The sequence below is a fragment of the Nicotiana tomentosiformis genome, chromosome 12 (assembly GCF_000390325.3).
Source record: "Nicotiana tomentosiformis chromosome 12, ASM39032v3, whole genome shotgun sequence".
Classification (NCBI taxonomy): domain Eukaryota; kingdom Viridiplantae; phylum Streptophyta; class Magnoliopsida; order Solanales; family Solanaceae; genus Nicotiana; species Nicotiana tomentosiformis.
Genome location: NC_090823.1, coordinates 106804319 through 106876407, shown reverse-complemented (window position 1 = coordinate 106876407; position 72089 = coordinate 106804319). Strand labels below are relative to the sequence as shown.

Sequence of the window (72089 nt, the reverse complement as noted above, 5' to 3'; positions counted from 1 at the left end):
GCTCGGTATCGGTTGGCCTCTGCCCCTTAAGCTCGAAATTATCTTATCATAGTTTGATTCGGACCCGAGCTCGATAATGACTTCGAACTCGGTGTTTGACTTATACCTGAAATCTGAAGCTCGTTCATACCATCTTCGGAACCCATCTCGATATTACGAAATCTTTCTTCGATCCATTATGTTTCGACCTCGATCGATCGTACGAAGGCCGAAATCAATTTCGACCGTATACCAGCATAGTCCTTAAAGAAAGTGATTGAGGCTTTTGAAAAAATAATTCTACCAAACCCATTTACATGCAGAAAATACTTTAGAAAGTAGAAAATAATCTTTACGATTCTATTATACATCGTTTGACTTAATTTGATAAAGAATTATACGATTTTTTTTCATTTAATAGAATTACACGACTTGATTAAATTGTGGTTTGATATGGTTTTAAAATCTTATCAATTCTTTAAATAATACGTGTTGTACCATAGTGCTTTGTAACAAAAAATGAAACATTTATTCGTTTTTTCCTTCTCTTCCTACTTTTTCCATCAATGAACAAACTTTTTTGAATGAAATAAGTTATATACACGTTGTACCTTTTTTTTGGTTACTATTAGTGAATGTTAATACGTGATAATAGTTAATTATTAATCTCACCAATTTAATAATATTTATCTTAAAAAATTACTGCTAATTATGTTATTAGAGATGGTACAAATATTTTGAGTGGATGTAGGGGTAACTTTAACTCGAGTCATGTACATGTATTAAAAAGTTAAATATGAACATATAAATAATTAATTTTTGAACTCGGTAAATCAAATGTATTATCATAAACTCAAACTCTGTATCTATAGAGTCTAAATCATTAAATCGCCCATAACTTTTTCACACAATTGCTCCCTCCGTTTCATATTAGATGAGATACTTTCCTTTTTAGTATGTTGCAAAATAAATGACACATTTTTAAATTTAGTAATCATTTACTTTTGAGATACCAATATTACCCTTACCATCCCTCCAAAAATCTATCTGACACAGACCCACTGAATTTAAGAGTAAATATTTTGTGGTGTTTACTCACTCAACCTTTGATCTTAGAGTAGCTAGTGGACTCTAGAATTGAAGGAATTTTTTTTGACTTAGTTAACGTGATAGAGGAAAAGATGGATGATGTGGGTCACATTTGATTTAATATTTATTTTATCATGATTTTCATTAAAAAGCTAGCATATAGGCCCTTTAATATGAAACGAAGGGAGTAATACTTAGCAATTAAAGGGTCAATCGGTTTTTTGCACTTTACAAACTTATTTTTTAGTTTTATTACTCTACGTCTTATTTTACACATGGATATTTACTTTTACACATAAAAAATATATTTTTACAAATAAAAAATCTAAAAAACTCATTTTCTTAAATATAAACTTATAAAACGATATAATGTAGCAATAACACACGCTTTAAACTATAATATAATGAAAGATACAAAATCTTTTTCTAAGGAGGGAACTTGTCAAAATCGGTGCACACTCTTATAGGTAATGAGGGTTAGTGGTGGCCCTACAATTTTATACTCCCTTTATATAGAAGTAGTCGTCCAAAAATTAAGGAGCTGCTCCATCTTTTACTCTCTCTAAGATCTTGTTGCATCTGGTGAGAGGAGAAAAAAAGAAAGAAAGAGGCTGAAATTGGCTCAAAATTTGTGTCCTCATCTCCCCTATCCATTTCTTGATTTCTTCCTAGTTTCTGTGTGTAAAAACTGCTCTCTTTTCACTTTGCTTACGTGGATGCACTTGAGACTAGTGTAAGATCTACTGGCCACCATTATCTTTTTTTTTTTATATAAATAAATCAGCCCATCCCATTATTGTCGTTTGTTGAATTCCTTCATGTGGCTCTAAACCAACTTCAAGATTTTTACTCATCATATTTATCAGGTAGACTTGTTTGTGGACTAAGAACCAGTTCACCTAGATACCATAAGAATCTTTTTATTAGCATAAAGCTTATAACTTTGTCAAAAGCTGGAGAAAAAGTTTCTACCTTTAAAAATTGGTGTGCTGAAAATTGGCATCTGAATGATACCCTTTTAATATTTTCATTGTTTATTCTTTTTTATTCTTTTAATTAAGATCAAAAGGTCTCTAGCTTTAGAAGTTGGTGTGCTGAAAATTGACATTCAGTGATACCCTTTTGGTACTTTTACTTTTTTACAATTTTCCTTTCTGGGATTTGTTTCTTTATGTCATATTTAGATGTACATATTGTTTGCATCTGTTTGAGTAATTGACTGATACATTGCTCATCTGTTGATTTCAGGTTGCAGTGCCCAAGATCTTAATATAAGTCTGGGATCTGTTTGGTTGGCTTGGTTGAATATTCACTTTGTGTAAAGAGGAACAAGCCAGGTAAGGCTTATGCTTTACCTTTTAGGAATGGATCGGAATTGCTGTTATTTTAGTCTTTCTCTAAACCCATGTGCCAATGTTTCTGAGATTTTACTTTAAATATGTTGTGGTTGTACGAGTTGATCCCTTGTGGCTTGGTACTGCATTTGGGCTTTGAGGTATTTGATGGAATGGGCAGGGTGTTAGGTTATTGTATGGTTAGTTAAAAGAAAAAAGGAAAAGAAAAAGCATAGCTTTTCCACTCCGTGGATATGTGTTATTGTATGTATTGAAATTCTGTAATTACGCTTTCTTTTTCTTGATATAGCTATTTAGTTTTGGTGGTATTGGGTCTTATTCTAAGCAGTGGTTTTATGTTTTGAATCTCTGGCGGGGTTTGACGATATACAGTTCATTTAGATGAAATCACTTTCCCATGGATATTTTTCAGCAGTTTTGAAGTCTTAGGTATTTGTGAATATGAGGATAGTTAATCTGGGAAACGTAGTTTGGATCTGTTGTATTTGCTTGATTTAGCTTTCATGTGTGCAAAATGGGGCGGCACCCTTTTTGTCAGTGGAGCGTCATTCATCTTGTGGGACTATTATAATTTGAAACTTGTAAGGAAGGACTGGCAATGTTCTCAAAAGCTCTCAGCTTGGATTTTTGTGAAGTTTGTGAGTGAACATGAGGAGAATTATTCAGATAATTTCAAGTTATTTGCAAAACCACAAGAATTCTCTTGAATGCCTTCTTCATCAACTTTTTTCCTCCCTAAAAACTAATTTGTTCCTCAGATAAATGCTTTGCCTTATCTTTTTGAAGAGTCAGTTTTGAGCTAGAACATTTCAACAAATAAAAGTGAACTATTTAATTCAGTCAGACCAATCAAAAAAATTGTTTAATTCTCTCAAGGTCTTCAAGTTCAGTTAGTTTGACAGAATTTCTGCTATCCAAAGTATAGTATTATCACCACCATTGCGTTTCCTTTTTTCTCCTCTTCTCATACATGTCTCGATTCCTTACATTTCAATATTTTTATCAAGGAGAAGAAAAGTCAAGAATTGAAGGAAGAGATTCATGTACATATTTTTTTTTTGGTTAGGCGATTTTGCAGGGAGAAATTTGCTTGTATCTATCGTGAAAGCAATGTGATAAATGAAGGAGAAGAGGAAAAAGAAGTTAGAATGTTAGGGAACAGGTTTGCTATATTGATATCCCCTCCCTTTGTTGCCTAATGGACTTGATATGCACAACAGAAATCATAGGATACAGGACTCAAAGGGAAAGACCAAGATTCCCTAATCCGAAGGGTCTTTCTGTAACAGATTTCAAAAATCATTTTCTAAATCAGTTTCTGGAGTGTCAGCAAGCACCACCACTCCAGATTGGGTGGAACCCTTTTTTACTCCTTTAAATGGAAATTGATTTGGAGGATCTGATAACACTTTCTCAACTATAATTACCCAAGAGTAGACTATATTCATTAGTCTGTGCTTCTCATCTTGTTACCAGCGGTTTAGCAACAGGATCTCTACTTGCTAAAGTAGCCGCTTTGAGAGCCCCGATATTCACAGTTAGAATTCCAAAGGATGCATTTTCGAGTAAAAGCCAGTGCCTTTAGTCCGTCCTTACTATGAATAAGCAAAGAAGTAATGGGATAAGACTGGAGTTCTAACTTGCTGTCTCAGTCCTTCACTTTGTCGCATTGTATGCAGATTATTTAGGCAGAAGCAGCTTGATCACTTTGGTTTTAAAGAGGCTGACTGAGTTAGGACACCAGTGTCAAATTATCTAGAGAATTCAAATTAGCATACGAACTTTTGAGCTATTTGTTTATTGTTATCTGACATATCATATGAGTTTCTGATTATCAGAGTTACTCATGTCTGGAGGTGTAATATTATGAATGATTTTGTTCAGAAGAAATGATGCTGCCTGGATTCTTTCTGGTGCTCTTTACCCCCAAAGTGTGATAGCTCCACAAATACCTAAGCTAGACTTTTTAATACATGAAGGACAACTAGTGTTGTTTATTGTGTAGGTTCGTGGCTATTGACTGTAAAGATTGGTGATGTTTTTCTTCCACTCTTCCAATTCTTTAGCAGAAGCTGAAGCTTGACGTTGATAATACACTCTTGCAATGCTCGCTTTCCCACCAAATCGTTCTTTTTCTACTATTATTGAAGACGGTCAATGCAACAGCATTACATTTAGACTGAATTTCCTTTCACCTTTTTGTTTCTGTTTCTCCAGATACCACAATGGGTGACGTAGCCAAGGATTTAACAGCTGGGACTGTAGGCGGAGCAGCACAATTGATTGTTGGTCACCCTTTTGATACCATCAAGGTCAAGCTTCAAAGCCAGCCTACTCCACTTCCAGGGCAGCTTCCTAAATACTCAGGTGCCGTAGATGCTGTTCGGCAAACAGTAGCTGCAGAAGGTGCTAGGGGGCTGTTCAAAGGCATGGGGGCCCCACTTGCCACTGTTGCCGCCTTTAATGCTGTGCTCTTCACAGTGAGAGGTCAAACCGAGGCATTCTTGAGGTCTGAACCTGGAGCCCCTCTTACTGTGAACCAGCAAATCGTTTGCGGGGCTGTTGCTGGAACTGCTGTGTCTTTTCTTGCTTGCCCAACTGAACTTATAAAATGCAGGTTCGCTTCTAGTACATTAAAACCAAAATGTAGTATATGATCTAGCCTTCATAAAGTTTTCTTCACTTGACCAAACTGTATGACAGATGAACTTTAGATGTTTGCCATGTTTTACCTTTCCATTGAAATGGTGTGTATGTGTGCATTGTAGATGGAAAGAATGCACATATACTTCACAACTTGCTGTTACCACTGTTTGATCAACGATAAAAACTACTCGGAATCAATTTCTGTACTTGGCAATTTACTCGTTTAATTACATGAATGCAGATTGCAAGCCCAGAGTGTAATGGCAAGTGCAGACTCAGCTGCTGTGGCAGTGAAATATGCAGGACCAATGGATGTGGCAAGACACGTTCTTCGATCTGAAGGAGGTGTCGGGGGTCTCTTCAAGGGCTTGTTCCCTACCATGGCACGTGAAATACCCGGAAATGCTGCTATGTTTGGTATGTACGAAGCACTAAAGCAGTACTTTGCAGGAGGCACAGACACTTCGGGGTTAGGAAGAGGTTCTCTTATTGTAGCCGGAGGCTTGGCTGGCGGTTCCTTCTGGATTTCCGTGTATCCAACAGATGTCATCAAGAGTGTAATACAGGTCGACGATTATAAAAACCCGAAGTTTTCTGGCTTTTTTGATGCTTTCAAAAAGATCTTGGCAGCAGAGGGAGTCAAAGGACTTTACAAGGGATTTGGACCTGCTATGGGACGTAGCGTCCCTGCAAATGCTGCATGTTTCTTGGCATATGAGATGGTTAGGTCTAGTTTGGGATAATTCATTGTTGATGGGGATGGATTTTGACACTGTTAATTTGTTATTCTTTCAACTTAACTCTTCTTTGCTGAAATAGTGTAATTCCACTTGAACTTACAGCTGGGCAATTGTGCTTTAAAGTTTATGCCATTTGTTCAGGCGTAACAACAACAACAAAAAACCCAGTCAAATCCAACAAGTGAGGTCTCTGGGAATGGTAATGTATACACAGACCTTACCCTTACTTTGTTAAGGTAGAGAAACTGATTCCGATAGACCCTCGACTCAAGAAAAGATGCAAAGGGGAGCAGTAACAATAGCGCAGTAAGACGAAGAAACAACAGATAGTGGTAAAATCTAGGAATACGAACATATGAGAATAATACTTATAGTACTGATATATACATAAGACACACTTGACTATCTACTAACATTCTAATATAATTCTCAACCTCCACACCCTCTATCAAGGGTCATGTCCTCTGAAAGCAGAAGCAGCGCCATGTCCTGCCTAAACATATCTTCCCAATATTTCTTTGACCTACCTTTCTTCAGGCTCCCCATGACCAACCTCTCACTGGGGTATCTGTGCATCTCCTCTTCACATGCCCGTACCGTTTCAGCCTCGTTTCTCGCAACTTATCCACTAACATTATAATTCAAATATGTGATACTTCCGGGGATAGGAAGTGAGCAAGGTTTTAACTTGTTTGGGCTGATAAAAAAATCTGTTTCTTCCCACTCCATATAACTGAAAATTTTCATTCATTTGATCTATCCTTGATTTTAGTCCCCAGGGGTTAGATCAACTCAATTGGCAAAAGTTGAGCGTCATGTATTTTAGGTCACAGGTCAAGCCCTACGTCAAACCAACTAATTTTGATATTTAAGTAGAGAAGGATAAAGGGGCAGATCCATCATCCCCGAACTTCGGAAGCTGCAGTTGGCCCAAAGGATTGGCTCCAAATAGAGTTTTCTGTCATCAAAGGAAAAGAAAAAGATTTACTGAAACATGGGCAGACTATTCCCTGGCGTTTAAGTTACGATTGCAGATATATGCCAACTTTACATAAACATTATTCATGTGCTATTATGAGGAGAGGAGTGGAATACTACTATTGTAATGTAAGTTTCTAAATAAATGGGCTAATTGTAACGACCCGATCTGTCATTTTATGTAATAGCATCCCGTTTTCTCTTTTCATGCTTCACACATATGTGTTTATGATTTTATGACTTACGGGATTGATTAATTTCGTTCCGGGAAGAATTCGGGTTAATTTGGACCCTTGATTCTTGACTTAGAAGTTTAAATTAGAGAATGTTAACCAAACTTTAAATTTTGTTAAAACGATCCTGGAACTGTATTTTTATGACTCCGATAGTTTCGTATCATGATTTCGGACTTGGGCGTATGCCGGGAGTTGATTTTAGAAGTCCGTAGGTTGATTTGCCGAAATTTGTCAATTTGAAGTTGAAAAGTTTAACCGTAGGTTAACTTTTAGCTATCGAGCTCGGAATTTGATTTTGGAATTTGGAATAGGTCCGTTATGATATTTAGAACTTGTCTGAAAATTTTGGTGTCGTTTGGAGTTGGTTTGATAGGATTCGGACACTTAGTTGTAATTCTAGAAGTTCTTGAAAATTTTCTTGAATTTAATGCATTCTAGAGTTCATTTCGTGGTTTTAAATGTTATTTTTATGTTTTGATTGCGCGAGTGAGATCGTATGATGTTTTTAGACTTGTGTGGATATTTGGTTTGGAGCCCCGAGGATTCAGATGAGTTTCAGACATGTTCCGAAGTGTTTTGGACTGAAGTTGGCAAAAATGTGGTGTCTGGTGCTCTGACGTCGCAAATGCAAATCCCAGGCTCGCATTTGCGAAGGTGACAAAGGAGGGGCAGTTGTCACAAATGCGACCTCCCCTTTGCATTTGCGGAGCCCACAGGATTCCAGCACACTTTGCATTTGCGAACAATTGTTCGCTTTTGCAAGGTCCCTCCAGTTCGCAATTGCGAAGCTTTCATCGCAATTGCGATGTTGACTTAGGTTGTCAGGGTTCACAAATGTGTGCCCTGGTCCCCAATTGCGAGGGCTCGCAAATGCGAACCCTGTGTCGCAAATGCGACATCTGCAACTGGTTAAAGGACTGGGAGATGGAATTTTTGAACTTATTCTCTCATTTTTGAACCCTAGATTCAGTAGGAGGCAATTTGGAAAGGAGATTTTCATCTACAAACCTTGGGAAAGTGATTTTAATCCATTTCTAATCATATTCCATCAACATATCTTAGATTTTAACATCAAAATCATGAGAATCAAAGTGAAAATTTGTGAAATTTTGTCAAGTTTTTGCAAAATAAGAAATTGAGTTTTGAGAGTCGATTTGGACTCGAATTTTGAAACTAGTCACATATATGAACTCGTGGGGTCACGTGTAGACTGAATCTACCATTGGACCCGAATTTTGACCGAGCGAACCCTGTGTTGACTTTTGTTGATTTTTTGGAAAAAATATAAAGATTTTAACTTTATCTATTGCAATTGAATTCCCTAACATTGTTTGATGATATTGAGTCGATTTGGTCAGATTTGAGCCGTGTGGTGATGGATTTTAAGGGAAAAGCTATTTATGAGTGTTGAATTGGCCTAGTTGAGGTAAGTGTATTGCCTAATTCGTACGAGGGAATTACCTCTTAGGATTGGTATTGTTTGATTCAATTGTGCTAAGTGAAATCCGTGTACGCAAGGTGACGGGTGGGTATACGGGTTGTGCGTGGTATTTGACCGATTTAGGCTACTTACACTATTTCCATATTTTTTTGAAATGTCATATCATGTTCTAAATTCTCATAGTCAATCTATCCTTATTTGTGTTAGTCTATCCTTACGTGCCTTAAGTGACTTGATAAGTTATTCTACATCCTACTTGATAAATTGCTCTCATGGTTAGTTGAACTTGTTGACTCTTTTATTGTTACATGCTATCTCTTCATTGTTAATTATCATTATTTGAAGTTCTTGATCGTGTTATCTCTTTCCTTATTGGTTATCATTACTGAAGTAATTGTTCATGTTATCTCATTTCATTGCTGATTTCCATTATTTGAAACTCATTGTTAAATGTTAAAATTTTTATTGTGAGTTAGTCTTATCTAATATGGGGGTTATACATTATTTCTCTCATTGTTGAGTTATTTAGTGTTGAAGTTATGAAAGATGCTAATATGTCGAGGTGAAGTTGGTTATTGTTAAGACATCTATCTTATTGAGCACTCTACATTCATTGTTGTTGTTGATATTCTGGTATACGTTGTGATGGAACCATGGGCTATTGTTGTGGAAACATTGGTATTGTTGTTGTTGTTGGCAAGTTGTGATATATGGGCACTTATGGTGCGAATTGTTATTGTGATATGATTTTGACGCGCATGCGGCGGTATAAGGCTTGGGGTTAATATGTATGCGGCGGTATAAGGTGAAACTTATGTGCGTGTTGCTTGTGGGGAACTACATGAAGTCACGGGCCGTCATAAGGTGGGCTAAAGTGCGTGTAGCTATTTCGGAAAACTATTTTCAAAACCTATTTCAAATGTAAGGATCACGCGGCGGTATAAGGAAAGATTGTGATAGAAATTGAGAAATGTGAATACAAGGCAGTACCTCGGTTCTGATTCTTGATTATGCGAGGCAGTACCTCGATTTTGATTTCATTATACATGAGGTGGTACCTCGTTGTGATTCTTGCTGCTTATTTTATGTTGCAAAGTGTTTTGATGGTGTTGTTTCATTCTTTATTGTTCTAGCAGTTGTTGTCCGTACATGATTATTGTAGCCCCTTTAGTTGCTTCTTTTATGATATTTCCATTATTGATTTCCGGTACTAGTTCATGCTATTATCTTGCTTTGTATCAGTTGCTTCTTCCCTTTCCATTACATATCCTAGTAAGTGTCTTGACTTGGCCTCATCACTACTTTACTGAGGTTAGGCTTGATATTTACTGGGTACCATTGTGGTGTACTCATACTACACTTCTACATATTGTTTTATGCAGATCCAGGTACGTCTGCTCGTGCCGGTTGATAAGTAGAGATTTTGACTGCTTATTAGCACCTTTTAGCTTTTATTTTAGTTTGAAAATATTGAATTGTGTTCTTGAAACTAATGAAATTGTGCAAATTGCAGGAATGCTGAAAGTTTGGTCTCCTATGATGAAATACGACTCAAAAAGGAGTGTTTCGAATCACAAGGCAATAAAGGCTACAGAAGCAAAGATGTGCGGTCCGCAGAAGGAATTCTGCGATTGCAGAAGAAATTGCGGACAATAAAATTTCTTCTGCTACCGTAACCCAAGCAACAGAACCCAACATGTTTTTTAGCAATGTGCGGACCGCACATGAATTCTGCGGCCACAAAACTGGGCTTTCACTGACAAAGATTCAAAGTTCAGAGAATATGCAAGAAGACCAAGTCCTGAAGCCTTTGAGAAGTGCGGACTGCATAAGAAATATGCGGCCGCAGTCCAGAAATGTGCGCAGAATCCTCCTTCCCGCCAACTGAAGAAATTGCGGACCGTATATGGAATTGTGCAGCCGCAGAATCTCCCGAGGGGCATTTTTCTCCACGATTTTTGGCCATGTATAAATAGATGAGTTTCATAAAATTAGATCAAGTTTGAACATAAAAAGCTGTTGTGGCCATTTCTTTTTACTACTGTAGGAAGTTTTACATCATTTTGATATTTAAGCATTAGATTTCATTATTTTAATATTTTATTATGGGTTTAATTAGTTTTTCTTCTTTATTTTCTTCAAATCCTATTATGAGTAGCTACATTTTTACTAGGGTTGTGACCCAACCCTAGTATGTAAACCTTATGGGTGATTAGTTTTATGCTTGTTTATGATTGGGTGTTGATTATTTAGCTTAGTTCATGCTTCAATTTTAGAATTAATGGTTACAAACATTGATTCAAGCTTATTTGACTTAGTCTCTACTTGAGAAAGAGAGACCTAGTTTAGGACAATTTGGTTGATAAGGAATTGGGTTAATTGAGAGATTGATTAGCCTAATTAAAGGGTTCAAACTAGAGATAGTAAGAACCCGACTTGAACTCATATCAACTATTTTATTTGATACCCATTTGGACTTGAGAAAGCCAAATTGGGCAAAATCACTCTCTGACCGAGAGGTATTGAGTGGGTATCGTAGAGTTGAGAGCTATAATACACCCCAATCAACAAAATAAGTAATAACATCTTCATCCCATTAGGCAAACACCTAGGTTATGGTCACAACCCTAGGCCTTTAAACTATTTGGAAAAACATCAAAAATATTCATCTCTAGTTTATTTACCTTAGCTTGCAATCATTAGATTATAGTTGAAGTAGAAATCTAAACTCTGTTGTGGAAGTGCAATTTAGGTAGTCCATTCACTTGTTTCAAGTATATATTCTTGACACCCCTTATAATTACCACTGGATTCGACCCTGACTCATAGTTAGATAATTATTATTGCATACGACCGTATCATCGACTTGGCAATCCCGGGCCAATATTCCACAAGGTGACCCAAACATGATCCACCTTCACAAAAAGTTGCAAGACCATGGGCAAGCCACTGCCGAGTTGACAACCACCATGACACAACTAACAAAGGCCCAACTAAATCAAGTACAAAATCCTAAGCAAGTCAATACCATGGAGGGAGTGAACATGATGGTGAACAAGAGGAGGACAAAGGGTCCACAAGTGCAAATCGAGTGAAGAATTATGTGCAAGAAGATAGTGGTTTTGAGCAAGATGATTCCTACAATGAACAAGAGGAGGAAGTGCAATATATGAACAACTTGCAAGGGAAAAGAAACAACTTCCAAGTCCCAAACCAACAAAAATGGTGACCTCAAAATAATCAAGGCAATTGGAATTCTGAAATCAAGGCAATTGGAGCGGAAACAACAATAAAAAAAATTGGAATCACAATAACAATCAAGGAAATTGGAGTGGAAATAGTCAAGAAAATCGTGGGGGGGGGGGGGGTAACAATCAAGGCAGATGGAACAAAAATCAAGGAAACCGGGGGTCGGGTTTTCAAAGGCCCCAGATGTACCAACAACTGAGCAACCCGCCTCCTTATCCTTCCCATGGTTCAAGTTCTTCAAACGACAAGATGGGGCGTATTGAAAATATTTTCAAGCAAATGATGGAAAAGAATGTTGATTCGGATGCCCAACTTGCCTCACACAACACATCAATGCGTAACCTAGAAGTTCAAATGGGGCAAATCTCCCAAGCTCTAAATTCTCGTCCTAATGGGGCACTACCAAGTGACATGGTAGTAAACCCAACGGGTGGAAACAACACGGGGAATGCCATGGCCGTTACTACAAGAAGTGGAAGAGGTGGAAATGCACCCACCCCAAGTCAAAGGCAACTTGTGAATGATGAGAAAATGGTGCAAGAAGAAGAGATCCCGAATAATGTGGTGCGACCTAATGATGAAGTTCGGATTGATATTGATGATAGTATGGAAGAGACTGAAGAGGAGGTGAACCCGTCTAGGGATCACATTATTGACATACCAGAGCCAGTAGTGAAAAAGGCTAAGGCACCATTGCCTAAGTCTCCACCTCCATACCCTCAAGACTTGCCAAGAAAAATGGTGAGAATCAATTCAAAAAGTTCATTCAAATGATGAAGATTCTCTCAATCAATGTTCCATTAGTTGAAGCTTTGGAACAAATGCCCGGTTATGTCAAGTTTATGAAAAATATCATGACAAAGAAGCGGCCAATGAATTTTGAAACTATCAGAGTCACTCATCAAGAGAGTGCAATTGTGCATTCTATGGCTCCTAAGTTGGAGGATCCCGGTGCTTTCACGATTCCTTGTACAATTGGAAGTGCCAAGTTAGCTAAAGCTCTTTGTGATATTTGGGCAAGTATTAATTTGATGCCCTATTCGGTTTTCAAAACTTTGGGGATTGGGCAACCAAGACCCACCTCTATGAGATTGCAAATGGCCGACCGTACTATGAAGAGGCCTTCGGGAGTGATTGAAGATGTCTTGGTTCGTGTTGATAAATTTATTCTTTTGGCGGATTTTGTCATTCTAGATTGTGAGGTTGATTATGAAGTGCCAATTATTCTAAGGAGACCTTTCCTTGCTACGGGGAAGGATCTTTGTGATGTTGAAGCCGAAGAACTTACATTCCGGGTTGGTGATGAAAAAGTGGTATTCCATGTGTGCAAGTCCATGCGGCATCCAAATAGCAATGAGGTATGTGCTTTTGTGGACTTGGTGACCGATGTTATTGTTGATGAAACAAATGCTACAATCAATGCAGGTGATATGTTTGAGGCCATCTTGCTCAACTTTGATTATGACGAGATGAATGGTTTCATGGAATATGTGAACTCTCTGCAAGGAATGGGGCCGTACAACTATGTACCCTGGGAATTATCTTTGGATCTTGAAAACAGGACCACTCCTCCTACAAAGCCTTCTATTGAAGAGCCTCCTATCTTGGAGTTGAAGCCAATGCCTCCACATCTACGGTATGAATTTATTGGCCATTGTTCTACTTTACCGGTTATTCTTTCTCTTGTTTGACTAACATGCAGGTAGATTCCATATTGGCGGTGCTACAAAAGAGGAAGAAGGCTATTGGGTCGACATTGGCGGATATTCGGGGGATAAGCCCCACCTTTTGCATGCATAAGATCAAGTTGGAGGTTTACGCCAAACCATTTATTGAACATCAAAGGAGACTCAATGAGGCTATGCAAAAAGTTGTCAAGAAGGAGATTATCAAGTGGTTAGATGCTGGGGTTGTCTACCCCATCTCCGATAGTTCGTGGACTTCTCCGGTTCAATGTTTCCCAAAGAAGCGGGCATGATGGTGGTCACCAATGAAAAGAATAAGTTGATTCCTACAAGACCGGTGACCGGATGGAGGGTGTTTATGGACTATCTCAAGCTCAACAAATTTACAAGAAAGGATCACTTTCCACTTCCTTTCATAGATCAAATGCTTGAAGATTGGCCGGCCGTACTTTCTATTGATTTCTTGATGATTGTATTGCAAATTTGGATAAAGTGTTAGCTAGATGTGAAGAAACAAATTTGGTGCTTAATTGGGAGAAATTCCATTTCATGGTCGAGAAAGGCATTATCCTTGGCCACAAAATCTCAAAGCATGGAATTGAAGTTGACAAACAAAAAATTGAGGTGATTTATAAACTTCCACATCCAATTTCGGTAAAGGGTGTGCGAAATTTCTTAGGCCACGTGGGGTTTTACCGATGTTTCATCAAAGATTTCTCTAAGGTAGTAACCCATTGTGCAAGCTTCATGAAAAGGATGCTAGGTTCAACTTCAATGATGATTGCATGAGGGATTTTGAATTGTTGAAGTTCAAGTTGACAACTACTCCCATCATCACCGCTCCAAATTGGAGTGTCCCTTTTGAACTCATGTGTGATGCAAGTGACGTAGCGGTTGGGGCTGTTTTGGGGCAACACATCAACAAAAATTTTCATCGGGTCTACTATGCTAGTAAGACCATGAATAGTGCCCAAGTCAACTATACCGTTACGAAGAAAGAGCTCCTTTCCATTGTGTTTGCAATTGAGAAGTTATGCCCGTACTTGATGGGTGGAAAAGTCATTGTCCACACGGATCATGCGGCGCTTCGTTATCTTATGAGCAAGAAAGACTTCAAAGCTCGGTTGATGAGATGGGTGCTTTTGTTGCAAGAGTTTGATATTAACATCCAAGATAGAAAAGGGAGTGAAAACCAAGTGGCGGACCACTTGTCTCGTTTGGAGGAGGAAGAGAGGCCGCATGATGGCCTTGAAATCAATGACTCCTTCCCCGATAAGCAACTCTTGGCTATTTCAATGAAAGAGGTGCCATGGTTCATGGATCTAGCAAATTGTTTTGTGTGGAATCATTCTGGATGAGTTCTCTTCAAACCAAAGGAAGAAGCTCAAACGGGATTGTCAAGATTATTATTGGGATGAACCATACTTTTTCCAGATTTGTACAGATGAGGTGATGAGAATATGTGTACCGGAAGAAGAGAAAGGTGAAATTCTTGGGGCTTGTCATTCGTCGCCATATGGTGGTCATCATGGTGGCGCAAGAATGGCGGCTAAAGTGATTAGTTGCGGCTTCTACTGGCTCACTCTTTACAAGGATGGAAGTGAGCTAGTGAAAAGATGTGATGAATGTCAATGGGATGGTGGAATCACAAAGAAGAATGAAATTCCTCTCACAATAATTTTGGAGATTGACGTTTTCTATGTATGGGGTGTTGATTTCATGGGCCCTTTTGTGAGTTCTTGTGAAAACACCTCCATCGTGGTCGCGATTTATTATGTGTCCAAATGGGTTGAGGTCATTCCTTACCCAATAATAAGGCGAGAAGTGTGGTGGCTTTATTGAAGAAGAATATTTTCACAAGGTTTGGTACTCCACGAACTATTATAAGCGATGGGGGAGGGGGGGTCACATTTTTGCAACAAGACTTTTGATACTTTGCTTAGCAAATATGGTGTTACTCAAAAAGTCATGACTCCTTATCACCCACAAGCTAGTGGGAAAGTGAAAGTCTCCAATCGGGAGATAAAGAGTATCTTGTCCAAAACAATGAATGTTAATCGGACGGATTGGTCCAAGAAGCTTGATGATGCATTATGGGCTTATCGGGAGGCTTACAAAACACCTATCGAAATGTCTCCATATAGGTTGATGTTTGGAAAATCTTGTCATCTTCCGATGGAACTAGAGCACAAGTCCATATGGGCTCTAAAGTAGTTGAATCTTGATTGAGATGTAGCCGCTAACTTGAAGTTGCACATTTAAATGAATTGGATGAGTTCTGGTACTATGCTTATGCAATTTCATCCATGTACAAAGAAAAGATGAAATACCTTCATGACAAATACAATTGGAAGAAAGAGTTCAAGGGGGGCTATCTTGTATTGTTGTTTAACTCAAGGTTGAGGATGTTTCATGGGAAGCTAAAGTCTAAATGGAGTGGTCTTTTTGAAATCGTGGGTGTGACACCTTTTGGTGAATTAGACTTCAAGAACAAAAATAATGAAGTATTCCGAGTCAACGGTCACCGGGTGAAGGCACTATTTGGGAAAGGTTGGAGATAGCCACGTCGTGGCGGTCATTCATTTCAATTGAGGGCATTTTGCGTCATGCCTCAATGTTAAATCAGGCACTTCTTGGGAGGCAACCCATGTTTCTTTTCCTTTTTATTTTTGTAGTTAGGTGTTATTTTTCTTCTAACTTGATTTAAATTGTGCTACAGGGCTGAGTGTGACTTACAGGAATTGTGGACCAAAAATTTGGCTAAGTGCTCTAATAATTTCGGACCGCAGTTGATTTGTGTGGATCGCCTGCATCCGCACAATTATCTTGCCGACCGCATAAATGAAAGGTTGAAAATTCCCACTCTCTGAATTTTATCCTGTCAGAGAAAAGGATGATGTGCGACCGCACAGGAAATATGCGACCACACATGAAAATATGAGGCCGCATACAAAATTGTGCGGACCGCAATGAGATGCTGAGATGGATTCACCAAGTAATAGAGTGCGGTCCGCACTTGCTCTTATTTCCCTTTGCCAACCAACTGGTATAAATAGAGGAATAGGGCCATTTGTACATTTTTTTCCCTCTCTGAAAAAAACAATAGTTCCCTCTTGAAATTTTTTGGTGATTTCATCTGTCCACACACACAACATCTTTGATCAGTCACTCATTACACTCATTTATCTAGTATGCTTCAATTTCTTGTTAATCGTTTTCTTTTAATTTGTAGATTTTAAGTTCATTTTAGGCCATTTGTCATTAGAATTCAATTGTGTATCCTTGTAGGGGTAAATCTATAATGGTTTAACTAATACATGCTCTATGTGGACTAGGTTAACATATTTTCATGCTTCTATGATGTTGCCATGTCAAATTGTGCACGAAATTGAAAACCCTATATAGAAAAAACTCAATTGTTCGTAATTTCTGAATTCTGCGGGTGCACCTGAATTTGTGCGGTCTGCAAATTTTGATTTTAGGGCAACATAGTAAAAGAAGGGATCTGCGGCGCAAGATAAAATGTGCAGACTGCAAATTTCCCATCGTGGCTACAGAACATCCCTTTTACTATGATCAGAGAGTCCCTACCTTGAGACTCCAATGTGCGGCCGCAAGTTTAATTGTGCAGACTGCAAAAATCCTGTTGCGACCGCACATAATCCAATTCTATGTCATCATAGAGTTGGCACTTGTTGGGTCTCAGAGGTGCGGCCGCAAGTGAAATTGTGCAGACCGTACTTCACTTTTGTGGCCGCGAAACAAAATTATGCGGTCCGCAAGTCCTCATCTGCGGCCACAAGAAAAATTGTGCAGACTGCAATTCTTATTCCCTTCAAGCATGCTTTGATTGAACACCCTCACTGTGTACTCTGGTTATCTTTTATTTGTACATCTTCTGTGTATGTCTAAACATTGAATTGCAACTAACAATCGCCTTTGTTTAATAGAGACAATGGTTTGATCTAGAGGACTCGGCGACACTTCAAAAGGGAGAGGTGAACATTCTCGGGCTCAGGGAAAGAGTGCTTTATCCCTTGGCCAACCAAAGACAATAAGGAAGAAAGAAACATCCGACAGAGGGAGAGGTGCTGATCTCTCCGAGACGTGCTCATATGTCCTGTCTAGGGAAGTATCAGAGGGCAACTCAGCCTCTATTTAGGAGCAGTCGGCCGTACAGTCGAGGGCGCCAGGGAGATACCAGCTCAGGGATGATCCATCCTCGTCTCATAGCACTTCTGAGGGATTGGAGAGTGCTAGTCAGGCTTCTGAGCCATCGGCTACACCAGTCCCTGAGGCATAGGATGCTCCAGTTTATGATATCCCTAATGATGGCAGAGGGGGAGATGCTACAGCTGCCGGTCTTGAAAGATCGAAGAAGAAAGTAGTTTGGGAGGACTTCTTTGTCAGCATGGCTGCCTTCACCAACTTCCGTGTGTGGTGGCCAGTGAGGTCTCTAACTCTTGAGCGACAAGTTTTGTTGACAGATTCGGAGAGGTACGACCTAGTAGTTTTGAGATAGTTCAGGGCACGCAAGGGGTGGATGTGGTTCACTCAGAGTGTAATAGATGCCAAAGAGTACCTTTTCCGTGAATTCTACGCCAATGTGGCTCATATCAAAAAGGGGAAAAAGGTGACCAAAGCACGTAACCTACAAGTGAGGTTTGATTAGCATACGCTTAACATGTACTTGGATTTGAAGATGTTGAGTCGAAGGCGTATTTCGATAAGTGTGCACTGAGGGACGAGGTATGACCTTTGTATGCAGTAGGTTGGATCCATGCTAAAATGAGACTCACCTTCCGATTCCTCGGGCAGTTCTGCTTGCTTCTATTATGGCCGGGTACCCAATCAATGTGGGTGCCGTGATGTCAGCCAACATCTAAGTAGTCGATTGGCAAGATGACTCATCCTACCAGTATCCCAACACCATTATAGAATATCTCACCGATGCAAAGGTAGAATTGAGGGATTGTGATACAAAGGTAAAGCCGAAGAAGCCTTTTACTTGGTACTCACTGATGGATGCGAGCAACTCGAAGAAGAAAGTTCAGCCTCCTACCACTACATGCCAGTCTGATGAGCCAGTAGTGGTAGTTTTTGAGACCGTTGTTGTTCTATCCACGTCGGCTGAGCCTTCCTCCAGTGCCGCAACTATGCCTCCACCATCGTCCACAACCTCTATTGCAGCTCCTTCCACAGCTCCCACCTCGACTTTGAAGCCAGTGCTCATGCCTACTCACCCACTATCTGCACTACGAGTCTCCCAGAAATTAACGAGTCTCAACAATTGGATGCAAATAGCCACTGTAAAGTTGACTGACTTGTCCAGTACTGTTGCAGCGCAGTCTACCTCACAGGCATCACAGGTTCCTTATGACATTGAGAAGACATTGAAATTTTTTTAGAGAATCAGAAGACTATTATAGACACCTTGGTACAACATGGATCAGTGATTGAAGAGCTGGAAAAAGAAGTAAAGAAGATGAGGGAAGTCCCAGGCCATCAAGAAGTCAGTGGACAAGCTCCGGAGAGTGGTGACCAGGATTGCTACAGCTAGAGATCTCCCCTTTGATATGCTTCTTGACCCACACCATTCCGCCCCAGATCCTTCAGCACCATCAGCACCGGTGGCACCAACTGGCCAGTCTAAAGATCCAGACCTTGCTGCCGACACTGTTGAGGCAGTACGTCAGATGTTCGCCAACCCAGCCACACCTAGAGTTGAGGATGATGAGATTCAGTTGGCTGATCCTGAGGGCGATGACATTGTCGGGGGCACAGAGATGTACAATGAGCCATAGGGAGTTTTATTCACTCTTCCCTTTTTTACTCTTATTTTGCTAAGCATTTGGGGCAATGCTTACTTTTATTCAGGGGGACGGGGGGTGGAGTTTATTTGACACATTTGGTACTTTGATACATTTGGCCTGTAATAATTTGATGATATTCTGTCTTTTCTTATTTGTATGTATATATCTTCTCTCTCTCTTACTATGCATATTCATTCTATCTTTAGTAGCTTTTACTTATTAGCTTGTTTTTATGTTTTAGTAGCGTATTAGCTCTTATTTTTTAAGTAGCTTCTTTTTATGTTTTAGTAGATAATAAGCCTTTGGTTTTCTTAATGTCACGGTTCTTTCCAAAGGTAGTTGTTGTGTGAACCGGGTGACTCGTCCCAATGATGGATGGTGTGACAACCTTCTTAAGGGAATGAGTCTGTTTTTGTTTGTAGGTAATAATAGTAGTAGTAATGAATAAAAAGACCTAATTAAGTCATGCTCTAAGAGTCAACCATGCTTCAATTGTCACCAACACACTTATCTACGTGCTTATGGTTAAAGACAAGGTTTTTGAAAGAAATAGCTCTAGTAGTAACTTTGTGACTCTTGTGTAGACTTTGGCAATCATCGAGTGGTTTAGTTGGACCATAGTGATATTTAAACTTGAATGTGGTCATTTTGGGCCCTTGGCTTTGTCCTATTTTACAATCTTATTGCGTGACAGATGAGATGAATTGTTGCTAGTCCAAGTATCCGTGCAAAGGGTCTAGAACTTGCCCCCGATGTGTGTCAAGGCAAAATCCTAAATTTTGCTTGGTTTGAGAAGTGATTGTAGGCTCTTATTGGCCCATTTGAGTTTTCTATTTCCAACCAGTCATTATCCCTAGTCAACCCCTTTGAGCCTCTAGCCTTTCTCATTTGATAATCATGTTACAAGCCTTTACCCGTTTAGTCGTGACCCTCTCTTGGCACCCGAGCTTTCCTTAATACTCTTGTGAAACAAATGGCTTAAAACGTAAGTTTGGGGGAGATATGAGGAACTTGAAAAGGTATCAAGGCACAAAAAAAGAAAAGAAATGATCTCTATGAGAAGAGAAGGCAAGAAAAGAAAAGAACAAAACAAAAGTGAATAATTGGAAGGGTTGAATAAGAAAAATAAAAATAAAAGAGGTAATGATCCCAAACATGGAGAAATCAAAAAGGGATAAAAAGAATGAAATGATCAAGAAAGAGTGATGCTAAGTCTCTCTAGTCCCCAATAAAAAGAAAGTGCCTTTAAGAATTGGCAAAGTGTGAGCCGAAAAATGAAAGATGAAGTGCTTAAGGAAAGGTGTAACCACTTACCCATACAGTATCCTACCCTAATCCAAAAGCCTTCATTACATCCCGAAAGAAGTCCTACTTGATTTCAAACCGAGCGAGCTTATATTAGTGGCGATCTACATGAGGGGCAAGCCTATGGTGCTTGACGTCGTACTAGTGACATTCTCTTGAGAGAGATGAGTGAACCTTTCATAAATCTTAGGATTGAGTGCTAAATTTCTAAAGTGATCTTGGCAAATGGAAAGTAGAGGAGGAAGAGTTTGGAGTCCACCATGGCCTACATGATAGAGCAAGAGTCCTTGATGAGTAAAGTCAATTCTTGAAGCTCAAATGTCATAGTAAAACTATATGTGCATGAATGCTTAACTTGTCACCTTGTTGATAATGCATGAGTAGTTGGTCCCAATTGATGTGTGAATGGCTCACCTTTGACTCGCTTAAATGACCCTTAACTTTTGAAGGTAGGAACTAATGTATTTTCTTGAAGACAAGCAAAGACTTATGTTTGGGGGGAGTTGATAAATGGGGATTTTGACTGCTTATTAGCACCTTTTAGCTTTTGTTTTAGTCTGAAAGTATTGAATTGTATTCCCAAAACTAATTAAATTGTGCAAATTGCAGGAATGTTGGAAGTTTTGTCTCCCATGATAAAATCCAACTAAAAAAGGAGTGTTCCGAAGCACAAGGAAATAAGGGGGAAGAAGCAAAGATGTGCGGTCCGTAGAAAGATTCTGCGGCCGCAACCCAAGCAGCAGAACCCAACAAGCTTTTCAGCAATGTGCGGTCCGCACATGAATTCTAAGGCCGCAGAACTGGGCTTTCACTAACAAAAATTCAAAGTTTAGAGAATATGCAAAAAGACCAAGTCCTGAAGCCTTTGTGAAGTGCTGACCGCACAAGAAATGTGCGGCCTCAAAAGTTGCCTTGCGGCCACAGTCCCGAAATGTACGGCCGCAGAATCTTCCTTCCTGCCAAATGAAGAAATCTGCGGACCGTACATGAAATTGTGGTCGTATAACCTCCCGAGGGGCATTTTTGTCTGCAATATTTGGACTTATAAATAGATGAGTTTCACAAAATTAGGTCAAGTTTGAACATAAAAAGTTGTTGTAGCCGGGTTTTTTTACTACTTTGGGAAGTTTTACATCAGTTTGGTGTTTAAACATTAGATTTCATCATTTTAATCTTTTATTATGGGTTTAATTAGTTTTTATTCTTTATTTTCTTCAAATCCCATTATGAGTAGCTAGATTATGACTAGGGTTGTGACCAAACCCTATTGTGTAAACCTTATGGGTGATTAATTTTATGCTTGTTTATGATTGGGTATTGATTATTTAGCTTAGTTCATGCTTCAATTTTAGAATTAATGGTTGCAAACATTGATTCATGCCTATATGACTTAGTCTCTACTTGAGAAAGAGAGACCTAATCTAGGATAACTTGGCTAACAAGGAATTGGGTTAATTGAGAGATTGATTAGCCTAATTAAAGGGTTCAAATTAGAGATAGTAAGAACCCGACTTGAGCTCATATCAACTATTTTAGTTGATACCCAATTGGACTTGAGAAAGCCAAATTGGGCAAAATTCATCTCTGACCAAGAGGTATTGAGTGGGTAACGTAGAGTTGAGAGCTATAATACCCCCCCAATCAACGAAACAAGTAACAACGTCTTTACCCCATTAGGAAAACACCTAGGTTATGGTTACATCCCTAGGCCTTTAAACTATTTTGAAAAATATAAAAAACATTCATCTCTAGTTTATTTACCTTAGCTTGCAATCATTAGAGTTATAGTAGAAGTAGAAGTCTAAACTCTGTTGTGGAAGTGCAATTTAGGTAGTCCATTCACTTGCTTCAAATATATTCTCTTGACACCCCTTATAAATTCCAATGGATTCGACCCCAACTCATAGTTGGGTAATTATTATTGCATACGACCGTATCATATCTCTTATTGAGGCGTGTTGTGGACGTCATCACCAGTCGTTAGAGATTACCTGCTAGCTGCTTTAACGAAGACTTCAAGGTATGGCTGCTCGATGCCCGCAGGTCTCGGAATCACCTTCCCATATTCTCATTTCCTATTGTACTTCCTTTCGGACACTAATGTAGTAGTACTCTAGTTATACTCTGTAGAGCTTATGACTCAGTTCCACCGGTATTGGGGAGAGTATTGTTCAGACAATGTTTGTATCGCAAGGTTATATCAATATTCAGTTTTGTTGAGTATTTTGATAATTTTTTCTTCCAAGTTATTATTATTTGTTAGGAATACCTAGTCGTAAAGACTAGGTACTATCACGATATCCTACGAAGGAAAGTTGGGGTCGTGACAAGTTGGTATCAGAGCTCTAGGTTCATAGGTGTTACAAGTCATAAGCAGGTTTAGTAGAGTCTTGCGGATCGGTACAGAGATGTTTGTACTTATCTTCGTGAGGCTACAAAACTGTTAGGAAAAACTTCACTTCTTTGATTCCTTATCATTCCAATTGGTTGATTTCGAAAATTAAATCTGATTTTTTATTCTCTCATAGATGATGAGGACAAGCACTATTGGATTCGACGATCAGACACTCGTGCCTCCTGCTAGAGCCGCGAGAGGTCGGGGCCGGGGCCTGGGAAAAGGTTGTGGAGAGGCACGTGGTGCAGCCAGCGCACCTGCCCAAGCTGCGATAGAGGAGCCACCAGTAGCTCTAGTCGGGGGACAGGCACCCGAGGAGCCTATTACCACCTCAGCACTTCAAAAGACCCTCGCGCAGATCTTGAGAATATTCGGTACCTTAGCTTAGGCAAGGTTGATTCCACTTTTGCCATCCACATCTCAGGCTGGGAAAGGAGCACCGACTCCCGCGCCCATACCCCAGAGTAGCGGGTCCAGGTTGATCAGGTTCCTGAGGTTATACCGATATAGTCTGTTGGTCCGGTTCAGCCCGTGGTTAGGGAAGCAGCATCTGAGGAGCAGCAACTTAGGCTCAAGAGGTTCAACAAGTATCACCGTCATACTTTGAGTGGTTTGGCTTTAGAGGATGCACATGATTTACTTGAGAAGTGTCATCGTATTCTCCGTATTATGGGTATTGTAGAGACAGGTGGGATTGCTTTTACTACCTTCCAGTTGTCGGGAGCGGCATATCAATAGTGGCGTGTGTACGAGGAGGGTAATTTAATTGAGGTAGCTTCACTTACATGGACTAAGTTTTCAGAGTTATTCTTGAGAGAGTTTGTTCCTTAGACCTTCAAGATACATGGCGCGTGGAGTTTGATCAGCTGCGCCAGGGTACTATGACAGTGTCGGAGTATGCCGTCTGATTTAGTGATCTGTCCAGACATGCACTTGCTTTGGTTTCTACAGTCAAAGAGCGAGTCCGTCGATTCATCTAGAGGCTCAACTATGGCATTAGATTCAACATGGCTAGAGAGTTGGAGTATCTGACTCAGCATCAATAGGTGGTAGAGATTACTCAGAGGTTGGAGGGTATACGGAGCCATGAGAGAGATGATAAGGAGGTCAATCGGCCTCGTGGTATAGGAGGATTTAGTGGTGGTCGCGCTGTAGCTATAGCCCGTCATGGTAGAGGCTATGTGAGTCGTCTAGTTCATTTAGCACTTTTAGCTTCTATTGGTGCTATGGTTGTTCTAAGGTCTCAGGTTGCACACTTTGCTCAACCAATTTATAGTGCACCTCCTGCACGGGGTGCCTTTAGCGGTCAGTCCAGCCGACTAGGCCCGAGCCAGTCCCATGCGCCACGCCCGCAGAGATCTTGCTTTGAGTGTGGTGATACCCTCCATATGGTTAGAGACTGCCCCAGAATCAAGAGGGGTGTACCTCCCCAAGCTACTCAAGCTCCATGGATTCAATCAGGTCCACAGACTTCTCAGGCCATGATAATTGCCCCAGTTGCCTCTCCACCCGCATAGCCAGCTAGGGGTGGGGGACGGGCAGGTAGAGTTCTCCCTAAAAGGGGAGGCCAGCCCTGATTCCATGCTTTTTCAGGTAGGACAGAGGCAGTTGCTTCAGACTCAGCCATTACAGGTATGGTTCCGATTTGCCATGGAGATGCATCAGTCTTATTTGATCCGAGATCCACTTATTCATATATATCATCTTACTTTGCTCTGTATTTAGATACATCTTTTGATTCTTTGAGTTCTCCTGTTTACTTGTCCACTCCTGTGGGAGATTCTATTATTGTGGACCGCGTTTATCAGTCGTGTTTAGTTGTTATTGGTGGTTTTAAGACCAGAGTTGATCTATTGTTACTTAGTATGGTAGACTTTGATGTTATCTTGGGCATGAACTGGTTGTCACCCTATCATGCTATTCTAGATTATCATGCCAAGACTGTGACGTTGGCCATACCAGGTTTGCTATGGTTAGAGTGGAGGGGTTTATTAGATTATGTTCCTAGCAGGGTTGTATCATTTCTAGAGGATCGGTGGATGGTTGAGAAGGGGTGTGATGCTTATCTAGCCTTCATGATGGATATTAATGATATAGTAAGAGACTTCCCACATATATTTCCAACGGATCATCTAGGCATGTCGCCAAATAGGTATATCAATTTTGGTATTGACTTGTTGCCGGGTACTCAGCCCATTTTTATTCCACCATATTGTATGGCCCCAATGGAGCTGAAGTAGTTAAAGGAGCAGTTGCAAGGGTTGCTTGATAAGGGTTTCATTCGCCAATTGTATCGTCGCGGGGTGCTCCGGTTACAGTGAAGAACAAATATCCATTGTCATTCAATGATGACTTATTTGATCAGCTACAAGCTACTATAGTGTTCTCAAAGATTGATTTGCAGTTAGGTTATCACGAGTTCCTCGTGATGTCATTTGGGCTGACCAATGCCCCAACAACATTTATGGATTTGATGAATAGTGTATTCCAGCCTTATCTTGATTCATTCGTCATTGTGTTTATTGAAGACATTTTGGTGTACTCCCGCGGTCGGGAAAAGAATGAGCAGCACTTGAGGATCGTGCTCCAGACCTTGAGAGAGAAGAAGTTGTATGCAAAATTCTCAAAGTATGAATTCTGGCTTGATTCAGTGGCATTTTTAGGTCATGTGGTGTCGAGTTAGGGGATCAAGGTAGATCCGAAGAAGATTGAGGCGGTGCAGAGTTGGCCCAAACTGTCTTCAGTTACTGAGATTCAGAGTTTCCTTAATTTGGCCGGGTATTATCATCATTTTTCGTAGAGGGTTTCTCATCTATTATTGCACATATGACCATATTGACCCACAAGGGTGCTCCTTTCAGATGGTCTGAGGAGTGTGAGACGAGCTTTTAAAATCTCAAGACTGCTTTGACTACAACCCAATGTTGGTGTTGCCTGCGGGCTCGGAGTCCTATACTGTGTATTATGATGCGTAACGTGTTGGCCTTGGCGCGGTGTTAATGCAAGACGGTAGGGTGATTGCCTACACGTCTAGATAGCTAAAGACCCATGAGAATAATTATCCGATCCACGACTTGGAGTTGGCAGCCATTGTTTATGCATTGAAGATCTGGCGGCACTGTTTGTACGGTGTCCCTTGTGAGGTCTTTACCGACCACCGGAGTCTACAACATTTGTTCAAATAGAAAGATCTTAAATTGCGCCAGCGAAGGTGGTTAGATTTACTTAAGGACTATGATATCACCATTCTATATCATCCCGGGAGGGCAATATGATGGTCGATGCCTTGAGTCGAAAGGCGGAGAGTTTGGATAGTTTAGCATATCTACTGACAACTGAGAGGCCATTAGCATTGGAGGCTCAGGCCTTAGCCAATGAGTTTGTTAGACTGGATGTTTCAGAGCCCAGTCGAGTTCTTACATGCGTGGTTTCTTGGTTTTCTCTATATGATCGTATCAAAGAGTGTCAGTATGACTACCCTCATCTGCTTGTCCTCAAGGACACAGTTCAACACGGTGATGCCAAGGAGGTTACCATGGGGATGACGATGTGTCACGGATGCACGGCCGGTTATGTGTTCCCAATGTGGATGGTTTGTGTGAGTTGATTCTTCAGGAGGCTCACAGTTCAGGGCACTCCATTCATCCGGGTGCCGCTAAGTTGTATCAGGACTTGAGGCAGCACTATTGGTGGAGGAGGATGAAGAAGGGCATAGTAGCGTATGTAGCTCGGTGCCTAAATTGTCAGCAGGTGAAGTATGAGCATCAGTGGGAAGGTGATTTTCTTCAGCGGCTTGAGATTCCTGAGTGGAAATGGGAGCGTATCACAATGGACTTCGTTGTTGGGCTCCTACGGACTCAGAAGAAGTTTGATGCGATATGGGTGATTATGGACAGGTTGACCAAGTCGGCTCATTTCATTCCTGTAGTGACTACCTATTCTTTAGAGTAGCTGGCTCAGGCTTATATCCGTGAGATTGTCCGACTTCATGGCATACTGGTATCCATCATCTCTGACCGAGGTACGTAATTCACATTGCGTTTCTGTAAAGTTGTACAGTTTGAGCTAGGCACATGGGTTGAGTTGAGTACAACATTTCACCTTTAGACGGACGCACAGTGCGAGCGCACTATTCAGATATTGGATGATATGCTTCGTGCTTGTGTTATAGATTTCATGGGTGCTTGGGATCAGTTCTTGCCACTTGCAGAGTTTGCCTACAATAACAGCTATCAATCGAGTATTCATATGGCCCCATATGAGGCTCTATATGGGAGATGGTGTCGTTCTCCAGTTGAGTGGTTTGAGCCGGGAGAGACTAAGTTATTAGGCACAGATCTGGTTCGAGATGCTTTGGAGAAGGGCAAGATGATCCAGGATCGGCTTCGTACAACTCAATCTAGACAGAAGAGTTATGCGGATCGGAAGGTTCACGATGTCATTCATGGTTGGAGAGCGAGTCTTGCTCCAGGTTTCACCCATGATATGTGTGATGAGGTTCGAAAAGAAGGGCAAGTTGAGCCCTAGGTATATCGGACCTTTTGAGATCCTTGAGATGATTGGGGAGGTGGCCTACAAGCTTGCTTTGCCACCCAATTTATCTGCGGTTCATCCGGTGTTCCATGTCTCTATGCTCCGGAAGTATTATGGGGATCTGTCTCATGTTTTAAACTTCAGCACTGTTTGTCTCATCCAATTTCACTCCTCAATGCGAGGTTATGAAAACGGTCGATGCAATAATAATACCCAAGAAGAGTCGGGGTCGAATTTCGCAGGGAGCTATAAGTGTGGGAGTTAGCAGTATATATCATAGCATGCGAGTTTGTATATCTAAATTTGCACTTACATAGAATTGGGTTGTTTTAAAATCTAATTAAAACTACAATTGCAATTTAGGAAATAAAACTAGAAAATTGTTTTTGTTGTTTTTCAAATGTTGTAAAAGGCCTAGGGCTATGACCTTCTCCTAGGTGTTTGCCTAATGGGTTATAAACTTTAAAGCTTGTTTTATTGGTCGGGGTATATTATAGCTATCAACACTTAATTACCCACTCAATAACTATCGGTCAGAGAGTGATTTTTCCCAATTTGGTTTTCTCAAATCCAAATGGGTATTGAACAAAACGGTTGACAAAAAGCTCAAGTCGAGTTTTACTATCTCTAGGTTCAACCCTTTAATTGGGCTTATCAATCTCTCGATTGACCCAATTTCTTGTTAGCCAAGTTTTTCTAGACTAAGTCTCTCTGTATCAAGTAGAAACCAAGTCAAATAGACATTAACTAATGTTTGCAACCATTAATTTCACAAAATAAAGCAAGAACAAGGCTAAATAAAAAATACTCAACCATGAAAAAGCAATAAATTAAACGCCCATTAAGTTTACACACTAGGTTTGGGTCACAACCCTAGTAAAACTCTAGTTACTCATGCTTGAAATGGAAGAAATAGAAGAAGAAATGATTATTCAAAAATGATAGAATCTATGTTCAAATAGCTCAAAATAGTTAAAACTACTAAAAAGAGTAAAAGAAAACGTCTACTGTAGCAGCTGATGTCAAAAGTTGACCTAAAAAAATTAAATTCTTCTATTTATATAGGGATGGAAATTGCAGACAAAAATGCCCTTTCAGAGGTTCTGCGGCCGCACAATTCCATGTGCGGTCCGCACTTTTTTTCATCTTTATAGGATTGGAAGTCTGCGGCCTCATAATTTTGAACTGCGGTCACACTGCACTCTTTCTGTGGTCCACTGATTTGTAACTGCGGCCGCATCTTTCTCTTCTGCGGTCTGCATAATCGTGACTGCGGCCCGCACTTTTGATGGAATTGAAATGCAGAGTCTGTGAACTTTGCTCCTGGCCAGCTTCTGCGGCTGCACAATTCATGTGCGGACCGCACTTTGCACCATTCTCTGATGGAAATGCCTTCATAACCTGCAGCCACAGATGATATTCTGCGGTACGCACTTCTGAGCTTTTGTGCCTTTTTTGTCCTTGAGTTCAGATTACTCCTTCTTGAGTTGGATTTCATCTCGGGAGTTCATCTTTCAATATTCCTGCAATTATCCACATTTCATCAGTTTTTGGAAATACAATTAAACGCTTTTGGAGTATAAAGAAAACAAAAAGGCGCTAATAAGTAGTCAAAATTCCCACTTATCAACTCCCCCAAACATAAGCTTTTGCTTGTCCTCAAGCAAATAAAGTAGTTTTCACCTCCACAAGTTAAGAGTTATTCCAGCTAATCAAAGGTGAGTCATTCACGCATCAATTGGGACCAACAATTATCCACACCACTTATGAATTATCAACAAGGCAACAAGTTAAACTTTTAAGCACAAATAGTTCCAATGTGACACTTGAGCATCAAGAGTTGACTTTATTCATCAAGTAAGCTCGCTCTTTCATATAGGTCATCATGGATCCCAAACTCCTCCTCCTCTATTCTCCATTTTCCTAATCTCACTTAAGAATATAGCACTCAATCCGAAGATTTGCGAAAAGTTCACTTATCTCTCTCAAAAGAATGTCGCAAGTATGACTTTAAGTACCATAGGATTGCCCCTCATGTAGATCACTACTAATGTAAGCTCACTCGTCTTGAAATCATGTAGTGCTTTTTCGAAATGTAATGAAGGTTTTTGAACTAAGGTTGGATATGCTATGATAGAACAGATTCATCTTTTCTTAAGCACTCCATTTTCTTTTCTCAGCTCATGCTTTGCCAATTCTTTGATGCATTTTTTTTTCCTTATGGGAATTAGAGAGACTTAACATCACTCTTTTTTTATCATGAAATTCATTTTTTTTCTTTGATTTCTCCATGCTTTTTCTCATTAGTTTTCTTTGATTCCCTTCAACTCTTCACCTTATTCACTTTCTTTTTGCATTTTTCTTTTTGTTCATCCTTTTTCTTCCTTTTCCTTCTTATCATTTCTTTTCTCTTTTTGTGCCTTGATACCCTTTCAAGTTCCCCATCTCTCCTCCAAAACCCAAACTTATATTTTTAGCCAATTGTTTCACAAGAGTGTTAAGGAAAGCTCGGGTGCCAAGAGAGAGTCACGACAAAACGGGTAAAGGCTTGTAACATCGTTATCAAATGAGAAAGGTTTTAGGCTCAAATGGGTTGACTAGGGATAACAACATTGGTGAGCGATGGAAAACGTTCAGCGGCCAAGGAGAGCCTACAATCACTTCTCAAGCCAAGCAAAACTTAATTTTTTTCCTAGAAACACATTCGGGGCAAGTTCTAGATCATTCGCACGGGTGCTTAAACTTGCAACAAAAACATCTCACCTCTAACGCAGTGGATTGTTAAAGAGCATAGAGTCGAGGGCCCACAGCGACCATATTCAAGATTGAAAATCATTATGGTTCGATTAAACCACTCGATGATACCCTAAGTCAACACAAGAGTCACAAAGTCACTAACTAGAGCTATTTCCTTACAAAAATCTTGTTTTTAACTATAAGCACGTAGTTAAGTATGTTGGTACCAAGTGAAGCATGTTTAACTCTTCGAGTATGACTGAATTAGGACTTATTACTTATTACTACTACTATTATTACCTAAACACCAAAAATGGACTCAATCCCTTAAGAAGGTTGTCACGCCATCCATCGTTGGGAAGAGTCACCTGGTTCACACAAAAATCACCTTTGGAAAGAACCGTGGCATTAAGAAAATCAAAGGCTTATTATTCACTAAAACATAAAAAGAAGCTATTAAAGCAAAAGGAAGCTACTAATTCAAAAAGAAAATCAAAAAGAAGATACTAATTCAAAAAGAAGACAAACATAAAGATAAAGAAGCTATAAAATAAAAAAGTATTGAAAGCTAAACAAATATACATAATGAGGGATAAGAGAGAATATATACATAATGAGAAATAAGGAGAAAATATTAATAAGTTAATTACAGGCCAAATGTCTAAGAGTTATCAAAATACAGAATCATCAGAATGTCAAAGAAACTCCACCCCCCCCCCACCCCCCGGAACAAAAATAAGCATTGTCCCTAATGCTTAACAAAATAAGAGTAAAAGAAGGGTGGGAGTGAAGAAAACTCCCTATGGCTCTGTGGCCATCTATGTGTCCCCAGAGGTGGCACCGACCTCAGTCTCCAATTGGATCTCATCATCCTTAAGTTCGAGAGTAACTGGGTTGGTGAATATCTGACGGACTGCCTCGTCAATGTCAGCAGCAATGTCTAGCTCCTCAGACTGGTCAGCTTGTGCTACATGTGCTGTAGGGTCTGGGCCTGGATGGTGCGGTCTGTCAACATGTCAAATGGAATATCTCCGGCTACTGCAAGCTTGGTGACCTGTCGTCGGAGCTTATCCACTGACTTCTTCGAAGCCTATAACTTTTGTATCTTATTCACTTCATTGGCCAACTCTTCAATCACGGACCCATGCTATACCAGAGTGGCCATAATAGTGTTCTGATTATCCAGGATCTTTTTCAAGATTCCTTCGACTGTGGGGGGGAATCTGGGGTGTCGGCATAGATAACTATGCTGCAACATGACCGAATATATTAGACAGCTTTGGCATAGTTGGATACATCCAATTGTTGAGACTCGCCAGTGTCTGGGAGACTTGCAACGCAAAGAGTGGAGCAGAGGGCATAGGCACCGGCTTCAAAGCCGAGGTGGGAGGCATTGAGGCTGAAGGTGGAAGCATGTCAGCTACACTGGCTGAAGGCTTTGATGAAGTGGAAGGCATATCTGTTGACTCTGCAGCTATTACCAATGGATTATCAGACTGGCATAAGGTAGTAGTCAGCTGGCCCTTTCTCTTCGTGTTCTTTGGATCCATCAGAGAATACCAAGAGAAAGGCTTATTTGCCCAAACTTTCATGTCAAAATCTTTGGGATAGTGTTGGGATACGGGTAGGAGGTATCAGCCTGCCTGGCAACCACTGACATGTTGGCCAACATCATGGCACCCACATTGATCAGGTACCCGGCCATAATGGAGGCGACTCTAACTGCTCATGGAATAGGTAGGTTTGTCTCGTTCTAGCACGGGTCTAGTCTCCTGCATACGAAGGTCTGCCATCTCTTCGCCTCAAAATTTAGGGTGTTCCGCTGAATAGGAATCCCTGCAGTGATCTAGGGTGGAGGTGGCCCCGTGGCTACAAGAAGCTCAGCTAGCCATAGGCGAGCAGCATCACCCATCGCCAGCTTCTCCAAATACTGTGTCGGCTCAACGTCTTCAAACCCCCAAGTAGGAGTTCAATGTGTGTTGATCGAACCGCACCTTCTGATTCATCACTTTTATAACTTTGGTCCCTTTCTTTATGTGTGTCATATTGGCATATAACTCCCGGACCAAATACTCCTTGGCATCCATAACTGGCTGGGTGAACCACATCCACCCCTTCTTCTCTTGGAACTGTCTCAGCACAGCTAGATTATACTTGTTAAGATCGTTAAGTTGGAACTATAGCTCAAGAGTGAGCGATCTCACCGGCCACCACCCACGGAAGCTGGTGAAGGCAGCTAGGCTCAAAAAATGGTCCTCCTGAACCTCTTTCTTCTTCGACCTCTCAAGGCCGACAACTGTAGTATCACCCCCTTGGCCATCGTCCGGAATATTATCAACAGTAGCTGCTGGTGCCTCAGGGACAGGTGTAGAAGAGGGCTCTGAAGCCTGAATGGCACTCTCCGAACCCTCGAAAGTGCTATGTGATGAGGAAGGCTCGTCCTGAAGTTGATACCTTCCCTGTGGCTATGATTGGACAGCAGGATGCTCTTGCATTGAGTCGCCCTCCGATGCTTCCTGAGATGGGGCATATGAACAAGATTCGGAGGGCTATGGATTTCTTCATTGACCTGCTGTAGTTTCTTGGTGATTATCTTTTGGGGGCGAGGGGTAAAGTGTTTTTGCCTTGACCTCTGAAGGATTCACCCCTCCCCTTTGACGTGTCTCCACGGCCTCGAGATCTGACCATTTTCTATAACAAGCAACAGCAGTAGTCAGTTGTAGTTCAAATGTACACAGACAGTATCACACAGTGTAGAACATGAGTGCGTGGTGGGGAAGTGTGGTCCACACAATTAGAAGTGTGGTCGTAGACTAGGTTGTGTGGACCGCACAATTTGAACATGCGGCCTCAGCTCTGGATCTGCGGTCCACACAATTTTGAATGCGACCGCAGATTTGAAGTGTGGTCCGCACATTTATCATTGCGAACGCACATTCGCTATCCCAAAAATGGCAACTCTCTAATGACATTCATTATGCTGTTCTGCGGCCACACTCGCTTTTCTGCGGTCCGCACAATTTCAAGTGCAGCCGCAAAATTTACTTGACCGAAGACCCTAATCTCAACTTCTACGGACCGCACAATTTCTTGTGCTACCGCAGATTTCATACCAAAATCGATCAGACTTCCTAGGATTTTCAATTTTTTCACAAATTCAACATGGTATTAATCAATTAAGCATGCAAATCAATTTACCCAATCCTCATAAATCAATTAGCACTTGACCCATTACAGATTAAACCCCACATGGTAGTAAAATTAAAATCTATTGACAAATGGCCTAAAACTACCTAACAAATTATAAAATAAACTAAAAATTGAAAATTTCTATGAGTACCTGAAGCATACCAGATATGAAGTAATACAGATAAGTGGTCACAAAGGTGGATTGAGTGTGGTAGGTGATTGCACAGACGATTTCAAAGCTTTAGATTTAAGAGTGCTCAAAGAGGGAAAAAATTGTACAATAGCCCTAAGGTTACTATTTATACTTGGACGGTCAGACTTGATGAGCAAGGGAGGAGTGGGGCCGCAGAATTCCTTCTGCGATCCACACTCTGTTACCTGGGGGCTCAAAAGCCTTTATTGATCTGTGGTCCGCATAATTTGGGGTGCGACCACAGATTTTAGCTGCGGACCGCAGAATTTGATGTGCGGCCACAGATTGGCCATTTCTATGACACATCAAATTTCAGAGAGTTAGCATTTTCCATTTCCAAGTTGTGCGGTCCGCACTAAAATTGTACGATCGTAGTTACCTTCTGCTATAGCACTCACAATTATGCGGTCCGCATAATACATGTGTGGTCCGCACTTTTTTCACATTTAGCCAATTTTTTTAGAACAGTTCTTGTAAATCACACTCATTCCTGCAACACACTTCATATCCAGTTAGCTCAAAAATAACACCTATCTACAAAAGAAAAAAAGAAAAAGAAAAAGAAAACATGAGTTGCCTCCCAAAAAGCGCCTGATTTAACGTCGCGGCATGATACAAATTACCATCACTTCTAATGAATAACTTCCACCATGCGGACATCATCAGTTTGTCCCAAATAATTCTTCACCCGATGACCATTGACTCGGAATATCTCATCATTTTTGTTCTTCAAGTCCAATGCACCAAAAGGTGTCACACCCATAATTTCAAAAGGACCACTCCATTTAGATTTCATCTTTCGAGGAAACAACTTCAATCGTGAATTGAACAACAAAACAAGATCGCCCACCTTGAACTCCTTGTTTTGGATGTAATAGTCATGAAGGTACTTCATCTTCTCTCTGTACAAGGACGAACTTGCATTGTATGGTACCGAAACTCATCCAATTCATTCAAATGTGTAACCCGCAAGTTAGCGGTTGCATCCCAATCAAGATTCAACTTCTTTAAAGCCCACATGGCTTTGTGCTCAAGTTTCACCGGAAGATGACAAGATTTTCCAAACACCAACCGGTATGGAGACATCTCGATAGGAGTTTTTAAAGCATTCCGATAAGCCCATAGTGCATCATCAAGCTTCTTTGACCAATCCGTCCGGTTAGCCTTCACTTTTTGGATAAGATACTCTTTATCTCCCGGTTGGAGACTCCCACTTGACCACTAGCTTGTGGACTATAGGGAGTCGTAACTTTATGAGTGACACCATACTTGCTAAGCAAAGTGTAAAAAGCGTTGTTGCAAAAATACGACCTCTCATTGCTTATAATAGCCCGCGGAGTACCAAATCTTGTGAAAATATTCTTCTTCAAGAACGCCACCACACTTCTCGCTTCATTGTTTGGTAGAGCAAAGGCCTCAACCCATTTAGACATATAATCAACCGCGACCAAGATGTTGGTGTTTCCACAATAACTCACAAAAGGACCCATGAAGTAAATACCCCACACATCAAAAATTTCAATCTCCAAAATGGTAGTGAGAGGCATTTCATTCTTCTTCGAGACTCCACCGGCCCGTTGGCATCCATCACATGTTTTCACCATATCACTTGCATCCTTGTAGAGAGTGGGCCAATAGAAACCACAACTTAGCACTTTAGCCGCCGTTCTTGCTCTATCATGGTGACCACCATAAGGCGAAGAATGCCACGCCTCAAGATAACAGTTTGCTCTTCATTCGGTACACATATTATAATTACCCCATCCGTACAAATTCGGAAGAGGTAAGGCTCATCCCAATAATAATCTTGATAACCTTGTTTGAGCTTCTTCCTTTGATTTGAAGAGAACTAATCCGGGATGATTCCACACACAAGGAAGTTTGCTAGATCGGCGAACCATAGCACCTCCTTCATTGAAATAGCCAAGAGTTGCTCATCGGGGAAGGAGTCATTGATTTCAAGGCTATCATGCGGCCTCCCCTCCTCCTCCAAACGAGACAAGTGGTCTGCCACTTGATTTTCACTCCCTTTTAGATCTTGAATGTCAATATCAAACTCTTGCAACAATAGTACCCATCTCATCAACCTAGCTTTTGAATCTTTCTTGCTCATAAAATAGCGAAGTGCCGCATGATCCGTATGAACAATAACCTTTGCACCCATCAAGTACGGGCAGATCTTCTCAATTGCAAACACAATGTCAATGAGCTCTTTTTCAGTAACGATGTAATTGACTTGATCATCATTCATGGTCTTACTAGCATAGTATACCGGATGAAAAGTCTTGTTGATACGTTACCCCAAAACTGTTCCAACCGCTACATCACTAGCATCACACATGTACTCAAAATGAATACTCCAATTCAGAGCGGTGATAATGGAAGTGGTTATCAACTTGAACTTTAACAATTCAAAGGCTCTCATGCAATCATCATAGAAGTGAAATTTAGTATCTTTCTCTAAAAGCTTGCACAAGGGGTTCACCTCTTTGGAAAAATCTTTTATGAACCGCCGGTAGAACACTGCGTGACCCAAGAAACTTCCCACGCCTTTCGAGGTTGGAGGTGGAAGTTTAGAAATAACCTCTATCTTCGCCTTGTCGACCTCAATGTCATTCTTTGAAATCTTTTGGCCAAGGACAATGCCCTCCTCGACCATGAAATAGCATTTCTCCCAATTCAACACCAAGTTTATTTCTTCACATCTTGCCAATACTTTATCCAAATTAGCCACGAAATCATCAAAGGAATCCCCGACTACCGAAAAGTCATCCATGAAAACGTCAAGGTAGTCCTTTACTATATCCGTAAAGATTGCCATCATACACCGTTGAAAAGCGAAAGTGCCATAGGGACAAGTGAAAGTTGTTTTCTCTTGATCTTTCGGGGTAATAAGAATTTGGTTGTATCCCGAATATCCATATATAAAGTAATAGAAAGCACGGCCAGCCAACCTATCAAGCATTTGGTCAAGAAAGGGCAGTGGGAAATGACACCAAAAATTGATCTTTCCTTATGACTTTGTTTAGCTTCCGATAGTCCATACACACTCTCCACCCGGTCACCGTTCTTATGGGAATCAATGTGCTCTTATCATTGGTGACCACAGTTATGCCCCCTTCTTCGGAATATATTACACCGGAGAAGTCCACGAACTATCAGAAATGGGATAGACAACCCCGGCATCTAACCACTTGATGATCTCCTTTTTTACCACGTCTTGCATGGCTTCATTGGGTCTCCTTTGATGTTCAATGGAGGGTTTGTTATCTTCCTCCAAGTTAATCTTGTGCATGCAAAATGTGGGGCTTATTCCCCGAATATCCGCCAAAGTCCACCCAATAGCTTTCTTCCTCTTGTGGAGCACCGCCAATGTAGAGTCAACCTGTATGTTAGTCAAACAAAAGGAAAGGATAATCGGTAAAGTAGAACAAGGGCCAAGGAATTCATACATGAGATATGGAGACAATGGCTTCAACTCCAAGATAGGAGGCTCTTCAATTGAAGGCTTTGTAGGAGGAGTTTTCCTATTCTCAAGATCCAAGGAAAGTTTCCGGGGTGCATAGTTGAATAACCCCATTCCTTGCAAAGAATTAACATATTCCATAAAGCCATCCATATCGTCATCATCAAAATTGAGCAAGACGGTCTCCAACATATCACCCACATTAATCATGGCACTTGTATTATCAATAATCACATCGGCCACCAAGTCCATGAATGAACACACTTTATTGCTATTCGGTTACCTCATATATTTGCACACGTGGAATACCACATTTTCATCACCCACCCGGAAAGTAAGTTCTATGGCTTCCATATCAACAAGAGCCTTCCCTGTAGCAAGGAAAGGTCTTCCAAGAATAATCAACACCTCATAGTCCACTTCACAATTAAGAATAACAAAATCTGGCGGGAGAATGAACTTGTCAATTCGAACTAATACATCTTCAATCACCCGCAATGGTCTCTTCATTGTACGATCGGCCATTTGTAATCTCATAGATGTGGGTCTTGGTTTCCCAATTCCCAATGTATTGACAACCGAATAGGTCATCAAATTGATACTCGCCCCAAGACCACAAAGAGCTTTGGAAAACTCGGCACTTCCAATGGTACAAGGGATTGTGAAAGCACCGGGATCTTCCAACTTAGGAGCCATTGAATGCACAATTGAACTCACTTGGTGAGTGACTTTGATAGTTTCAAAATTCATCGACCGCTTCTTTGTCATCAAGTCCTTCATAAACTTTGCATATCCGGACATTTGCTTCAAGGCTTCAACTAATGGCACATTTATCGAAAGACTCTTCATCATATCAATGAACTTTTTGAATTGATTCTCACCATTTTTCTTGGCAAGCCTTTGAGGATATGGATGAGGTGGCTTAGGCAATTGTGCCTTAGCCTTTTGCACTACCGGTTACGGTATGTTAATCACATGATCCCTAGACGGGTTCACTTCCTCTTGAGTCTCTTACACCATGTCATCAATATTAATCCGCACTTCATCATTTGCTTTCACCATATTGTTCGGGATCTCCTCTTCTTCTACCACTTGCTCATCATCCACAAGTTGCCTTTGACTTGAGGTGGGTGCATTCCCGCCTCTTCCACTTCTTGTAGTAACGGCCATGGCATGCCCCGTATTGTTCCCACCCTTCGGTTTTACCACCGTATCACTTGGTAGTTCCCCCTTAGGACAAGAATTTAAAGCTTGAGAGATTTGACCCATTTGCACTTCTAAGTTTCGGATTGATGTGTTGTGTGAAGCAAGTTGGGCATGGGAATCGGCATTCTTCTCCGTCATTTGCTTGAACATGTTCTCAATATGGACCATTTCATTATTGGAAGAACTAGGACCATGAGAAGCATAAGGAGGTGGGTTGCTCGATTGTTGATACATCGAGGGCCTTTGAAAACCTGACCCCTGATTTCCTTGATTGTTATTCCACCCACTTTGATTGTTGCCTCCCCAATTTCCTTGGTTATTATTGTTATACCAATTCCCTTGATTATTTCTTCCACTCCTATTGCCTTGATTGTTGTTATTCCAATTTCCTTGGTTGTTTCCACCACTCCAATTACCTTAATTATGAGAATTCCAATTGCGTTAATTGTTTGAAGGTCTCCATTGTTGTTGACTAGGGCCTTGGAAGTTATTTCTTTGCCCTTGAAAGTTGTTCACATATTGGACCTCTTCTTCTTGATCATTATAGGAATTATCTTAATCAAATCCACTATCATCTTGCAAATAATTGTCCACTCTTTGTTGCACTTGTAGACTTCTTGTTCACCATCATATTGACTCCCTCCATTGAATTGACTTGCCTCGGGATTTGCACTTATTGAAGTTGAGCCTTTGAAAATAGGTTCATGGTGGTTTTCAACTCAACTATGGCTTGTCCATGGTCATGCAACTCTTTGTGAAGAAGAATCACATTTGGATCACCTTGTGGAACATTAGCTCTAGATTACCACGCCAATGAAGTATCCGCCATCTCATCCAAAATATCACATGCCTCCGTATAAGGCGTAGTCACGAAGTTCCCACCGGCTAGTTGATTCACTACACATTGGTTGGTGGTATTGATCCCCCGATAGAAAGTTTGTTGAATCATGTTCTTCGTCATATCGTTGTTGAGGCACTCTTTCACCATTATCCTATATCTTTCCCATATCTCGTGTAGTGGTTCAATGGGCTCTTGTTTGAATGCTAGAATTTCATCGCGAAGAATAGCCATGTGCCCGGGAGAGAAGTACATTGGAATAAACTTCTTCGATGGTTCATCCCAAGTACGAATGGAATAATTTATCAAACGTTCCAACCAATCTAAAGCTTTACCCCTAGAGAGAAGGGAAAAAGCCTTAACCTCAAAGCATCCTCGGAGACATTTGTTTGTTTGCTCCCCCAACACATATCTACGAACCCCTTCAAGTGTTTATATGCATTTTGACCCGGTGCACCGGTGAAGAACCCGCGTTGCTCGAGCAAAGTGAGCATCATGTTGGTTATTCGAAAGTTGCCCGCCCTAATATGGGGAGGGACTATAGCACTTGCATACCCTTCATTCGAAAACACCCGGTGTGGAGCCGCTCGTGGTAGAGGTGGGGATGGAATGAGTACATTATCTTGAGGCGGTCGGCCTCATCTATTGGCTTGAGGTTCAAGAGGGACCTCATCTATTTGATCATCCTCAACTTCCACATCCCCCACAACTATGTTTCCAAGTTCATTGTTTTCCATGATTGCACCTACAATACTCACATGTTAGTAACAAGGAAGGAAAAGAAGATATTTCAAAAACATACCTACATATATATAACTAACACCATTTTTTAGCATCCCCGGCAACGGCGCCAAAAATTGATCTCGTCGAATTTCACTCGTCAATGCGAGGTTATAAAAACGGTCGATGCAATAATAATACCCAACAAGTGTCGGGGCCAAATTCTGCAGGGAGCTATATGTGTAGGAGTTAGTAGTATATATCGTACCGTGTGAGTTTGTATTTCTAAATTTGCGCTTCCACAGAATTGGGTTGTTTTAAAGTCTAATTTAAACTACGATTGCAATTTAAGAAATAAAACTAGAAGATTATTTTTGTTGTTTTTTAAATGTTTTAAAAAGCATAGGGTTATGACCTTCACCTAGGTATTTGCCTAATGGGTTATAAACTTTAAAGCTTATTTTATTGGTCGAGGTGTATTATAGCTATCAACACTTAATTACCCACTCAATAACTATCGGTCAAAGAGTGATTTTGGCCAATTTGGCTTTCTCAAATCCAAATGGGTATTGAACAAAACGGTTGATAAAAAGCTCAAGTCGGATTTTACTATCTCTAGATTCAACCCTGTAATTGGGCTTATCAATCTCTCGATTGACCCAATTTCTTGTTAGCCAGGTTTTCTGTCACGACCCCAAATTCCCTCCGTAGGAGGTCGTGATGACACCTAGTCTCTAAGACTAGGTAAGCATATCAATGCGGAATAATAATAGATATATGAAATAAATAAACTACAATTTAAACAAATTCAACTCCCAAAACCCCGTAGAAATAAGTCACAAGATTTTAAGAATTTATCCTTAATGTCTCTATATATCAGAGTCTAAAGAAAATAAGGAAGCAACATAACAAGAATAGAAGGGGATTACGGAGTCTGCGGTCGTGGGCAAATATACCTCGAAGTTTTCGTGCGCAGGTAACTCACTGGTGTCTAGGCTGATAAGATGTACCTGGATCTGCACAAAATGATGTGCAGAAGCGTAGTATGAGTACACCACAACGGTATCCAGTAAGTGCCAAGCCTAACCTCGGTAGAGTAGTGACGAGATCAGGTCAGGCCCTACTGAAAAATAATAATTTTATGGTAAAATGTTTAACAATATAATAAAATAAGATGACAATGCAAATGAATCAAGTAGCATGACACCATTTAATTACACAAAATAATGGCAAATAATATCTCGTGGAATCAAAACAGAATTCCTTTCAACTTTAAGAAAATCACAACAAATAATCAAAGGCAACTGCAGCCATAAATCAATATCAACAAGGGCACTCCCGAGGTACCGTCTCGTAATCCCAAATCATAAATAAATTCACAATATCTCAGTTCCTTATCTCACCGCGGGAGCCTTCACAATTTATTTTAAAGAAAATATTTTTTCCGAAATAGCATCCCGCGTTTTAGCCATCCTTATCACACCGCATGACTTCTAGTAGTTCCCCTACTAGCCACGCATATCAAGCCACCCTTATCTCACTGCATGCGTTTCAATACCCAGACCTTATATCACAGCATGCGTATCAATATCACAATATATCACAATTTACACCTCAAGTGCCCAAATATTTCAATTTGCCAAAATATATCAACAACAATATTTTTCCATAATAGAGAGCTCAGGGCTCATGCCAAAATAATTCAACAATAATATTTTTTCACAATAAAGAGCTCACGGCCCCATCACAATGAGTACGAAAATCTCACAAAATATTCGGGAATAAATAACTCAACAAAATAATATTTCAAAATTTAAATATGTTGCTTCAATACCAAATTTAAAATGTCAAATAATTCATATTAATAATATTTAGTTTTAAAAAAATCAACCTTCAAATAATGCACAGAATAAAAGAAATCAAGTTTCAACTAAACAGATAAAACAATTAGCAGGAAAAGATCAAGCAAATTTAAAATATAAACATTAAATCAATGATGAAGAATATAACAAGGTAAAATTATTTAATTAATGCGCAACAGTAATCTACACAATTTAAAAATATAATATTTAATATTTTACCCGTGTACACACTCGTCACCTCGTGTATACACTCGTCACCTCGTGTACACGACTTTACACATATTACAATTATCAATCCTAGGGGGAATATCACCCACACAAAGTTAGACAAGTCACTTACAATGACTTGCTCCAATTTAACCAAGTATTATGCTTTTTCCTCAATTTTCAGACTCCGATCGACTCGAATCTAGTCATAATTAATTCGATACAGTCAACAAAAATTATATAAATCAATTTCATAAGAAAATACTATATTTTTCAATAAAATCCGAAATTAGCTCAAAAATTGTCTGTGGGGCCCACGTCTCGAAATCCGATGAAACTAACAAAATCCGATAACCCATTCAATTACGAGTCCAACCATACCAGTTTCACTCAAATCCGACTTCGAATCGACACTGAAATCTCAAATATTCATTTCTATCAGATTTCTAAATGTTTCTCAAAATTTCAATCTCAAAGCACTAATTAAATAGTGAAAACAATGATATATTCGTGTATATTGACCAAATCTGAGTTAGAATCACTTACCCCAATATTTTTTCTTGAAAATATATCAAAATCGCCTCTCCTCAAGCTCCAATTCGTCAAAAATGTCAAATGGGACGAAGTCCCCTGTTTTATAACTTACAGATCTGTCCAGGCTGCCTTCGATCCTGGACCTCGATCATGTACCTCGATCATGTACCTCGATCATGGCCCTCAGTCCTGGACCTTGGTCATGGGGCTCGAACATGGCCCTTGGTCCTGGACCTCGGTCATAGACCCCGATTTTGACAGATAAAGGAAAAACCAGATCAGCCAAAAAAACCAGCAAACTCAACTTCAGCAGTCTCCCAGCTTCAATTCTTGATCCGTTAACCATTCGAAACTCACTCGAGGCACTCGGGACCTCAACCAAATACACCAACAAGACCTAAATTATCATACGAACGTATTTTAAGCCTCAAATTACATCAAACAACTCTAAAATTACAAATCACACCCCAATTCAAGATTAATGAAACTTAAGAATTTCCAACTTTTACATTCGATGTCTAAACCTATCAAATCAAGTCCGATTGACCTCAAATTTCGCACGCAAGTCATAAATGACATAACGGAGCTATAAAAATTTTCGGAACTAGATTTCGACTCCGGTATCAAAAAGTCAACTCCCCGGTCAAACTTCCAAACTTAAATTCCTATTTTAGCCCTTTCAAGCCTAATTTCACTACGGACTTCCAAATAAAATTTCGATCACACTCCTAAGTCCAAAATAACCATACGGAGCTGTTGGAATCATCAAAAATCTATTCCGGGGTCGTTTGCACATAATTCGACATCCGGTTATTATTTGAACTTAAACTTTTAATTTTTTATCAAAATTCCAGATCTCGGGCTAGGGACCTCGGAATTTGATTCTGGGCATACGCCCAAGTCCCAAATCACGATACGAGCCTATCGGAACTGTCAAAATACTGATTCGAGTCCGTTTGCTCAAAATGTTGACTAAAGTCAACTCAAATGAGTTTAAAGCTCTATTTCACATTTTAATCCATTTTCACATAAAAACTTTCCGAAAAATTTTTACGGACTGTGCACGCAAGTCGAGAAATGATAAATAGTGCTTTTCAAGTTCTTAGAACACAAAATAAATTATTAAATTTAAAGATAAAATTTTGGGTCATCAGATTCTCCACCTCTTAAATAAACCTTTGTTCTCGAACGGGTTTAGAGTTATACCTGGAGTGGTGAAAAGATGAGGATAACAGTTGCGCATCTCATGATCGGTCTCCCAAGTCGCCTCCTCGATCGGATGACCCCCCCACTGAACCTTCACGGAAGCAATATTCTTTGACCTCAGCTTTCGAGCCTGCTTGTCCAAAATAGCCATTGGTTCTTCAACATAAGATAGATCCTTGTCCAACTGAACTGAACTGAAGTCTAACACATGAGACGGATCGTCGTGATACTTTCGAAGCATAGAAAGATGAAATACTAGATGAACTGCAGAGAGACTAGGTGGTAGAGCAAGTCTGTACGCCACCTCTCCAACTCTTTCAAGAATCTCAAAAGGCCCAATATACCTAGGGATCAACTTGTCCTTCTTCCCGAACCTCATCACGCCCTTCATAGGAAAATCCTGGAGCAAGACCCGCTCACCAACCATGAATGCGACATCACGAACCTTCCGATCCGCATAACTCTTCTGTCTAGATTGGGCTGTATGAAGTCAATCCTGAATCAATTTAACCTTTTCCAAGGCATCCTGAACCAAGTCTGTACCCTATAGCCTAGCCTCGCCCGGTTCAAACCAACCCACTTGAGACCGGCACCGCCTACCATACAAGTCTTCATATGGAGTCATCTGAATGCTCGACTGGTAACTGTTGTTGTAAGCAAACTCTGCAAGTGGTAAGAACTGGTCCCAAGCACCCCCAAAATCTATCACACACGCACGAAGCATATCCTCCAGTATCTGAATAGTGCGTTCGGACTGTCCGTCCGTCTAAGGGTGAAACGTTGTACTTAACTCTACCTGAGTCCTCAACTCTCACTATACAACCCTCCAAAACCGTGAGGTAAACTGTATACCCCGGTCAGAGATGATAGACACTGATACACCGTGAAGTCTGACAATCTCGCGAATATATACCCGAGCCAACTGCTCTGAAGAGTTGGTCAATCTATCCACAATTACCCAAACTGCATCGAACTTCCTCTGAGTTTGTGGGAGCCCAACAACGAAGTCCATAGTGATCCGCTCCCATTTCCATTATGGAATTTCCAACTTCTGAAGCAATCCGCCCGGTCGTTGATGCTCATACTTCACCCGCTGGCAATTTAGACACCGAGCTACATATTCCACTATGTCTTTCTTCATCCTCCTCCACCAGTAGTGCTGTCTCAAGTCCAGATACATCTTTGTTGTACCCAGATGAATGGAGTACCACAAACTGTGAGCCTCTTAGAGAATCAACTAACGCAAACCATCTACATTAGGCACACATAGCCTAGCCTGCATCCGTAATACACCGTCATCTCCAATTGCGACTTCCTTGGCATCACCGTGCTGATTTGTGTCCTTAAAGACAAGCAGATGGCGATCATCATGTTGATGCTCCCTAATACCATCATAAAGAGAAGACTGAGAAACCACACAAGCCAAAACTCGGCTCGGCTCGGAAACATCCAATCTGACAAACTGGTTGGCCAAGGCCTGAACATCCAAGGCTAAAGGCCTCTCTTCAACCGGTAAATATGCTAAGCTGCCCAAACTCTTTGCCTTATGACTCAATGCATCGGCCACTACATTGGCCTTCCCACGATGATAGATAATGGTGATATAATAATCTTTAAGCAACTCCAACCATCTCCGCTGCCGCAAATTAAGATCCTTTTGTTTAAGCAGATGTTGTAGACTCCGGTGATCGGTGTAGACCTCACAATGGACACCGTACAAATAATGCTGCCAACTCTTCAAGGAATGAACAATAGCTGCTAACTCAAGGTCATGGACCGAATAATTATTCTCATGTACCTTTAACTATCTGGACGCATAGGCAATCACCCTGCAGTCTTGCATCAACATTGCACCGTGACCAATACGCGGCGCGTCACAATACATAGTATAAGACCCTGAACCTGTAGGTAATACCAATGCTGGGGCTATAGTCAAAGCTGTTTTGAGCTTTTGGAAGCTCTCCTCACATTCCTCGGTCCACCTGAATGGAGCACCCTTCTGGGTCAATTTGGTCATAGATGTAGCAATAGAAGAGAAACCCTCTACAAATCAGCGATAATACCCTGTCAAACCAAGAAAACTCCGGATCTACGTAGCTGAGGACAGTCTGGACTAACTCTACACTGCTTCAATCTTCTTCGGATCTACCTTGATCCCCTCGTACGAAACTATATAGCCCAAAACTCCCACTGAATCAAGCTAGAATTCACACTTTGAAAATTTTGCATATAACTTCTTTTCTCTCAAAGTCTGAAGCACAGTCCTCGGGTGATGTTCATGATCTTCCCGACTCCGGGAATACACCAGAATGTCGTCAATAAATACAATGACGAAAGAATCAAGATAGGGCTGAAATACACTATTCATTAAGTGCATAAATGTTGCTGGGGCATTGGTTAGCCAAAATGACATTACAAGGAACTCATAATGACCATACTAAGTCCTAAAAGCAGTCTTCGGGATATCTGGCTCCTGAATCTTCAACTGATGATAGCCTAAACGCAAGTCGAACTTAGAAAATACTCTGGCACCCTGAAGCTGATCAAATAGGTCATCAATACGTGGAAATGGATACCTGTTCTTCATTGTAACCTTGTTCAGCTGGCGGTAATCAATACACATCCGTATAGTACCATCCTTCTTCTTCACAAATAAGACAGGAGCACCCCAAGGCGATACACTGAGCCAAATGAAGCCCTTATCAAGCAATTCTTGTAACTGTTCTTTTAATTCTTTCAACTCTGCTAGGGCCATGCGATATGGTGGAATAGAAATGGGCTGAGTGCCCGATAACAAATCAATGCCAAAGTCAATATCCTTGTCGGGTGGCATACCCGGAAGATCCGCTGGAAATACATAAAGAAAATCTCTTACTACAGGAAATGACTCCACGGTAGGAGTATAAATACTAACATCTCTCACATAGGCCAGATACGCATCACACCCCTTCTCAACCATTCGTTGAGATTTAAGAAATGAAACAACCCTGCTAGGAATATGATCTGAGGTACCTCTCCACTCTAGCCGAGGTAGACCTGGCATAGCCAACATCACCGTCTTGGCATAACAATCAAGAATAGCGTGATAGGGTGACAACCAGTCCATGCCCAAAATAATATTGAAATCCACCATACTAAGCAATAATAAATTAGTTATGGTCTCAAAACCACTGATAACAATTAAGCACGACCGATACATGCGGTCCACAATAATAGATTCACACACGGGTGTAGATACATAAACAGAAGAACTCAAGGAATCACGTGGTACGCCCAAATGCGGGGAAAAATAAGATGACACATAAGAATAAGTGAAGCCTGGATCAAATAAGACTGATGCATCTCTATGACAGACCGGAATAATACTTGTGATAACAGAATCGGATGCAACGGCCTCTGTCCTAGCAGGAAAGGCATAATATCCGGCCTGGCCTCCCCCTCTAGGGCGACCTCTACCTGTTCGACCTCCACCTCTAGCTGGCTATGCATGTGGAGTGGCAACTGGTGTAGTAATCATGGCCTGAGAAGCCTGAGGGCCCTGTGGAATAGGTGCGCCTGAGAAATCTGTGGAGGTGAACCCCTCCTAAATCTGGGGCAATCTCTCATAATATGACGAGTGTCACTACACTCAAAATAAGCCCTCGGAGGACGTGGCTGCTGGGGCTGGCTCGGGCCTGATCGACTAGACTGCCCGCTGAAAGCACCCCGTATAGGAGGTACAGTAGACATTGGCAGTGCATAATATGGAACCTGAGGTTTGGGAGTAGCCAAAATACCACTGGAAGCTGGACGTGCTGAATGAATAGGATGGCTCACATAACCTCTACCATGACGGGCTGCAACTGGGGCACGAGAATTATTATATGTGCCAGAATCTCAGGTTCTCTTAGCTTCCCTCTCTTCCCTCTACCGGATCCGCATACCTTCCAATCTCTTAGAAATTAACACCACCTGTTAGTATGTGATGTCCATCTCTAGCTCTCGGGCCATACTGTATCTGATATTAGGGTGGATACCCTCAATAAATCTACCAACCCGCTCTCAAACAGTAGCAACCAAGGCTAGTGCATGCCTCGCCAAATCACTGAATCGGACCGCATACTCTGACACGGTCATAGAACCCTGGCGCAGCTGCTCAAAATTTGTGCCATGCATCTCTAAGACTCTGAGGAACATACTCCCTTCAGAACATATCTGAAAATTAAGTCCAAGTGAGTGAAAATGCCTCAGTGGGACTATCCAACTCATATGCCTGCCACCACTGGTAGGCTGCTCCTCTAAACTGGAATGTCATGAAAGAAACCCCACTGGAATCCACAATACCCATAGTAAAAAAGATACGGTGACATTCCTCCAGAAAACCCTGAGCATCCTCTGAAGCTAAGCCGCTGAAAGTGGGAGGGTAGTACTTCTTGTACCTCTCGAGCCTGAGCTCCTCTCCCTCTGAAACTGATGCCCTAATCTCAGGCGAACTGGGACAACTGGATGCACTGGTATAACCTCTGGGTATGGTCAACTTGGGCCCGTGGTTCTGGAGTACGGGCGGCGGGAGTCTGTGCTCCTCCCACGGCCTGAGATGTGGCAGGAGCAAGTGGAATCAACCCTGCCTGAGCTAGAGTGCCAAACATGCTCAAAACCTGGGCAAGAGTCTCCTGAAGTGCAGGAGTAGTAACAGGCATCTCGGGTGCCTGTTCTCCAACTGGAGCTACTGGTGGCTCTGGTGCAGCAGCTCGTGCAGGTGCTCTGACTGCACCGCGTGGTCTTCCTCGGCCTCTACCCCGACCCCGGTCTCTTGCGGCTCCAACAGGGGGCGCGGGTGTCTGATCATCGGATCCAGTTGTGCATGTCCTCACCATCTATAATAGAATAGAAAGATAATGGTTTAGAACTTTGAAGTCAACAATTACGCACGATAAGGAATCAAAGCAATGAATATTTTTCCTAACAATTACATATCCTCCTGAAGATAAGTACAGACGTCTCCGTACCGATCCGCAAGACTCTACTAAACCTGCTTGTGACTCATAACACCTATGAACCTAGGGCTCTGATACCAACTTGTCATGACCCCAAATTCCCTCTGTAGGAGGTCGTGATGGCACCTAGTCTCTAAGACTAGGTAAGCCTATCAATGCGGAATAATAATAGATATCTAAAATAAATAAACTATAATTCAAACAAATTCAACTCCCAAAACCTGGTAGAAATAAGTCACAAGCTTCTAAGAATTTATTCTCAATGTCTCTATATATTAGAGTCTAAAGATAATAAGGAAGCGACATAACAAGAACATAAGGGGACTCCGGAGTCTGCGGACGTGGGAAGATATACCTCGAAGTCTCCATGCGTAGGTAACTCATTAGTGTCTAGGCTGATAAGATTTACCTGGATCTGCACAAAAAGATGTGAATAAGCGTAGTATGAGTACACCACAGCAGTACCCAGTAAGTGCCAAGCCTAACCTCGGTAGAGTAGTGACGAGGTCAGGTCAGGCCCTACTGAAAAATAATAATTTCATGGTAAAATATTTAACAATATTATAAAATAATATGAAAATGGAAATGAATCAAGTAGCATATCACCATTTAATTACACAAAATAATGGCAAATAATATCTCGTGGAATCAAAACAGAATTCCTTTCAACTTTAAGAAAATCACAACAAATAATCAAAGGTAACTGCAACCATACATCAATCTCAATAAGGGCACTCCTGAGGTACCGCCTCATAATCATAAATAAATTCACAATATCTCATTTTCTTATCTCACTGCGGGAGCCTTCACAATTTATTTTAAAGAAAATATTTTTCCCAAAATAGCATCCCGTGTTTTAGCCATCCTTATCACACCGCATGATTTCTAGTAATTCCCCCTACTAGCCACGCGTATCAAGCCAACTTTATCTTACCGCATGCGTTTCAATACCCAGACCTTATACCACCACATGTGTATCAATATCACAATATATCACAATTTGCACCTCAATTACCCAAATATTTTAATTTGCCAAAATAAATCAACAACAATATTTTTTCATAATAAAGAGTGCCAAAATAATTCAACAATAATATTTTTCCACAATAAAGAGCTCACGGCCCCATCATAATGAGTACGAAAATCTCACAAAATATTCGGGAATAAATAACCCAACAAAATAATATTTCTAAATTTAAATATGTTGCTTCAATACCAAATTTAAGATGTCAAATAATTCATATTAATAATATTTAGTTTAAAGAAAATCAACCTTCAAATAATGCACAGAATAAAACAAACCAAGTTTCAACTAAACAGATAAAATATTTAGCAGAAAAAGGTCAAGCAAATTTAAAATATAAACATTAAATCAATGGTGAAAAATATAACAAGGAAAAATTATTTAATTAATGCGCAACAGTAATCTACACAATTTAAAAATATAATCTTTTACATTTAGCCCGTGTACACACTCATTACCTCGTGTGCATGACTTTTCACACATTACAATTATCAATCCTAGGGGAAATTTCCCCCACACAAAGTTAGACAAGTCACTTACCCGACTTGCTCCAATTTAACCAAGTAGCATGCTTTTTTCTCGATTTTTTGACTCCGATCGACTCGAATCTAGTTATAATTAATTCGATGCAGTCAACAAATATTATAGGAATCAATTTCATAAGAAAATACTATATTTTTCAATAAAATCCGAAATTAGCTCAAAAATTGCTCGTGGGGCCCACATCTCGGAATCCGGCAAAACTCACAAAATCCGATAACTCATTCAATTACGAGTCCAACCATACCATTTTCACTCAAATCTGACTCTGAATCGACACCGAAATCTCAAATATTCATTTCTATGAGATTTCTAAATGTTTCTCAAAATTTCAATATCAAAGCACTAATTAAATGGCGAAAACAATGATATATTCGTGTATATTTATCAAATCCAAGTTAGAATCACTTACCCCAATGTTTTTTCTTGAAAATATATCAAAATCGCCTCTCCTCAAGCTCCAATTCGTCAATAATGGCAAATGGGCCGAAGTCCCCTATTTTATAACTTACAGATCTGCCCAGGCTGCCTTCGATCCTGGAACTCGATCATGTACCTCGATCATGTACCTCGATCATGTATCTCGATCATGTACCTCGATCATGGACCTCGATCATGTACCTCAATCATGGACCTCGGTCCTGGACCTCGGTCATGGGGCTCGATCATGGACCTCGTTCATGGACCTTGTTCATGGACCCCGATTTTGACAGATAAAGGAAAAACCAGATCAGCCAAAAAAAGAGCAAACTCAACTTCAGCAGTCTCCCAGCTTCAATCCTTGATCTGTTAACCATCCGAAACCCACCCGAGGCCCTCGAGACCTCAACCAAATACACCAACAAGCCCTAAAACATCATACGAACTTATTTGAAACCTCAAATCACATCAAACAATGCTAAAATCACAACTCACACCCCAATTCAGCTTAATGAAACTTAAGAATTTCCAACTTCTACATTCGATATCGAAACCTATCAAATCAAGTCTGATTGACCTCAAATTTTGCACGCAATTCATAAATAACATAATAGAGTTATAAAAATTTTCGGAACTGGATTCCGACTCTGGTATCAAAAAGTCAGCACCCCAATTTTTGGAACTGGTCCGCACAATTATGACTGCGGCCCGCACTTTTGATGGACTTGAAATGCAGAGTATTTGAACTTTGCTCCTGACCCAGCTTCTGCGGCTACACAATTCATATGTGGACCGCACTTTGCACCATTCTCTTATGGAAATTCCTTTTGTGCCTTTTTTTGTCCTTGAGTTCAGATTACTCCTTCTTGAGTTAGATTTCATCTCAGGAGTTCATCTTTCAATATTCCTGCAATTAAGCACATTTCATCAGTTTTTGGGAACATAATTAAATGCTTTTGGACTATAACGAAAGCCAAAAGGTGCTAATAAGTACTCAAAATTCCCACTTATCAACAGTCCAATTGGACGAATATTTGACTTACATTAAGGAGCATGTGGCTATCTTTGACCGACAGGTCTGAAAGTTGAGATCAAAGGATATTGCTTCAGTGAAGGTTCAATAGAGGGGTCATCCGGTCGAGAAGGCGACCTGGGATACCGAGCACAACATACAGAGTCATTATCCTCATCTATTCACCATTTCAGTTATGTCCTTATGCACGTTCGAGGACGAACGTTTATTTAAAGAGGAGGAGAATGTAACGACCCGATCGGTCATGTTGTGTAATTGCTCCTCGTTTCCTCTTTTTATGCTTCACACATGTGTGTTTATGATTTTATGACTTGCGGGGTCGGATAGTTTCATTCTCGAAAGCTTCCGGGTTGATTTGGACCCTTGATTATTGACTTAGAAGTATAAATTAGAGAATGTTAACCAAAATTTGACTTTTGTGAAAACAACCCGGGAACTGTGTTTTTATGACTCCAATAGTTTCGTATCGTGATTTCGGACATGAGCGTATGCCCGGAGTTGATTTTAGAAGTCCGTAGGTTGATTTATATTGATTTGCCGAAATTGGGCAATTTGAAGTTAAAAAGTTTGACCGTAGGTTGACTTTTAGCTATCAAGCTCGGAATTTGATTTTGGAACTTGAAATAGGTCAGTTATGATATTTATAACTTCTCTGCAAAATTTGGTGTTGTTTGGAGTTGATTTGATTGGATTCACACGTTTAGTTGTAATTCTAAAAGTTCTTGAAAAGTTCCTTGAATTCCATGCATTTTAAAGTTTAATTCGTAGTTTTAGATGTTATTTTTGTGTTTTGATCGCGTGAGCAAGTTCGTATGATGTTCTTAGACTTGTGTGGATATTTGGTTTGGAGCATTGAGGGCTCGGATAAGTTTCAGACATGTTCCGAAGTGTTTTGGACTGAAGTTGGCAGAAATATGGTGTCTGGTTCTCTGGCGTCGCAAATGCGAATACCAGGCTCGCATTTGCGAAGGTGACAGAGGAGGAGGAGTTGTCGCAAATGCAACCTCCCTTCGCATTTACGAAGTCCTCCACAGGATTTCAGCACAGTTCGCATTTGCGAACAATTGTTCGCTTTTGCGAGGGCCCTCCAGTTCGCAATTGCAAAGCTTTCATCGCAATTGCGATGTTGACTTAGGTATTCAGGGTTCGCAAATGCGACATCTGCACTTGTTAAAGGGCTAGGAGACGTGATTTTTAAACTTATTCTCTCATTGTTTAACTCTAGACTCGGTAGGAAGCGATTTGGAGAGGGATTATCATCTACAAACCTTTGGTAAGTAATTCTAATCCATTTCCGATCATATCCCATCAACGTATATTAGATTTTAACATCAAAATCATGAGAATCAAAGTGAAAATTTGTGAAACTTTGTCAAGTTTTTTAAAAAATTAGAAATTGAGTTTTGAGAGTCGATTTGAACTCGGATTTTGAAACTAATCACATATATGAACTCGTGGGATCATGGGTAGACGGAATCTACTATTGAACCCAGATTTTGATCGGGCGAGCCCCGGGTTGACTTTTATTGACTTTTTGAAAAAATATTTAAAGATCTTAACTTTATCAATTGCAATTGAATTCCCTAGTATTGTTTGATGATCTTGAGTCGATTTTGGTTAGATTTTGACCGTGTGGAGATAGATTTTAAGGGAAAAGCTATTTATGAGTGTTGAATCGTCTATGATTCTTGATTATGCAAGGAAGTACCTCGGTTTTGATTTTATTATACACGAGGTGGTACCTCCTTGTGATTCTTGCTGCTTATTTCATGTTGCAAAGTGTTTTGGTGGAAATATTTCTTGTTGTTTCATCCTTTATTGTTCTAGCAGTTGTTGTCCGTACATCATCATTGTAGCCCCTTTAGTTGCTTCTTGTATGCTATTTCCATTGTTGATTTCGGTATTGGTTCATGTTATTATCTTATTTCGTATCAGTTGCTTCTTCACTTTCCATTACATATCTGTATTACATTTTTATACTGTTTATTTATATCCTAGTAGGTATCTTGACCTGGTCTCGTCACTACTCTACTGAGGTTAGGCTTGATACTTACTGGGTACCATTGTGGTGTACTCATACTATGCTTCTGCATATTTTTTTTTTGTGTTGATCCAAGTACGTCTGCTCGTGTCGGTCGTTAGAGAGTACCTGCTAGCTGCTTTATCGGAGACTTCAAAGATGTCTGTTCGGCGTCCGCAGGGCTCGGAGTCACCTTCCCTTATTCTCATTTACTGTTGTACTTACTTTCGGACAGTGATGTAGTAGTACTCGAGTTATATCCTGTAGAGCTATGACTCAGTTCCACCGGTGTTGGGGAGCGTATAGTTAAAACTATGTTTGTATTGCAAGGTTATATTAGTATTCAGTTTTGTTTAGTATTTTAATAATTTTTTCTGCCAAGTTATTGTTATTTGTTAGCATTACGATATTTTACGGAGAGAAATTAGGGTCGTGACACTAATATAAAAAAAAATCCAGTCAAGTATAATTACCTTAAGTAATATTCAAGGGCCTTTTAGATTTATGCCACTGTGAACCATAATATAATCCATGGCTAAGATGTATTCAAATCTTATACTCCTACTACTTATCAAAAGAACTGAAAGTGGCAAAACTTATATTAACGTACGGCACCCATTAAAAACTAACCCATGTTTCTTTCATTTCTTTTTTCTTTTAACACGTTTCTTACGTTTAAACCGCAAACTAAAGCAAATGTACCAAACAAACAACTAACAAAAATCAGTACCAAATTTATTTACTTTTTACTAATCCAGCTCCAGAAATGTTTGCCATCTCACATGGTTGCAAAACCTCCAAATGATCATTATTCACAAAGACACGTGCTCAGGCTTGGGGCGGCTTATCGGGCGGATTGGGCAGTTAATTACTCTTAACGGTTTGGCTTAACGGTTATCGGCTTTTAAATGTATTAATTCGCTAGCCACCCGATAAGATATCGGGCGGATTGGTATCGGTTTAGTTCTTATCGGGCGGTTTATCGGTCTAATTCAATTTATATTGCGTGCGTTAATTGTTTGTTGACCGCCTAGTATACAAATTCAGAATAGAAATTACACATTGAGTCCAGATATACATGTATGTTAACGCCTACATAAGAATGATGTAGTGTGTGATGTGGTATAGAGTGAAAAAAGTAGAACACATTGTAGTTTACATTACATCCCAAAGTAGACTATGATATGATGTAATTAAGGAAAAAGTAGTTCTAATGGATATGCCACTGTAACTCTTGCTAGATATAACATGGATCATACAAGGATATCAAATTTCATTGAGATAATTATGTGATTGCCTGGGTTTAGATGTAAAGGAATAATTTCAGTAGTTTAGCTCATTAAATATAATAGTATCTAAGCTTTTATTAATTTATTCATAGCACAAACGAAGCAAAATTACAATAAATGTGCGGTCCTTCCCTTTGTTTCTTGTTCATTTCTCTTAGAAAGGTAACAATATATTAATAATTAACACAAAGGCTGTGCTGGAGCCATATTTACAATTTTAAAAAGCAAAAATATGAGCTTGCTCTTCATACTAGGGCACTAAGATAGAGTGCTGGAAGCCTGGAAGTCAACGAGATAGAGTATTGCGGGTGGCTGCTGGAGTGCTGGTTGAATTTCTAGTGAAGCTGGTTGAATTATGGTCGAATAAAGAGAACCATAATTCTGCTGGTGGCTGCTTGCTGAAGTTTAGGCATTAGGGTTCTCATTATTTAGGAATTAGGCGTTAGAACTTAGAGATAGAGTACCGGAAGAAGTGGAAGGGTTTTTGATATTTTATATATATATATATATATATATATATATATATATATATATATATATATATATATATATATATTTAACGGGTTAACGGATTATCCGTTAAGAAAATTGAATAATCCGCCCCCAAACCGATAAGCCGTTAATAAAAAAATTCCAATCCGTTCCCCGTCCGTTAAACCGTTAACCCGATATCAATAAGCCATTAAGTTTCGATTTCGGTTCGGTTTTCGGTTTCGATTCGGTTTTGAACACCCCTACTCAGGCTGCAATGTATTCAAATCTAAAATGTAAAACACAATTAAAGTTTCATACTTAACCAAAACGTTTTGCCATAGTCGTGGGAATAGGAGTACTATCGTGAATAACAACAGTACTTCACTTAATTAAGTACATTTATAAAATGTTTAGTATGGCAAATAGGTTCTTTGACGGGTCAAAAAAGTCGGGAAGCCGATGCTCGCATCTTAATTTCTTTGTTGAGAAAATTCATTTTGCATGGCAAATGCTTTATTTTGCATTGCAGTAAATAGAAGAGTGAACGTGAGTTCTTTTTTTAACTAGTGTCGTTAATTAATATAAATATTGCCCTTTTTAGTTCTTTTTACAATTATGAGATTTGAATAGATCTCAGTCATGAATTATATTATGGTCCACATGGCATAAATCTAAAAGGCCATTGAATATTACTTGAGGTAATTGTACTTGACTGGATCTTTTTTCGCTAATATGTGTCAAAAAGTGGTTTAAAAAAGAAGTCCATATTTAAGAGGCTTGTCAAGAATCTTCCGAAGTATTGACTGTTTATTTTGCAACCAGGAAGCTGAACACAAATACTAGCGTTGAAGTCTTGAGGGTATAGAAAATGATTGTTGTTATTATTATTGTGAGGAAAGGAACTACTAAGTTATTCTTTCACTTGGAACCATCCAATTTTAACAGTACTTTGCATTTGTCACAACTAGGAACAACATCTCACTTTCTCAACATAATTCATTACTTAAATGGTCACTCAATCATCCGAAATTGTCTAGTAAAGTCGTCTTTTTTTTTTTAACATGAAAGTCACTAAACTATGCGCATAACACTCAGAAGATCACCCAACTAGATTTTTCAAACTTTTGATTGTCAAATACCTATTTTACCCTCTAAACTATCAACTTTTATCTTCTTTCTTTATTTTGTAAAGATATTATTATTTTTTTCTTGTTAATCTACATTGTGGACTTATCTATATTTTAAAAACTTAGTTTTCTAGCTTATATAATGTTTGAATAATAATGTAATTGAGCATAATTTTCAAGAACATATAATGTATATTATTCAATACCTTTATTTTAAATAATTATTTTTTATATTACATGCATGGAATATATATTTTACAACTTTTATTTTCTTTCATCTCAATTGTGTAAACATTATTTTGAATTTTTGTTGTGAATATCAAATTATTATTAAGAATAAATTGTTTTGATTAATTCTTTTACTATGCTCGATTTTTTATTATTTCAACATTATATATGCTTATATACTATTTTTATTTTTTCAATTTATAAATAAAATTTATTCATTATAGGTAAGTCCATAATATAAATTAAAAAAGAAAAAATCATAATATTAAAAGTTTAAAAAAATAAAAAGAAAACAAAAATTGCTAATTTAGAGGATAGAATAGGTAAATGGTAATCAAACGTTTGAGAAATCTAGTTGAATGACTTTCTGAATGCTATAGACATAGTTAAGTAACTTTGCTGTTGCAAACGAAAAAGATGACTTTAATAGTTAATTTCGGATAGTTGAGTGATCATTTAAGTAATGGATTTTTTCTTAGTAGTTACCAATAGTTTTTGAAATTAATTGTGTTTTGTTGTACTCTTTCTTTCGCTACTTAATAATAGTTGATGTCGTATCTTCTATGTTTCTACATGTTAGAAATAGTAAAAATATCCTTCTATTTTATGGAGAGAAAAAAATAAAAGCATTATATAATGGTCTCGAAACATAGATTTTGTGTTTAAAATCTTATCTAGTACATTATTTTCATTACTATCTTTGTTAGCAACTTTTAACAGTGTAAAACAAAATCGGGAACACAGACCGGTTTAAGAAAAAATAGATTCAACTAGACTGCTAAAGACACTCAAACTAGAAATCCAAAATATTCAACTAGATTTGGTGAGGTGTACCAGGCCTCGGCTGTAATGCGACTCTCAAACGACACGCAAAGGCCCAGATAGCAAGCTACCTTGGAGCTTTTTTAAAAAAAAAATTGAGTTAATATCGTACAAACTGATCCATATATCAAATATTAAGCTGATAAGAAGAAATACTTCACTTGATGTCACGATCCAAAATCCCACCACAGGAGTCGTGATGGCACATAATCTTTAAAACTAGGTAAGCCGATTTTCATTGCATTTTTTAAGCCATTTTTTTAAAAAAAATAAATAAATAAATAAATAATCAAAACTAACAGCGAAAATAATTACAATATACAACCTCTCAAGACTGGTAGTACTGAGTCACGAACTCTAACTGAATACATAAAATGATCACGAGGACCGAATATACAATACTGTTTGATTACAAGTTAACAGTACAATGGAATGAAAGGACTCCAAGGGACTATGACGACCAAGCAGGTCTACCTTGAATCCTTACGATCTCGCTTTAACTCTGCTCACGTCTGTTATCTTCAATGCATGGCTCTGCATAAAATGTGTAGAAGTGTAGAGTGAGCACACCACAGCGGTGCCCAGTAAGTATCAAGACTAACCTCAATGGAGTAGAGACGAGGTACAGTCAATACACTCACTAGTCTAATACCCTGTGCAATATAGCAGTATACAATAGTACCGAAAAATAACTAGCAATGATAACAACAACTCAACCAGTGATATCACAACAAGGCAACATAAAACAACCAATGATATGTACATTAAGACAATAAGATTACCATATAATATCGCTCAACAATTAATAAAATATAATTATACCCAGTTAAATCAAGTTCATCAATTAATTATCTTTCACATATAATTCTTACGAATAAAAATCCTTTCAAATAAATATTTTGAATATAATTTTTTCGATTAAAAAGTCACCATGTGACACCTCATTTCAAAATCATAAAAATACGGGTCTCAACTCATTTTCATATTTTTCATAAATACGGGTCTCAACCCATTTTTTATATCTCTATGGCACTTCATGCCCATAATTAAATCATCATATTTTTCCGGCACCTCGTGCCCTCATTTCATATCTCAACTGCACGGACAACTCACGTGCCAATAACCTCAATGTATATAAGATCCACATGATCAATTTATTTTTACAATAAAGTAAGGTTAGAAAATCTTTAAATCAAGTAAGAAATCAATAAATGAATGAATTTATTTTAAAATTATTTGGATGGAGAAAATAACATTTCAAATAAAATGAAATATCAGATAAACTACTGATTTGGATAAAAATTTTATTAAATTTAAAACATATTAGAAATTTTTTTTTATTTAAAAACAACCCAATCATCAAAACAAGTACAACCCAAAAATACAAAGTTTCATACGAAAAAGTCGAGGTCAACACAATACCTCAAGAAATACAAAACACTTAATATTAGGTGAAATAAAACATCACGAAAAATACAAGAATTTACAAATTTCGAAAAAATAAAATAACCAAAGGCAAGTGCAGCCATAGAAAAATATCAACAAAAGGGCAATTCCGAGGTACCACCTCGTAGTCCCAAATCATAAATAAATTTACAATATCTTATTTTTTTATATCACCGCGGGGGCCTTCACATTTAATTTTGAAGAAATAATTTTTTCCGAAATAGCATCCCGCGTTTTTAGCCACCCTTATCACACCGCATAGCTTCTAGTAGTTCCCCTACTAGCCACGTATTTCAAGCCACCCTTATCTCACCGCATGCGTTTCAACACCCTGACCTTATATCACCGCATGACTTCTAGTAGTTCCCTTACTAGCCACGCATTTCAAGCTACCCTTATCTCACCGCATGCGTATCAATATCACAATATTTCACAAATCGCACCTCAAGTGCCCAAATATCACATCATAATATAACATGTACCTCAAGTGCCCAAATATTACAGCATTTCATAAATTGCACATCAACTGCTCAAATCTTACAACATATCACAGAGTGCACATCAAGTGCTCAATCTTACAACATATCACAGATTGTGCATCAAGTGCTCAAATCTTACAACATATCACAAATTGCACATCAGGTGTTCAAATATTACAACTTGACACAGAAATCAACAATACATTATTTCCCACATTAAGGAGCCCATGGCTCGACCATAAGGTGCAAATCACCCAAAAACAATCAATAGAGATAGAAATTACTCAACATAAAGCAAAGTCTTCATTAAATTCAAATTTTCAATAATTATATAAACACCACTTCTTAAGCTCATTTAATTAATTATTTGCAGAGAAAAAAATCCAAAATGAAATTAAATTCCAATAATTATCAACCAGCAATATCACGAAATTTCATAAATAATCAAAATAACAATCACATCACATTGTCATATAACAACAGAGTCAACAACAAGGGTTTAGGCACGACAAGTAGATGATTAAATATATACCAATAATTGTCCAATTTACTACACAATATGCTCAAGACTTTAACCCAATAAAATTTGTACATATAAACGAAGTGCGTACTCGTCACCTCGCGTACATGATTTTCAAGTACCCAAGTTGCACATAAGACTCAATGCCTAAGGGAAATTTCCCCCACTCGAGGTTAAGCAAGACACTTACCTTTTTGAAGTTAGGCCGATATTCCAAAATAGCCTTCTTGCTTGAATTGGCCTCCGGGCGGCTCAAATCTATCCAAATTAATTGTATAACTTCATTAAAATTCATCAAAAATAATTCCGGATAATAATACGTCGACTTAAAATTTTATTCCAAAAACTCAACAAAAGTCAACGCGGGACCCGCCTCTCGGAACCCGACATAATTTTCATGAAATCCGTACACCCATTCCGATACGAATTCAACCATACCAGTTTTATCAAATTCTAATAACAACTCGACTTCCAAATATTAAATTTTTGTTTTTGGAAGATTTTACAAAAATCTTGATTTTTCCTCCATTAAATCCGAATTAAATGATGGATTCAAAGACATAATCATAGAAATCAATCAAAACTGGAAAAGAATCACTTACCCCAAATACCCACGCAAGAATCTCTCCAAAAATTGCCTTCTACCGAGCTTCAAAATAGATTTTGAGTTATGAACTCAAACCCCCATTTTAGGGACTTTTAATTCTGCCCAGATAGGCCTTCTTCGCGTTCGTGACCATTGCTTCGCGTTCGCGAAGGCCAAAAAAACTCGCTGCCTCAATTTCTTCTTCGCGTTTGCGTTACAAGTGTCGGGTTCGCAAAAGCCTGCCGGGCATATCATCGCATTCGCGTTCAAGCTCTCGCGTTCGTGATGCACTCAGGTCCTACTACTTCGCATTTGAGATTGAAGCTTCGTGTTCGCGAAGGCTGATGGCTCCAGGCCCAGTCCCCTCCTTCCTTCTACGCGTTCGCGACTGGCCCCTCGCGTTCGCGTAGGTTCTTCAGGCATACCTTCGCGTTCGCGAGACCTCCTTCACGTTCGCGAAGGCTAAATTTCAGCAGCCTCAAAACTTTTCTTCGCGTTCGCGAAGAAGGAAATCAGATACCAGATATAGCAGTTCCGAAACAGCCCAAAATGATCTGAAACCACCCCGAAATACACCCGAGGTCCCCGGGACCTCAACCAAATACACCAACAAGTCCTAAAATATTATACGAACTTAGTCGAATTCTCAAATCACCTCAAACAACATCAAAACGATGAATCGCACCACAAATCAAAATCTATGAACTTTGAACTTTCAAATTCTATAACTTGTGCCGAAACATATCAAATCAATCTGGAATGACTTCAAATTTTGCACACAAGTCATAATTGATATTATGGACCTACTCCAACTTCCGAAATCGAATTTCGACCCCGATATCAAAAAGTCAACCCCCCGGTCAAACTTCCCAAAAATTTAATTTTCGGCATTTCAAACTTAATTCCACTGCGGACCTCCAAATAATTTTCCGGACACGCTCCCAAGTCCAAAATCATCATACAGAGCTATTGACATCATTAAAATTCCATTCCGGAGTCGTTTGCTTAGAAGTCAACTCTCTGGTCAACTCTTTCCATTTAAGCTTCAAATTAAGGATTGTTCTTTTAATTTAATTCCGAATCTTTAGTAAATCAAACTCTACCACACCCGCGGGTCATAATACATATTGCGAAACTGCTCGTGACCTTAAGTCACTGAATGGGGCGTTAATTCTTAAAACGATAAATCGGGTCGTTACATTCTCCACCTCTTAAATAAACGTTCGTCCTCAAACGTGCTAAGAATCTTTCTGAGGACTTTAAATTACTGAGTATATTCTTGCACACATACTTGTGAGTGATTTTATATTTCCGCAATTTAACACGGGTCCGACAACAACATCTCGATTGAGATTATTTTTTCTCTCCATTCTTATAAGCTTTAAAGCAAAAATCCCTAATTTTCCAATCATTTCCAAAAATGCCTGAATTCTCACAACAATGCACAGCATTAGTCTCAACTAGCTATAGCAACTCGTGCCTATGCACATATAAATTTTCTCAATAGTGTTGAAGTAACTCAAAACTTTTTCTGGGGTGTTATATTATTCCCCGCTTATGATCATTTGCCCTCAAACACATAACATATTTATCTCTTCTTTTGCAAATTCTCAATCCTCAAAATTTTACTAACTCCCAAATTTTTCAGAAATTTTGGTAGAGTCTCCCTTGTAATTGGGCTTATCCACCTGGCAGAGTAACACCCAAACAATTCCTAACAACATATCCACAACCCAATAAAATACCACAGGTTATATATTAATAACATTAATCTCAGCATTGCCTTATCATAATGATATCAGGACATGAAGCACATCATATGTATACTCATCACCACATCTATGATCTTAAAAGTTGTTCATAATTATTTCCATCATCATCAATTAATCTCAAATTAACCACCACCTCGTTTCGAATTTTCACAACACTAACAACAGAACGTAAAGCATGAAGACCTTATGATTACTTACTCGGATTAATGAGTCACATTTAACGCTACCTGGGCACTCACCTCATAGGCTAAAACTCAATGTTTACAGCATGAAAATGACTGAATATAAACAGAAAAATACACAAGAATTATCAAATAAGCCTAACAGGCATGACTCCCTATTAATATTATTGTACAAATTAATTTTACAAAGGGATAATTTTAAACTCATAAATATTTCACCACAAGGACCTCGTCCTTACATAACTTCCACCGCGGCTTGCAGCCCAATTTAAATATTTCACATCGTGTAAAAATGCGAGGATCTCGCCCTCAAATCCGAATCACAATTTTGTTGCACATTGTGCCAACTGAAATTTTTTAATTTCCTTTCTTTCTTCTTTTCAATATATTTCATAAACAATTTTCACAACATATAATGAACCCTCATACCGGTAGGGCGTATAATTCATAAAAATTGAAATCAATTATTCCGAAATACATTAAACCCACTGTATTAAATAAGAAATTTTTGCTTTTGGACTTATAGCCCTCAATGGTGCACAAAAATAAAGTGACAGACACAGGTTCACATCTTTAAATCTCCCATCAGGGATACACACACATAAGTGGGTCACAGTTACGAAGCTCACCCATATAGCATAATAGGAGGACTCACCTCAATATTCAGAACCGAATCAAATTAAGAAAAATATCCTTTTATAATAAAAATCAAGATCTTACCTGTAACATTGGGCCTCCACCTCTTAGGCGCACACTACCCGCCTGTCCTCCACCTCTAGCTGACTGTGCACGTGGAGTATCAACTGGAATAAAGCTTATGGCTGGAGTGTTCAGATGAAATCCACCCCTCCCAAGTCTGGGACAATCTCTCATGATATGCCTAGTATCACCACACTCATAACAACCCCTCTGAGGTCACGGCTGCTCGTACTGAGTCTGTACCGGATAACTGGAATAACCACTGTAAGAATCTCGTGTCGGTGATGCACTGTAAACTGGAGCACTCTGAATAATCTGATCTGCGTACCGAGCTGACCGACTGCTCGAGCCTCCGCTATAATGGGTTCTAGCTGAACAGTAAAACCCACTGAACTCTCCAGATCTTCGAGACCTTTTGGCCTCCTTAGACTCCCTCTCCTCGCCTAAAACACCCTCAATCTTCCTTGCAATCTCCACTACTTGTTGAAATGGAGCATCGGTTTGCAACTCTCTAGCCATACATATTTTAATATCATAATCGATCCCCTCAACGGATCTGCGGACCCGTTCTCTGATTATAGGAACTAAGATAGGTGCATGACGGGCTAACTCACTGAACCTGATAGCATATTCTAACACTGTCATAGTGCCCTGACGCAACCATTCAAACTCTGCGCGCCACGCATCTCTGAGAGTCTGGGGAACAAACTCTTTCAAGAATATTTCCGAAAATTGAGCCCAAGTTGGTGGTGTGGCATCGGCTGGTCTACCTTCTTCATAGATTTACCATCACTGATACGTTGCGCCTGTGAGTTAAAATGTAGTAAAGGCAAATCCGCTCACCTCCACAATACCCATGGTGCGGAGAATACGGTGATAATTTTCTAGAAATTCTTATGCATCCTCTGTAGATATGCCACTGAAAGTTGGTGGATCGTATTTCTTAAACCTTTCAAGTCTCTTTTGTTCTTCTTCTGATGCCTCGGTCCTCACCTCAGGCCGAACCAGAATAACAAGTTGTACCGGTTCTACACCCGGAACCTGACCAACGTGAACCTGCTGCTCCGGAGTTGTGATAGGAGTCTGAGCTACTCCCCCAATCTGCTGAATGTTTGGTGCAACAGAGATCAATCCCGCCTGAGTTAATGTACCAAACATACTCAGGAACTGTGCCAAATTCTCCTGAAGTCCGAGGGTAACAACAGGTGCTTCTGGTACCTGTCCCCCAACTAAGGGTGGCAAGTGGACCGGTCCTGGCCCGTTTAGCCCGTTTGGCCCGGGACCGCGGGCCAAATGGGCTAAACGGGCCAGGACCGTTTGGCCCGATTTTAGCGGGCCTGGGCTGGTCTCGTGGGCCGATCCTATGATTTGGGCCCGTCAGATCCGGGACCGTTTAGCCCGCCAGGGACCGGCTCGGTCCCTTAGCGGGCCAAACGGTCCCAACGGCTATTTGTTTTTAAAAAAAGAAATATATATATATATAGCCGTTGGACTGTCAAAAATAGCCGTTGGCTATTTATAAAATAGCCATTTAACCCCCCCAACTTTATTTTAATCCCAAACTTTTTATAATTATATTTTTTCCCTATTTTCAACTATAAATACCCCATCATTCTTTCATTTTTTTTGACAAAATCATCAATCTATCACAATCTCTCTCTAATTTTCTTCTATAATTGCTACTATTGCTTACTTTATTGTTACAATTTGTGAAACAATTGTGAAGTTGGTGAATTGAAGTCTTCAACGATAATCAATTTCCAACAAGTTGTTCGTCAATTCGGTAAACTTGTTCCAACTCTTAAGTTTTAATATTATAATTTTGTTTATTTTATTTATTTTCTATTACTTTATTAATTAAGATGACTTCCTTAAAAAAACTTTTTGGTAAAAATAAGGAAAAATTCAAGAGTGACGAATCTAGTGCTCAATTTGTTCCTCCCCCACTGCCCTGGGCTCCCCGAACCAAACTCCATATACACCTGCTATTCTTGATAGCGATAATAGTTTATTACAATTTACTAAAAGTCAATTTTGCCATAATATTAGATCTGGTGAACAATTAGACCATGAATTAATGAATGCTCTTTATTCTAATCCAACTATTAATGAAAATAATGATGAGGAAATAGATTTTGATGAAACTCAACCGGATGATGATACACCAACTAGTCCTGCTCTTGATGTTAACCCAACTAGTGGTAACCCTGCTAATCCAAATGATGCCCCATTTGATACTCCTGTTACTACCCCTACTTTTTCTAGACAACCTAGCAAACGGACGGAAACATCTCCCGTTTGGCCATTTTTTACTCAACTAATTCCAGAAAATAAGGTTAAGTGTAAAACTTATGGCACGGAGTTAGTTTTTAAATATTTTGGATCGCCGGGGGGGGGGGGGGGGAGGAGGAACTTTGGCAAGACACATAATGAAACACCCTCAAGATAAAGTGAGATATCTTCATCTGAAAGCTTTGGCCGAGGGGAAAAGTTTACCTACTCCTATATTTAGTGATATTTTTCATGTTAGATGTATTTGTCATATTTACCATTTAATTATGGGTGATGGTATGAGAATTTTAAATATTGAAATTGAAAAGGTTAAAATGGCTCTTAATTGGCTTTTTTATTCAAACCGTAGAAGTAGACTTAGAGAATATTTTAAAAGATGCGATGAATTTGGCCTAAGAGAAAGAAAGGTTCCTAAACCTTGTCCAACTAGATGGAATTACATGTATGAAAGTTTAGTTGTTGCATATGAATATAGAAACCCCATAAACTCAACGTTTAATGCTCATGTAAGTGATGATGATGAGCACCTTACAAATGGGGATTGGGCTAATGTTAAAATACTTGTAGAATTTTTAGAAAAATTTTATATTGCTACAAATGAATTTTCTGGGCAATATTATCCTACTATTTCTAACTGTTTAGTTTATATTGCAGAACTTGCAAATTTGTTTGCTCATTTTTCAGAGGGTGGGGAAATTTATAAACTTGCTATTGATTCTATGAGAAAAAAGTTTAAAAAATATTTTTTCCCTATTCCCCCTATTTATGGTGTTTCTGCTTTGTTAAATCCTTGTATGAAATTATGAGATCCTCATTTTTGGTATGAAACTGTTTATAATGGTTTAGCACTTAAAGATGAGGAATTGTCTCAACTATCGGAAACAATAGCCTCAATTAGAATAAATGCTCAAACTATTTTTAATACTTATCAAGTTGCATTAAATCATGCTAGACCAAATGTTCCAACTCATTCTTCTTCTGATTCTCAATCATCTAAAAGAACTGCGGGAGTAAGAGCACTTAGTGCTTGGGCGGGGTTTAGAGGTTCTCAAGGTTCTAATAGTAGTGATTTTTCACAACTAAATGAGCTTGAAGTTTATTTGTCGCAGGGAATTGAGGAAGTGAATCTCGACGGTTCCTTTAATCTTTTGGAATGGTAGAAGGACAAAGAAAAACACTTTCCGGTTCTTTCAAGGATGGCCTGAGAGATTTTAACTATTCAAGCTTCAACAGTGGCATCAGAGAGCGCTTTCAGTCAAGCAAGACTTCAACTCGGTGATTATAGAGCGTCTATAAGGGAGAGTTTGGAAAAATCAGTACTTTTCAGAGATTGGATCCGGTCGGAAAGAAGAAATTTTGGACTTGCTGAATCACAACCAGATGAAGACGAAGCTTACGAAGAAATGCTAGCTGAACTTGCGGAGGATATTGCTTCGCCCGGAAGTGGCGATGACCAAGCAACTTTTCCGCCAACACCAACGGAAATTCCTCCGGACCTTGATAGATTTATGAAGTTTGTAAGAGATACCATGTAACTTGTATGAACAAAAATTAGTATGTATTATGTAACTTATATTTTGGCACATCTTGATTAGTTTCTTTTTCTTCTCAATGGTGGTATTAGCACCTTGTTATGCTCATTCCATAGGGGGATGAAGACTAAGAAAGATATTGCCATATTTTTTAAGTTTTCTATGGTAAGTTCTTTAATAGCTTATATGAAGTTAGGACCACAAACCTCTATAAATATTCAAGGGCTTTCATGTTTTTCTTGTCACATTTTACAATTGAATATTACATATACTTCTGAGTCTAATTATTACAATTAGAATATCGTATATATAATAACTAAAACTTTTTTTTTTGGTTTTTTTCAGTGATTAACTGTGATTTTTTGTCTTTTAGTTTCAGAAAATATATAGGAATGGCCTCGTCATCAACCTCGTCTGATGATAACATTGACAAGAGGCGTGCGATTTGTACGGAATTGGATGAACTGAGACACAACTTGAGAGATATTGATTCTCGTATGCGTGAGATTATGGCACGAGGCAGTGTTGATCAGTTATTTGTGATCATGAATGTACGTACTGCTTATCTGAAAATTGAAGGTGAGCTTCATCAAGATGAACAAATATACCCTTAACCCAAAACACAATTCCATTTGCAAATAACAACTTTCTATAATCTTTCTAGGGAAAAGATATATAAAGGAGAATAAAACTTTTAGTGGGATTGAAATTTTAGACCTCGTTTGTGCAATTGTCCTTATATATTTTGTCTTTTTATTTTTACCTTTTATTTTTTATGTTAGTCTTTACGAGAATACCAAGTAACATACAGTAAGCATTAAGATATATCGTACAAACACACGCAGATGCCTTAAAATTAATATTGCACTTGAAGTTTTCTTGTTTTTTTTTCTTGGGAATAATTGAGTGGTTTGTTAATTAATATTCTAGTTACTTAAGACATGTAATAAATTCCTTTGCAATTCTAGTAAGAAAATTAGGGTCAGATGGTCATTTCAAGGTAAGCGTAGTGTAACATATTGAGAATGAATTACAAAATATAAAACAAAATATTTGACTATTACAAATTTATGTTTCTAGTAAAGTGTTTTGACACTTCTTGGTGCAGGTAAATTAACATGGATTTCCACAAATCTATCTACTAAATTAATCTTGCTTATATATATGACTTGTATAATAGGTATACATGAAAGAGGAAAATATTTTTTTACATATATATTTATATCAAATCAAATAATTTAATAATAAGAGTTTACTTTAAGTAAAAACACTTATCATTTGACTATTGATTAAATGATACTAAAAATTTATATACAAGACACATATCTTATATTCATTATACTTTGATGAAAAACAAGTGTCAGAAGGTGTTAAATCTTATTTTGCTTATATTGGTTGCCAAATGTAAGAAATTCTAGAAGATCTACTAGTAGAAAAAATAAATTGCTTATTTCAAATATTGTGTTAAAGTTTTGAAAGAAACGGCCACACAATCCCGATAATAAAAAAGTCAAAGAGACTTCAACCTCTTTTGAGGCCAAGTGGAAGTGCGAGAAGACAAAAATCCAAAGCTTCATGTACATCTGGAAATGGTATTTACCAGATATGGAGCATTAGGGGTTTTCATACTTCTCTGGTTGTGGTAATTAGTCGACAATGAATCATTGATCACGGAAGTTGTGTCAATCACAATTAAATGATGGTATGTTTTTTTCCTTCTATGGCTGAGTTTAATTTATTGGTTATCATGCATACAAGATTGGTCATTGGTTACACTTTGAATAGTTGCTATGGCTTCATTCATTTGATTACTTGAACATATATAGTTTTGTTTTTACAATATAATTTCAGAAAGTTTTTTCCTATTCTTAGTCCAAGCACCTTGAAAATTAAAGACCTTTCCCTTAAAAAAGACCCATATTTACAGCCCAGTTTGATGAACACAACATAGTAATTGGAAGACGAAAACTACCTCCTAGCCACTTAAAATTTTACTAATTTTTCATCCCAGTAAACAAACTTTTATCTTTCTTATTTGAATACCTCAACTTATTCATTTGCACAATAATAACTCATTTGGCCGTTGATCATACTTATGTGGCAAAGAACTAGCTGCGTGTTAGGACCAAGTTATTAAAATTTAAAAATACTAAAATCTGTATCTCCACACCTTCCAGCGCCACCCATTCCTAATTTCTATCTTGCTAACCAACCGTTGGCTCCCATCTTTTCCAACCAGAAAATTTGGTCCACCCGTACCTTTGTTTGTTGCAGCTATCAGAAGGATGAAAATATCCAGAAATAAACGGTTGGCCGTTGGAGAACCCCATTGTGTGTATATTTGTTATTTCAAGGAAGTGAGTATTTATAGAAACAATTTCTTCAAAAGATTCAAAACCCTACTGCATTTTCTATTCTAGATGCATGGGATATACTAGCTAGTATTTCATCACCCACTGCATTTGATGCATGAATTGTTGCGACGAACCAGCTAGCTGCCTGCTTTCCATATATAGTCAGCTCTTCCTTCTATATTTGTATATCATCCAATTGCATTTTTAGAATTGGCCGAGAAAACATAAAGAAAAAGAGATTCTATGTATTTGAGTCTTGAAATTATTATTTAGAGCCAAATGGTAATTCAAGTGGTTAGTCAAGAAGTGATAGATCTTATCGTGCAAAAACGTATGTGCTTACATTTAATTATAAGTTTCTCTCTGTGTTAAATTGAGAATTTTCTTGGTCTGACTCAAGGGAGTAAAAAGAAGAGTTGCAAATGTGAATTTGGATAAAACAATTATCTTTACCAGATCAGGAAATGCATATACTATATAGGTTATATTTAGCTTTTAATAAAGTATAATTTAATCAAGTTTTTTTTCTTATAGTGAATGTATTTAAGCAAAAAATTAAGGGACTTTGTAATTAGCACTACTAACAATATTCATGCATACAGGGAACCAATCAAGATGTACTGTGATTAACTATCATGTTAAACTTACGGACAATAAATTTACGTCAAGAAAATAAAATCAAGATCGAAAATATTGCAATAATCGTAGTATTTGATTTCAAATAATATGAGTGTATAATCTCTATGAATCTTCTGATTCTTCTTTCCAATAGTAAATAAATCCGAGGGCCTTTGAGTTTGATCTTGAATATATAGATGATCTTGAATTCAACTAGCACGAACTTTGATTTGAACTCGTACTCCTTGAATCTTGATTTGTTCTTCGTTCTTGAGCTTGAACTTGATTTCTTGAACTTGAACTTGATTGCTTGAAGCTTGAAACTTGTAGAAAAGTTTGCGGCGTTTGATCCACGAGCCCTCTCTTGTTTCTTGTTATAACTTCTGGTATCTTTTCTGGGTTATAAAGACCCATATTTATAGTTATGGGAGGGAAGAGTTATGATAAGAACAAACTCTTTCCGATCAATCAAATCGAAGTGTGACAAGACCGCATTTGATTGGTCAGAACATGTCACTTGTACACGTGGCACGATTTCATTAGCTTTTTAATGTGACTTGGCATGCCTTGTCATTTTGATATATGGCATGATCCTATTGGCTCTTCCGCTTGACTTGACGTGCCACGTCATTTCACGTGTGGCACTAAACTGGGTCTCTAGGATGATGGCATCTTGGGCCTAATAAAGTGGGTTCATCACTTGTAGCCCAATTAAATGGGTTAGCCCAATGGATTCAGACTTATTTATTTAATCAATATATAAATTAAATTTATATAATTAATTCAATTATATTATCCCAATAAATTCATTTGAACAAATATATCTTGAATTTAAAATATTGTCCAAATTATTTTACAAATTTAATTCCAATAAAATTTATATGCCTACAAATACGTCATACTTCAAGACTCGCCAAGGACTTTAAACTTTTGAAGACTAGGGTTAAGTATTAACACTATTAAATCCTATTTGCCAAAATAGATAATGGATCAATGTATAAGTGGTTACGTGTCCGTTGATAGCCTGTTGGTAGTCTGATCCACACTTAAATATTAAAGTGACTTCAATCAATGTAATTACCGAGAGAGATGATAATAATTATTATCATTATTATAATGTAGATGCCATTTTCCTCAATTTTGTGGACCATCAGTACAAGCTGACCGAATCCATATGGATTTGGCAATTCCTTTCTTTGATTAGAAAAGGAGAACAGAAGGCAACGCTATTGGATACTATGCGTAGGTCCAATCTTACTTTGAATCACTCCGCTAGAGATAAATTGCATACAATACCAATTTTTTGATTATTCTATTATTTATAACCAAAATTAAATTTTTCGAAATCATTTCAATCATGACAGTTTCTTTTCGGTATCGGTACGGTTTGGTTAATTTTCGATATTTTTTTTAAATGTCATATAAAAGTCACTATTAAAAATAGAATGCAATAAAACACGTACTTTTATAGGACTTAGCAAAACTCTCTAAACATTTTTACTGTTTAAAAAGTGATAAATTAAGAAAAGATGATCGGAGTATAGATCCATCAACTATTCTACAACATCGTAAAAGAAATTAAGCAAATACAAAAAAAATATAAATCACATGGGTAAAAAGATATTAACCAGGTTGGGACTAAGAATAATTAATAAAGTTTATAGAAGATTAATATTCAAAAAGATAAATCTAAATCATATGAAAGAAAACATATTCAACATATTGACGTTTGATACTCATAATCGCTAGAATACCTTGTATTTTACTAGTGAATATGCTGGAAATAATTTAGTTTCAATAGGAGTAGCATAATAGGTCTGGGAATTAGGATTTTGAGTTTAATTACTTGTGGCTTGTAGCTATTTTCATAATTCCAACGCCCAAGGAAAAATTTAATATTTTATTATTTTTAAACTTAATATATAGATATTTTTTTCACATGTAAATTTATTCGGTACGGTTCAGTAATTTTTCGGTTTATTTTTGTAAAATAAAAAACCTACCCTAATTATCGGTACGGTTATATATTTATATAAAAACCTACGGTTTTATTAA

At 38.9% G+C, this 72089-nt stretch overlaps 3 protein-coding genes and 1 non-coding gene across 4 annotated transcripts; 2 read left to right on the top strand and 2 right to left on the bottom strand.

Moving 5' to 3' along the window:
- Positions 1-4648: 4648 nt before the first annotated feature.
- On the top strand, positions 4649-5908 carry LOC104105779 (mitochondrial carnitine/acylcarnitine carrier-like protein). Its single transcript, XM_009614170.4, has 2 exons — positions 4649-5040; positions 5311-5908. The coding sequence occupies exons 1-2, from the start codon at positions 4649-4651 to the stop codon at positions 5810-5812; spliced, it is 894 nt and encodes a 297-aa protein (XP_009612465.1). The 3' UTR covers positions 5813-5908.
- A 9380-nt stretch (positions 5909-15288) lies between these two features.
- Positions 15289-15612, top strand: LOC138903186 (uncharacterized). Its single transcript, XM_070191115.1, has one exon. It carries the CDS (start codon positions 15289-15291, stop codon positions 15610-15612), a length of 324 nt encoding a protein of 107 aa, XP_070047216.1.
- Positions 15613-37307: 21695 nt separating this feature from the next.
- On the bottom strand, positions 37308-37724 carry LOC138903185 (uncharacterized). The gene has a single exon (XM_070191114.1). The coding sequence runs from the start codon at positions 37722-37724 to the stop codon at positions 37308-37310; it is 417 nt and encodes a 138-aa protein (XP_070047215.1).
- A 19831-nt stretch (positions 37725-57555) lies between these two features.
- Positions 57556-57749, bottom strand: LOC117279111 (U2 spliceosomal RNA). The gene has a single exon (XR_004509507.1). It is a non-coding gene; the product is annotated as a U2 spliceosomal RNA (small nuclear RNA).
- Between the last annotated feature and the right edge of the window lie 14340 nt (positions 57750-72089).

What these genes read in the sequence shown, in the direction of transcription:
- LOC104105779 (XM_009614170.4), top strand. Translation starts at nt 4,649, where the DNA reads ATGGGTGACGTAGCCAAGGATTTAACAGCTGGGACTGTAGGCGGAGCA. An exon ending in ACTGAACTTATAAAATGCAG is followed by an intron (nt 5,041 to 5,310) that starts GTTCGCTTCTAG and finishes ACATGAATGCAG; the next exon opens with ATTGCAAGCCCAGAGTGTAA.
- LOC138903186 (XM_070191115.1), top strand. Translation starts at nt 15,289, where the DNA reads ATGGGGGAGGGGGGGTCACATTTTTGCAACAAGACTTTTGATACTTTG.
- LOC138903185 (XM_070191114.1), bottom strand. Translation starts at nt 37,724, where the DNA reads ATGGCTCCTAAGTTGGAAGATCCCGGTGCTTTCACAATCCCTTGTACC.